Source organism: Calonectris borealis, chromosome 1, assembly GCF_964195595.1.
Source record: "Calonectris borealis chromosome 1, bCalBor7.hap1.2, whole genome shotgun sequence".
In the NCBI taxonomy this organism is placed as follows: Eukaryota; Metazoa; Chordata; class Aves; order Procellariiformes; family Procellariidae; genus Calonectris; species Calonectris borealis.
Genome location: NC_134312.1, coordinates 208,449,739 through 208,505,425, shown reverse-complemented (window position 1 = coordinate 208,505,425; position 55,687 = coordinate 208,449,739). Strand labels below are relative to the sequence as shown.

At 45.7% G+C, this 55,687-nt stretch overlaps 1 protein-coding gene across 3 annotated transcripts; it reads right to left on the bottom strand.

Moving 5' to 3' along the window:
- Positions 1-24,613: 24,613 nt before the first annotated feature.
- On the bottom strand, positions 24,614-42,309 carry CWC15 (CWC15 spliceosome associated protein). Of its 3 annotated transcripts, none has more exons than XM_075140129.1 (7): positions 42,291-42,309; positions 39,674-39,812; positions 37,472-37,584; positions 36,432-36,520; positions 35,552-35,662; positions 25,678-25,796; positions 24,614-24,963 (listed from the first exon to the last, which is right to left on the bottom strand). In XM_075140129.1, exons 2-7 carry the CDS (start codon positions 39,802-39,804, stop codon positions 24,834-24,836), a joined length of 693 nt encoding a protein of 230 aa, XP_074996230.1. In that variant the 5' UTR covers positions 39,805-39,812; positions 42,291-42,309; the 3' UTR covers positions 24,614-24,833. The 3 variants fall into 3 exon arrangements, with proteins under 3 accessions (XP_074996230.1, XP_074996228.1, XP_074996229.1); XM_075140127.1 differs by lacking the exon at positions 42,291-42,309 and adding an exon at positions 42,160-42,284; XM_075140128.1 differs by lacking the exon at positions 42,291-42,309 and adding an exon at positions 41,611-41,696.
- Positions 42,310-55,687: the final 13,378 nt, after the last annotated feature.

The following is a 55,687-nucleotide window of genomic DNA, read 5'->3' as shown; positions in this document are numbered from 1 at the left end:
TCGAGCCCCATCTTCTTACAGGTCTGTAGCTTTTATTACAGAGATCACGGTAATTTGGGAGACACTCCTCCTCGCTCCCATGGTGCAAAAGTGCTGTTCAAACGGCAGCCTGGGGCAAAAAGCAAAGCACAGGGACGTGCCCAAGGTTGGTGCTGAGCTGCCTCCTGTGCTAGCACTGCGCTGGTGTGCCGGGCATGGACCCTCCCTTGAACCCCAGTACTAAAACCGGTGGAGCCAGTGGTCCCACAAGCCTGAAGGTAACAACCCCCGACACAGACCAAAGCAAATGCCCCAGACCAGTGGGGAAAACGGGGCGCAACGTGCAGAAGTGTGATACCCGCCTGAAAGCCGGGTAAAACACGAGCAGCTGTCATCGTCCCTGCCGTGATTAATGCTCATCCAGACCTTAAGCCGCAGCTTCACAGCTTTGTAAAACCAACCGAGAGCGCCCGGCATTCCTCAGCTATAAAAGGCCCAGGAATTCATTGACTCGAGGTATGAAAGACCACAGCTATTTTCTTTCATACCGACCACTTCAGCTTCAGATGAATAAAATATCAGCGCGCATATTTTCCGGAGTAACCCTGCGTGGCCCTGCTGCAGCCCGGACCTCGGTCCTTTGCCAGCACCCTCCACTGATGCAAAGCAGGGCAGCGATGAGAGATGAGACCCAGGTCCACATTGGCCCCCCCGTCTTGCGAGCGGCCGAGGACCCATGGCAAAGCTCAGTGCTGGATGGGAGCTTGTGTTTTCCTCGGTACCGCTGGGAGAGGCAGCGACGGAGCTAACAGCAAGCTAGAAGCTGAGGGACAGCAGTGCCACCACCTCTCCTAGGGGTCGTACCCACGCCTGGCCATCCTGGTGGCTTTCCTGGCTGCTTGGTGGCCTCTTTGACTCCCCGTGCACGGCCCCCCCGGTGCCTGCGTGCCCTGGGAGCGCCCCGGGGCCCTGCAGAAGCGGGGTGGGCAGCCGGTGACCCTCCAGGCATGTGAAGCTTCCCGTGGGACAGCTGGGCTTGGGGCGAGGATGGGGGACCGCAGAGGCAGCCGACATCCCCCCGGCAGTCCCTGGTTTGGGACTTGATCAACCCAGGCAGGAGAAATCCCACCAGGAGGGAGAAAGGTGTCACAGGGCGGGAGGAGATGGAGGTCCCCTCCCTTGGCCCGATTATTCAGAGTATTTTTAAGACGACCCTTTCTGGTAGGCTCTTACAATCTCATTGCAATTTTGTGTGTAAAAAAAATGGCTGCTCGGGATGAATTCCACCTGAACTCGTAGCACACCCAGCAACAAGCACGGCAAGCACCACATCCAGTGGTTTTCTGCTCTTACTGGAGGACCGGTGGCCACCATGTCTGTACTCTGATGCTGTCTATGCCCCGAGCCCATCAAAGCAGGGGTGGGTCTTGGTGACCCCATGGGGAACATGGAGCACCCGAACCAGCTGCCCAGGGACTGTAGAAGGAGCAGGATCAGGCCATCACCTGGGTGCAGACCCCAGCTGCGGGAAGCCTCTCCCCTCCTTGCTGCTGGGTGAAGCAGGATGTGGGGATGGGCAACCCCAGGGCCTGTGGGTCCGGCCACCTCTCACAGGGGCTGGAGAAGGGCCCACGGACAGGACACGCTCGCTCCACACCTGCAGGGAGCCCGTGTCGTGTGGGTTTGGCCCCAGTCAGGGGCTGAAGCAGGTTAGAGAGCCGAAGCCACCACCTGCACAAACCCAGGTCTGGGGTGGGCATGATGCCAAGGGCAGCAGTGACCTGCCTGCTCCCTCAGTGGGGAGTGGGGTGAGCAGAGGGGGCTGCGGTGGGCTGTCCCCATCCATGCCCTGCTCCTCCACAGGGACACGTCATCATCCATGCCCTGCTCCTCTGCAGAGACACCTCTCCATCCATGCCCTGCTCCTCTGCAGGGACACATCCCTACCCATGCCCTGTTCTCCTGCAGGGACACATCCTCATCCATATCCTGCTTCTCCACAGGGACATGTTCTCATCCATGCCTTGCTCCTCTGCAGGGACACATCCCCACCCATGCCCTGTTCTCCTGCAGAGATACATCCCTACCCATGCCCTGTTTCCCTGCAGGGACGCATTCCCCCTCCATGCCCTGTTCCTCTGCAGGACATGTCCTCCTCCCCTCCCTGTGCTGCCGCTGCAGGCTGGCAGGCTCATCCTCGCAGCACTCATCCCGCCCTGCCTCTCTGCTCCATCCCTCTCACCCTGCTGCCTCCCACGTCTTCTGACTCAACCCTGCCAGAAACAGGCAGGGAAAGCCCAGGCGTTCAGGTCCTCGTGTGCCACCATTTCCCCGCATTTCCCCGTTTAGTTTTAAGACTGAACAGCTGGGAGGAAGGGGCTGCCCTCATTTAGGGGGCCTTGCACAGTGGGGCCATGTGTGGTGGCCCAAAAGCACTGTCTCAAGCTGTAAATATTACTATCACCATCATCATCGTCATCATTATTATTATTATTATTATCTGCGCACCAGCTCGGTGCGCCTCTGCTTTTAAAATGAAATCGTTGTACACGTTCCCTGAGCCTAAACTTGGCGCAGAAGTGAGAACCCTTTCACTTAGGTGTTAAAGAACGCCTCACCCCCCCCACAGGGCTTTTTTTAGATGGATGAGCCTTTATTTTCAGACGCCATGAGCTCCTTATCGTGTTACCCAGATAGCTGTGTGTGCACTGGCTCTCCCCCTGCCCGCGGGGCACCACAGCCTCACCCGACCCCGGCTGGGGCTGCACCACCAGCCTCCCTCGTCCCCATCCCCGTCCACCATCAACAGGTCCCCAGTGCCGCTCTCCAGCGGCCACGTGCCAACTCCTGGGCAAAGCCAGCCAGCAGCAAGGGGTCTGCCCCTGTGCTGCCCCGTCCTGCCAACGCTTCCCTGGCACTTAAACTGGGAAGGCTCCAGGATGGGGGTCATGGTCATTTTGTGTTTGTGCAGCACACAGCATGGTCGGGTTTTGGTGCGAAAGGTGGTGCCAGCCTGTCATGGTGATGATGATGTAATAGTAATAGTAATATGGTGATAGTAATAGTAGTAATAGTAATAGCAATAGCATTAGTAGAGGAAGAGGAAAAGAATAAGAAAGAATAAGAATAAGAATAAAAATAAGTAAAAAAATAAGAATAGGAATTGGAATAGGAACAAGAAAATAAGAAAAACAATAAGAATAGGAATAGGAATAAATACAAATAAAAGAATAAGAAATTCAGTTCATCACAGCGAAAAAGAAAATGAATAAGAAATTCAATTCATCACAGGGAAAAGAAAATAGAATAAGAATAAGAAAGAATAAGAATAAGAATAAGAATAAGAATAAATAAGAATAAGAATAAGAAATTTTTTCACCACAGGTGGCAAAAGAAGGGTTTGAAGGTGAAGAATTGGATTCCAGAGTGTGCTGCACGTCCCTGCAAGGGGAAAATTGTCTGTTATCCCCCTGTGACCACTGGCTGTGGCCAGGCCAGCTCAAACTTAGGCTTTTCCAGGTAAAAATCTCAACCCGAGCACAGGGTTTGAGTCTGTATAGAGAAAATGGGATGATGTGCTCGCAGGAACTGGGCTGCATTTGAAAACTCTTTATTTTATTCCATAGCCTCTGGGTGTGTAAGTCCTCCTTGCCTCATCATCCAGTTGCCTGGTTCAGACCCAAAACAACTAATGCAGGCCGGGTTCATTTTGGTTTTAGAAAGGAATTTCATACACCTCTTTAGAGCAAACACTTCCCAGCACTTGGCAGCCGTCACCCGGCACACGTCAGCTTTCTCCTTGGATCCTTCACCAGCGGCAAGATTTTTCCCATGTGAAAAATGCACTTGAAGTCGTAAGCAGAAGAGATTTTTTTCGGACACACAGGCTCACCCCCAGCTCACTGGGGAGGGGAACGCCTTTTCGGGGCCTGCCCCAGGAGCAGCTCTGGCATCGTGCTGTGCCAGGCATCCGTCGGTGGGACCTGCTCTTTTATCATCATGTGCAAAAATCATGACCCATGGCTAGTCCCTCTTGATCCCGGCAGAGGTGGCATGGAAGGGCACAGCAGCCCTGGAGTTGCTTGGGCACCAACCAGCAGCTTGGGAATCCCCTCGGCCATCTCCTCCTCACCCCACCGGCTGCGTGTGTCCCCTGTGCCAGCCCTTGGGACTATCAGGGAAGCACCAGGGAGTCTCTACCCATCACCAAATGCATTTGCGGGGACTGCAGGTGTTCCCCCTTGTGCTGGTGAAACATCTCTGCCAAACCCCTCCAGTCCCTCTCTTCTAAACCTTTCCTCCCAGACCCACAAAGCAAATTGTTCTTGGTCATATTAATGTTTGTTTGTTGTGGTTTAACCCAGCAGGCAGCTAAACACCACACAGCCGCTCGCTCGTTCCCCCCCCCTCCCCCGCAGTGGAATGGGGGGAGAGTCGGGAGGGAAAAAAAAGTAAAATTCGTGGATTGAGATAAAGACAGTTTAATAGAACAGAAAAAGTAGTAGTAGTAGTAGTAGTAATAATAATAATAATAATAATAATAATAATAATAATAATAATAGAATATACAAAATGAGTGATGCACAATGCAATTGCTTACCACCCGCTGACCAATAACCAAGTAGCGATCGCTACTTCCTGGAACACGCCTACCATTCATATACTGAGCATGACGTCACATGGTATGGAATACCCCATTAGCCAGCTGGGCCAGCTGTCCCAGTTATGCTCCCTCCCAGCCTCTTCCAGAGCATGGAAGCGGAATATCCTTGACTAGCAGGGTACTTAGCAACATCAGTGTGTTATCAACATTCTTCTCATACTAAATCCAAAACACAGCACTAGGAAGAAATTTAACTCTATCCCAGCCGAAACCAGGACAGACCCCAAGTTAGCGGTGTGCCGTATAGCTGCAAAGAGAAGAAGGGAAGAGCTGTGTTCGGGAAAAAGGTCAGAGGAATCAGTGCTGGCACGGTGGAGGCAGAGCAAGTTCCTGCAGGTTTCAAGCCATGGGACAGAGATGGTCTAAGGACCTGATTTTATCTCCTGAAAGCCAACAGAAGAGAAGGAAAAGAGGATGAAACAGTTCAGGATACTTCTGTCATTTATCGAGCTTTGCAATCATGGTGCTGAGAACCACTGGCGAGAGGTTGATAGCATGTAGAGTTCTTCCTAAATCACCAGCAGATATTAACTTGTTGCAGCAGTGGAGTAGCTATTTGACATCCCATTTGTACCCAGGTCCCAAAGAATTCAGCCTTCCATGTCCTATAAGCCTCAAAGCTCCTAAAACATGCCTGTTCCTGTGGATTGGGGGATTACAAAGCTTCACAAGATGAGAGCAACAGAGAGGAAAAACAGGAGGCCAGAAGACGAGTGGAAAGGGACGCTAGATTGGAGTGATCCTTGGCCTTGAGATTGAGGATGGGGCCTAGGTTCCAACCAAGAACCTACAGGCATTTCCAAGTGACACCTTTATTAGGGGTCTAAGGTAAAGCAGGGTCTAATGAGCTTAGATTTGACTGAGACACCTGGTGAAGGAAAGGAAAAGTCAATAGAATAATTTTCAAAAAGGGATTGACTCTACATCAGGCAAACCAGCTGTTTCTCATGGCAGCTTCCACGGTGAATCTGCAGAAGATCAGGCAAATAGTTGGGTCAGGCTGGGGAAGTGTGTGGGAACCGATGAGTGGGACACAGGCTCAGCAGCAGGGATGGAGAGGAGCCAGCGGACCTCGTAGTGGCTCTGCAGAAACACAGTCTAAGGAGAGCATTAGCCTGGGAGAGAGGAATCACATCCTTCGGTGCTTTGGCTAGGAAGTATCTAGCAGGTGTCAGCAGCGCTAGGAAGGAGACAGGAGCATTAAAACGCCGTACGCTGGCACTTTCCTCTAGATCATTGGGGTCAGATGTGGACATGGACGTGGATTTCTGTGCTGTTGTCATAGGGCTGATACTGTCAAGCATAGGAGTGGTGTCTTTAATGAAGACCCTAACTACCCGTCACACTGCTAGTAACGATGAGATGCGGCTACTCCTGGACACAACAGTCTGGTTTCTTCACTGAAATGTCATTAATCCGACAGGAGGGAAGACCTTTTTGTTTGGCCTTGAAGCAAAAGAAGTAAGGAGATGTCCTTAATGTCCTTAAGAAGTAAGGACATTATAAAGGAATTTGTCATAGAAAATATCTTGGATTTAATGCCCTCATGGTATTGCAATTTAAATGAAAAAGAAGTAGTTAGCTTGCTGCTAACTTTTTTAAAAGGGGAATTTTGAGAAATTAAGGGAATTAATCAGGGAAATCAACTGAATTTACAACAATCTGGAATGCAATCCCAGGCAAGAGAGGAAACCTCGCAGGGGAAAGGCCAAAGCCCTAAGTGGATGAAGAATTACCGCAAAAAGAATATTAGGAATAACCACAAGCCTGCAATGGATGGAAAAAGGGATTAACCAGCAAAAAGAGGTTTATGTTAAAGGTCAGGCAGTGCAGGGGTGACGTGAGAATTGCCAAAGTCAAGCTGTGTTAGATCTTGCAAAGGAAATTAAAACAACTAGCAAAATATTTGTGAGTCATAAATGAGAAAAGAAGAAAGAAATGTGTCTGCTGCATGCCCAGGGTGTGGCAGAGTCTAAAGATACTGAAACGACGTCCCTCAGACGAGGTGGCTGTTTGGTGTTAGGCTTTAGGAAGAAAGAGGATGCTGAATCTCAGGTCAAACTGAAGATGGATGGACATCAGGATATGGAAATGACCACATCTAAAGGGGAAATGACCACATCAAAGCGCTGGGTGCATGAAAATGGAAGGAACTGGACCACCTCCATCCCAGAGCCAGGGAAGAAACGGCCATGAAATTGCAAGTTCAGCAGCAAGTATTTGAAATTAATCTATGGCGTTTTAGAAGCAGTACTGGAAAATAGTAATTTAAGAAAGGCAAGAAAGATGCCCTGGGCAATTACGGCTCCGCTTGTCTACAGTAGGTCTGCCAAATTACATTCTTGCCAGAGAATTCTGCAAGCTTTCCTGAATTACTGATTTTCTAGGCAAAGGAGAGGCATTCAGTCATACCTCACCCTGGAAAACCCAAGCACCCTCACAGGACTACCAAGCACCTAACAGCAGCCTCCTGCTTTCGGAGGAGACAGCCACGAAGAGGGAAAATGAGTCTAAACTGGGACAGGTCCCGGGCCAAGTGAAGCAACGCAGAGCACGCCAAAAGAGAGGAGAAAGCAGTGGCTCGGCGTTTCCAGCTTGCAGGACAAGGGCCGGATGGATGCTTTTGCCTCTATCAGAGTATGGCTGGGGAAGCTTGGAGAGATGCTCAACTACCAGAAGGCTCTTGGGACGGGGCCCCGCACCTGAGGTTTCATTTCCTTCAGTGTCTCATTTCCCACCCCAGACTGCTCTGGGAGGGTTGGAAAGTAATCTCCTTCAGGGATGGATCTGTCCCCATCAGCAGAGCATCTGCGTGTCCCCCCATTTATTCTGCCAGCTGTACGTCACCTAGCAGGAACCAAAGCCCAGAGATGCTGAATGACTTCCTCCAAGTCATGCATGAAATTAGAGATCGCAAGGGCTTCAAGCATACCCCCAGCTACCACCTTGCACCGTACCAGCACCTAAGGTTTCTGCTGCGCTTCTCATGTGGCCGAGCTGCCCAGGCTGTTGTGGTGACACTGGGGGATGGACCACACTTGGACCATGCAGTGCTCAGCTCAGCTCAGCCCAGGGAAGTCCTGGTAACAGGAGCTGCCTCCCTAGTGCTGCTGCCCAGTATGAAGCCCTTGGAGAAGCTGCCAGGAGCATCCCCTGCTGTGCCAGCTGGCATTTCATTTAAGTGTCTCTTTTCATCTCATTTCTAGTAGGAAGGGTCACGAGGAACATTTGGGATTTGCTGGTCTTAGAGAAAACACCATGGGAGAACATTTTCTCCCAGTGTTTCCAGCTATAAATACCTGGCTCCGTCCTGGGACCATCCTGGCCGGGACAACCCCGGGCTCAGGAGGGGACCTGGAAGTGAATAACTGAGCACAGATCCACAGTGGGCAACCAGCACAATGGAAACCAGTCCCAAATGGATGGAAACCACCAAAAGGCTCTTTAAATGGAATTGCTTTTTCCTCCCTACCTTGAAGCGAGAATGGCTTGAACAACCACAACTCGGGGACCAGAGTGCTCATTTCCATCCTCCTTGGGTGGACACTGCCACAGCAGTTGGTGGATCCTGGGGTGGTGGAGCAGTTGATGTTGCCCCAAAGATTTGGGTGCTTTTCCAGACTCCTTCCAGAAGACTCTGAGCGGATTTGGGCAAAATGTGCTGAAAATCAGAAATCCCAGGAAAGTTGTGGATTGGTGCAATGACTTCTGCCCCCACCTGGGAAGCCTGAGCCTGCCGAGCGTTCAGGAGGGGAGAGGAAGAGCCACGTGTGAGCCACATCCTTCTTTTAAGGATGAGTAACCTCAGCCTCAGAGAGCAAAGTAAATTGCTTAAAGGTCAAGAGTCAACAGGAAAATGATCAAAAATGAAAGCTCATGAGGCCAAAATCCACCCCTCAATCAATGGGTGTTCTTCTTCAAAAAATAACTTCTTCTGAAACAAATTATTAATTGTTAATTATTATTTGCCAACTCACTGTGGGCTGGACGCAGAGCCCACAAGAAGGCGCCACTCTCACCACACACCTGGAACACTGAGCCACTGGCTTTGAAGACCTCCCTGAAACACGAAATAGCAATGAAAACCAAGAGTATAGTGAAATAACTCAAATGGGGTCACCCAGAACCAAGGCATCCAAAGCCGTGAGTCACTTCTGCACAGCTCAGCCCATCCAAAGACATTTTCTGCCAAAAACCTCTGACTTGCGCGTTGTGCAGCAATGGTCGTGAGCTGGTGAGCGGGAACCTCGCCGAGCAGCACCGTCCCCTGAGACCAGCAGCACATCACGCAGCCTGAGCGTCGGTGACACGCTGCCCCGGACACACTGACACATATATATTTTTTCCAGGAAAAAGGATTCCCTACTGATGCTGCAGGCCTCTTCCCACCAGATCCCTGCCAAGAAAAGCAGTTGTTTAAGCAAGAGGAGAGAAAGCAGAGCTGCTGTGATCCTGGTCCCTTTGCCCCAGACTGCTGCGCTCCCAGGCTTGCGGAGGTGCCGTCTGGGTGATGCTGCTTTTGAATTGCATACCGCTGCACCCCTAACCAAAAATAGTTGCTGCAAGGACCCCAAAGCTGTAAATAATAGTGGTACTGGTAATAGCAATAATAATAATATCAAATTCTTACATATCCACCCGCAAACCTATCCGTTTGTCGCAGCTCGCTTATTTTCAACCAGGAGATGTTGCTATAGGCAACATGGCAATGGGATCTGCTGTCTGGCAGAGCAGAACTGAAAAGGGAGTTGCAAATGTGTCATGATATGTAATATTTCCACAGCAAACATCCACCCAAGGATCACTGAGCACTTCCCAAGGCAAAGGGACCGACCTCTGTGGCACCCTGAAGAGGCAGCTGCCTGCCATCCCCCGGGAGGGAGGTGCTCAGAGCCAGACCCTTAAATCCCTGTTGTCCCCTGGAAGCTGCAAAATTGGTCCTGGCTCCTGCCAGCACACCTTCCAGCAAGGCTGGAAGCAAGCCCACCACTTAAGTGGATTTACTTGCTGTCCTTCAGACCGGCCCAAAGCACCTCCCCAGCTCACCAGGGAGCTGGAGTGGGGATCAGCCCTTCAGCTTGTCTCCAGCCCTTCAGCTTGTCTCAGGCTGTGGATAAATCACAAACCTTTTATTTTTCACCCACAGAGCCATAAAAATAATCCTTGAAGAGGAGTTGGAGGACTCTGGAGGGGTTCCAGGTTTGGGACCCTCCTTTTCACTCTCAGCAAAGTCACTCCTTGGTGTCCCCCAGCCACCGCACGCCAGGCGCAGCCTGAGGGACCTCATCCCACCGAGACCTCCATGCCAGAAGCAGGAGGTACCTCTGCACCAGCAGGTACCTAATCACCAGCTGGGTGCAAACCCTAAAACAGCCCCACCTGGGATGTTACACCCCCTAAAAAAAAGCAGGTGAGGGGGTAAGATCAAACACTGGACCCCCAGTTGCCCACAGCACAATATTATTTGCCCATTGGCCCTCTCCAGTGTGGCGAGCTCCAGCCGGCTCTGCCCAGGGTGAAACCACAGCCCAGCTCCGGGCACGCTCCAGGGGCCGCGTACAAAAGGCACAGATCGGCACAGCCTGGCTCCTTCTGCCCTGCACGCTCCTCCCGCGCTATCGCAGCAGGCTTCATCCTCTCAAACACCCACGTGAGCTTGTGAGCCACCACCCGGACACCCAACGCTCCTCAGCCTTGTGCTAGGAAAACCCTAGACCAGCAGATTAAGGCACACCCCTCTCTTTATGGTGGAAACTTGAATAAAAATAAAAAACCCCGCCAGTCAAGTTAACGATAATGCCGGTGAGCCCCAGGAGCGCTGTGGAGGAGAGCTGGCCCGAGCACCAGGCGGTGGGGACGTGGCTGTACGGGGGGAGCAATCCCAGGAGCGGGAGCATCCACAGCGCCTGTCCCCCTCCTGCTCTACAGCCGTCCCCCCATGTCCCAGACACACGTCTTCACCTGGCACAGCCACCGGGGATGAGTCGTGTCCTGCTAAGCTGGGCTGGCAGGATCCATCCATCCCATAGCACTGGTCCAGCCTTACCATCTTGGTCAGGAAATATGGTGGGAAGAACGTTACCTGGGTGGTGCATGCTCAAGACACATCTCCCCAGGTCCAGGAGCACCAGCACATGTTGGTGTTTGCCCGAGCTATTAAAATGGTCCAACGAAGCGTGCTCTGGAGGAGCAGGAGGTGGGGACTGCAGCGGGGCCAGTGCAAAGCCAGTGGCCACAGGGGCTGCGGGAGGCGAGGGAGGTTTGGGAGAAGCCAAACCCCCAGCCCACACAGGGGGCACCGAGGGAGGAGGAGGAGTAAGATGGAGGAGAAGCAGCGCTGTGGAGCCTTTGGTTTAACGGCGGCAAGCCATTAGTTTACTGCCTCGTAAGCGCGCGAGGGCTTTCTTGCTCACTGGCTGCTGCGACGCTGCTAAGGACTCGCTAAAGATTTTTCGATGCTCTAAATGCACAAGGCGATTCTGGAAACACAGGGCCAAAAATAGGGGTGGTGGATGCTCCCGAAGTCAGCAAAGACGGAGTCAGGGTCCTCAGGGTTGGATGCAGATGTGGAGTATGGCCACTGCTGCATGAGACTCTGCCTTTCCACCGGTGGTGCTGAGCCAGAGTGTCCCAGCATGGGGGGACAGAGGCCACGGAGCTGGGACCTGGGACAGAGCTGTCCCCTATGGACAGGAGGGACTGTGCCATGGGATGGGGTCTGAGGGGGGAGAGAGCTGTCCCTGGCAGAAACGCGGTGATTCCTGGGTGAGATGCCAGGGCTGCCAGGAGCCCCTTCAGCTCCAAAACCAGCTCATTGTTTCTGAAAGCCAACAAAGCAAATCTTCCCTCTGGTTTAGCTGGCCTGGGGCAGGATGCTCGGCTCCAGAGCGTGATCAAAGAGAAGCGAGGAGATGAAATGAGATGGGAAAAGAACATTTCTTCGGCACAGGGAGGTAACGGGAAGGTTTTGCACTGGGTATGGGCTGGGGCAATGGGGCAATGGTTGCCCTCCTTGAAAAATGGTTGCCCTGCTTGCTGCCCCTCCAGCCCTCAGCCACCCCGGGGCTGAGAAGAATACTAGAACTTGTCAGTCTTACATAAATAACAGCTTTTGCACTGTTCTTCCAGTTTTCCAAAGAAAGAAGGTTCTATTCCTGGAAAAGATACTGACTTAATAGAAGTGACCTTCACGTAAAACACGACTTCTGTGTAAAGAGAGATTATTCTAAATATTATTAAAATATTAGTCTGTGTTACCAGGACCCAACATTTTTCATAAATGCCAGCCAGCAGTTTCGACAGAAGCTGAAAGCTCGCTTCTTTTTTGTCTCCTGGAGATGGGTTTTCTTTGACCCTTCTGAATCAGCGAGTTGAAATGTTTTACTTGACTCAATGTTTTATTTTCCTTCAAACTTTTAAAATAGTTAATAGTGGAAAGGGAGCAGGGTGCTGTAGCCTTGCCTCAGTTGCTTTTGAGCCGTTTGCTCAATCATTTTAAAAGGAAAACACAAGCAAAAGACACTGTTTAAACAAGGCACAGAAAAATCTGATGCTGCCCTTTGTTGCTAATGAGAGTTGTCCACTGCCAGATAAACACTGCTTGTCAGAGAGGAGTCAAAAATAGAGTAATAGTGTAAATTGAGCAGGGACAAGAAAATATATAGTTTATATTAAAGGAGCTTGTTTTCATTTCTTTCTCTTGGGATCTCTGGCCTTGCCTTGACCCGTTGCACTGTGTCTTACAGCCTGGAACGTGGAAGAGCCCCCTGGGCTGGAGCAACAAAGAGGCCGTTGCAAGAGATGTCCCTGATGGGCAAGCGAGGTTGTTTTGTCTTCACCGCGATCTCTGTGTGGCACCGGGGTAGCGCTAAAGGATTGCAAAGATGCAGCCGAGTGAGCCCCAGGCTTGGCTTTGGGATCTGAATGCTTCAAAGCAAGGAAAAAAAATTCAGGATGTTTTCATTGGGTTCCTTCCATGTGCCTGGCACTGAGGAGAAGGGGCGATCCTGTGTTTTCACACAGGCTTTCGCCCTCCCAGCTCCCCCCCAGTGAGTCCCGCTCATGGTGGGAGCCTTGTGGGGACTTTTGGCTCATGGAAACCCAGTGGGTAGCCCTGGGTGAAAACACTTTGAGAAGAAACAAGGTATTGGCACAATGACGAACACACAGACGTGGGGGAATTCAAACATCACAGCTTGAAACTTGCTAAAACGTCATACGTAAGTGGGCAGGAGAAAATACATGAGAGGGCTTCAAAACAGCTTCTTGAAAATGAGTCTTCCTGATGGGAGGAGAGCCAGGGTCTGCAGGGCTGGTTGCAGTTGGGCTGGGTTTCCCCGCCACCACTGTACCCATGCTGGAGGGCTTCGGCACGTGTACCCCACCCAGGGAACGTCGTTGTCCCCTGTGGTCAGGGTGTCCTGGAAAGTGGCTTGGTCAGCCTCTCCCCTCAGTGCTCAAGTGATGACTCAAAGGTCTCAGGAGGGAGGAGCACAGTTGCGCTTTCTCTTCTCCTTCCACATTCCCCTTTTTGGGTGTTGTCTTCAGCTCTCCAGCCCTGCAAGAGTTGCTTAGCTCCCCTACAAGAAACTCAGCGAAGCAGAGGAGAGCATAGGCGGCATGTTTGAGGGGGGGTCTCCTCCTTCCCCAGAGGTGCAGTATTTGAAACTCTCATTCTGCACCCAAATCACAACTGCTGCCCCTTTTGCTGCCTCCAAGAACAACTGCAAAGAGGTTTTTCAGAGCTGTGAGTGCTTTCCATCACTCTCCAGTACCACTGTACTGGTAGCCAGGAAGAGAGTCAAAGGAACCCACGCAGACCTGCAGAGCCACCCCAGCCCATGCGACTCCCCGTTCTAATGCCCGTACATCAGTTATCACAAGGTCTGAACGTTTGACCTGACTCAATCAACATCACTGCGATCAAACCATACCCGTTTTGCAGGCTTACCGGCACGGAGGGGGACCCTCTCTTGCTCCTCGGGCAGAGCAAACACCTGCCGACCAGCAAGACCCCCACGCTCCCCTTTGCTCTACCAGACAAAGCCACCGCAATCCCTTCACAACACAGCCATCACATAGCCCTTGCTTTTGAGGGCAACCAGAAGTTTTATCGTTAGCCTCAACCCTTTTGCAAAGACGTGAGGAACCAATTTCAGCTTTTCTGGCCGTTTACCCTTCAGGAAAAGCTAGCTCTTGGAACTGGATTTTAGTGCTGCATTAACACAAACCTCCAAGGAGGTCTGAAGCCAACGGTGCTGCCCTACCAAAGCCAACGAGCATCCCAGCAGTTCCCAGAGACTCTGTCAGAACCAGGTCCACAGTGTATAGATATTCTTCCATCTGAGGCTTAAGCTCATACGATAAAGCAGCTACCCTGTGCCACCCGATGCTCACTCATGTACGCCAGTGATGCACTCACGTTCCTGGGGAGCTACAGAGGCCCTGGTCAGGGACATGTCCCGGGCTCCATTTGCGAGCTTCCTCACGGTGGGAAGGAGAGCACACTTGTAAAATTCCACATCGCGTTCACCGGGATGAATGAGGGGGTGCTTACAAGTGTTTTAGATTAGATTTCAGCATAAACCTGGTAAACAGGGAAGTCTCCTCCACCCCAGTTAACCTGAAAACAGCCTTAAAAGACAACGACAATGTTGAAGAGGCCTATCCAAAGGCAGAAACTCCATCAAGGAATGTGCAGCCCATGATGGGGCTAGGGTTACATGGCAGCACGGGGTAGCAGCAACCAAACCGCGATGCAAGAAGGCAACCATTGCTCCAAGTCACATCCAAGACGCACTGCTCCACCGCACCAGTGCTCTGCTTGGCGACGGCTCCATGGACAAGTTCAGGACCTCAAATTGTGAGTGTGTCACGTTTCCTCCTCATTCGCCCCCCTCCAACTGTGCCTATGATAATACCGGCATGGAAGCACCAGAGGCCGAAGATAGACCTGCTATGGGAGATGCCACCACTCCTGCTGCATCTGTCATGTTCCGTTTATGGGCATTTATTATTACAGCGAAGCTCTCTCTAGCCTCGGTGTCCAATGTAGTCTTGCACAAGGCAGTACCTGCAGATATCAAGCCTTTCCCAGTTCCCAGCTCACAATAAAAAAGAAGAGAAGCTTGGGAGTATCTTCATACTTTCTGAGCCCCCTGGATATTGCTTTAAAATTACCGGCTATATTCTGTCCTACGGAATGCTGGATGAAAAAAAAAAAAATCTTCACTGCTTTGCCTGTATTTAAAATATAGGCATTACAGAGGAAAGAAGAGAATTAAAAGCCAGGAGTAGAAAACAAGCCCTGGACTCGCTCCTCTGCTGGCAGAAGTTGGCGTAGCTGAAGGCCCAGCGCTGGTCCCACCGCGTCCTTCACGCCCCCACCCTGCTGCCCCCACATCTCTGTTTCTGCTGCATCAGCAAAGAAAACTTGTGGGGAGTTTTCAACTTGCTGACAAATCTCTTTCCTTAGGAAGAGCAGCTGCTGGGTTAGTCCCATAATGATGCCATTCGGCATCAACCCGTCCCCCTAGAGCTCAGCTGCCACCCCCGATTGGCAGCTGGTGCTCTCAGACACTCAGTTATTCCCTGTCCCTGTGGTTGGCGGGGGCGGCTCGTCCCACCAAACTCCCTGCACTCGGCAGGAAAAGACGCAGCTGACTCTTAGGATGTTCAGGATATTCCAAAAAAGTCTTTGGTTTATTGTTATTTCCACTTAGAAAACACATTTCACTAAAAAAAGAATTCCAAGTATTTAGAAACATCTTGGTCTTGCTCTCCCATTTACAGCAGCGAGGACCAAGAATAACTCCACCGCAGCCAGCGGTGTAACACTGGGATAAAACCAGAGCCATGCCAGTCACGGGATTAGTGTCTCAGAGCACTGATTTTCGAACATCCCAGAACAGAAATTAGATCTTCAAAAGCTCCCAGCTCCCTTTCAGATGCTTCTTAAGTGACCACAATTTCAGACGTTGCTCAGCATTCTCTCGCAGACATTGAGTGCTTTGGAAAACCTGTTGACAGGCCCCTGAACTGGTTGTCAAAAGACCAACGATCTGTGCTGAGACTCTGAAACTCATCCTTTGTGGCAGCTGAAACAAGTTCTGCTGAGCTGTCGAGAGCAGACAAACGAGTCCATCTGGTCCTACTTAGTGAGTTATCACCTCTTCGGCTAAGGCACGTTACAGGAGTGGGAAGAGCTTCTCTCTGTCTACATTACTCTGCTCATCTTTCCTGCTCATCCATCACACTCCTTCCCATCTCCCGATTCTTCCCTTTACTTCTTTTTAACATTTTATTATTTTTTTTCTTTAACTTTCTGCATCTGCTAATTCTGCACTGTGTCTGTCTCCAGTTGAGCGCGGTCCAAACGCCCTCCAGGTCTTCTGTCAAGTCCCTTTTCACATTCCCTTGTACCAAGGCGCCTCGTGGCATCTCTCCTTTTTCTTGCAACACGCTCGCCCCAGTTCTCAGATTTAATATTCTTGGCAAGGACTAACTGTCAGGGAAAAAATGGATGAAATTAAATAATAACAAACCCACTCCAAACCAACAAATGCCGAAGAGGAGCCAGCCAGCCAGGCTGCAGCAGTATGAAAAGGAAAGGCTTTATCCATAAACGCTCCCATCTGCAATTAGCAGTTGCTAGTAGCTTTCTATTAAAAGGAAGAGTAAAATAAAAATATGTTTCTGAGACAGATCACTGCTAATTGACCAAAAATGTTGCCTTTGACAATGTGTAATTTTAATAAAATCTTAATGCCAAAGGCCCTAGCTCCCCATTCTCAGTCTAGATCCAGCCATGCTCTGTGCTCTGCAGCTACGGCCGAGCTAATGGGCAGCTCAGCAGACAAATGTATGTCCCAAGCTCTGTCCTCCTGCAGGAGTTCAGCCTGGAAAGCAGAAATCCAGATGGGCTAGTGCCACCCCAGGCACGACCCAGAGGGTGGCTGCGTCCCCCCACTGCGACCACTGCCCGCCGCAGAAGTGCAGCGCAGCCGCTGCCTACTCCAACACGCACCTTTCTGCACCAGGGACTACATTTGCTTCACCTCACTTCAGGGCTCCACCCAGAGCAGCAGACGACATCGCTGCCCAGGTCCTGCCGCAGAACCACAGGTGGCCGACAGCCTCCAGACCGAGGGACCCACGGGTGCATGAGCCGTGAACTCACCCAAGGGACCAACGCTGAGCACTTCTCCCTCTATCCCCCGCCTCGAGCAGTATTAATTCAGACCTCCTGCATCTCTGTTGCGACCACCGAGGCTACCACATGCTCTAAAGTGGGTCCCTACCTTGGTCCCCACGGTTCAGCACTGCAGGGGTAAAGGTGCACCCCCTTCAGCGGGCACGGAACTGGGCACAGCTGGGATGCCAGCACCCCGCTCTCCGCTTGGGTCCAGGCTTTGGACTGGAAGGGTTTACGCACCTGAGCCACTCCAGCAAATTCACACAAACTGCAGCAGAGGCAAAAATCAAACCCTGCTTCCCTCACATCTCAGACTAGGGCTGAAATCATTGCTTCACCCCTTAGCTTCATGCCTGACCCCACAAATATAACAAGTTCTGCAGCATAAGTCCATCAAGGGGAATGAAAACCAGGCCACCATCCTGGGTTAGTGGCTGGAAATAGACTCCGGGAGTCCTGATTACCATCCCCTGCTCTAACGCTTACATTACACCATCTTGCTTTTATTCTTTATTGGAACAAATGGCAGAAAGGGGTATTATATAAAGTAGGACTTAAATTTGCTTTTTTTATTATTCTTTGGCTCTAGAATTTTCTAAAATTATTCCTTCTCTCACTGTCTGCATTGAAAGAGAGAATATACATTTTTAAGAAGCTGGTGTTTGAAAAGCAAGCATAAATTAAAGGAGGAGGTGGGCATAAAACAGCTATAGATTTCAACATCCATGGATAATTTCTAAAGCTCTCAGAAAACATGATTCATTATTGTTACCATCAGCTTACCTGTGCCTCCAACTGAAATTAATTCAGCCCTAAAAGTTTTAAACCAGAAAGATATTCCAGTGGAGTATCATCTTCTAAAATAAATCACAATGTTCACCGGATTTTGCTGCACTGCCCAAAACAACTCTCGCAGTAAGAAACGTGATGAATCCATATATTGCAGGAGTAGGTTTTGCTGGGGAAAGTTGGTTTAACAGAATCCTTTAAGAGGTGCAAGTGACAACTCACTCAATCAGAAGAAAGAAACCCAACAGGACTCCGACTTCTTCCACTCTTTTGTCTGGTGTTGACAACCTCCGTTGCTGCCTGGCTTCAGAGCAGCCTCCAGCTGCAGGACCTCTCCAGAGCATGGGAGAAGACCGAGACTATCATACACTAAGCTTGAGGGCTGGTAAGCAGCCGGGAGTATCTTTGCAAATGAGGTCGTGAATTAGGCTACGTGACTGGTTTTGTTCAAGCCCGTGGTTGACCTGTGCTCAAAGGGACTGTCACATTTTCGTGACGTTGTTCTGCACCAGCAGGACAAATTCAGCAAGAACATTTACAGAACTCTGAATCGTGCTGGTCTCACCGCGACGGCACATTTGGGGCTCCTACCTGGGGCACATGAACATGGGACGTCTAGGATGCACGCACACCAGAGGAAGTATTCCTGGGAATTTCAGTCAGAACAGACTTTTCTTTCAGAGAGTTAATTTATCCTGCAACAAGAATATCCAACAGTTTAGTGCTAGGATTCAACCATCCACCCAGACGGTGGTTCAGCACGTGACGCTTCTGCAGAGCGTACCATCCACACACCCCACCAATCCCAACAACTCGTGTGCTACCGAGTCCAACCGGGCCACCCCAGAGGCCAGAGACCCCATCTGAAAGCCAGCAGACCGACTGGCAGGTCTATCCTCCACCCTTACCCAGCTCGAACTCACAGCTTGTTCTCCCAGTGCAGTAAAAATAAACATTTTCCCCTGGAGGAAGACCAGCTGCTTGAAATCCTGTCCACTGGAAACAACTCAGTTAAAAAATAAAGAAATAGCCCAACTTCTTAACAAGAGCATTTCTAAGAAAAGAGCTGGGAGGAGGGGCAGATCTGTAGGTAAGGCAGCGGGCAGGTACCGAGGGGAGAGGGGCTCACCACTCGGCTCCCAAATACAATTTGTGTGGGCCTGAACAGCGTCTCCATCCTGCCCTTCACCCAAACTTCTGAGCATTTAGGCTCTTCAGAATACAGCCTGCTTTACAGCCTCCATTTCCATAAACCCTATCATAACAGATACCCATTGTAATCTATAAAATTATATTATAGTACAATTTCAAAATCATCTTCTTTTCCTATCCAGATGCTACTGATTTCAACAGAGAGCAATCAGACTTCTCTGTTTGATTTTTCCACCTCCTGTACAGAGCTGCTTCCCTCTACTTTAGAAGGTATTTCTTAGGCTTGGTAGCAAGTTGAGATTTGGATTAGGAGACATAATTTGTTTAGATCTAGATGACTCTTCCTTCTCATTAGAGTTGCACTAGGCACATTAGAATTCCAAGCAATTTTGTGGTTTTTTTTTTTAAAATCACCAAGCCGCGGTTTTCCACTTGAAAGATTAAATTTTTATAAGATCAGTGACATTAACCTTCTGCTCCTGAACTGCTGGTCAGATGCTACAAAGGGGAAAAAACCCCATACTACACATACACACTTTTATCACATCCCTTAGGTATATTCCAACTCTCTGAATTAAAGCAATTTAAAAACTAGACCTAGTCACTATTTCATTTTCAATCTTATTTCCCTGCCAGTCACAGTAGCATGGTCATTCTTCTTCAGTTACATCCCATGATACGGCCACCTATGACAAGAAACCAAAGTCAAGTCTGAAATTCATAAAAGCCAAACTGTATGATCTCAGTCAAAGGAGGAAAGCAGCACAACGGTAAAATGTATCTGTGATTGAACAACATAAAAATTCAGTTGTTTTTTTTTCTAAATTTATTTAAAATGAGTGGACTTGGACACCTATGGAAACATCATTCTTCTTTCTCCTTATCCCCAATTCAGAAAAAGAGCTCGGAGGAGCCTTTCTTAGGAAACATGACTTTTCCAAACGTGCCTATTTACGCTCTGCTTGAACCATACCTTGGGGGACATAAAGTACGGTAACGAAGCTGCATTTGCTTTTATAGTTAAATATGACAGTATGTCGGTCTGCCTAGAGAAAAAGTAGCTGAACTTACAACAAAACATAGACTTTATTTCTTTGGAAAAAGCATCCCAAAATTTTTCTCCCAAATAAGCAAGACAAAATTCAGCAGGAAGTTTTGTTCTTGACCAACAACCAACTAAATTTCATTCTAAAAGTTGACAGGAGATGGAAAGAGGACTTCTGCGGATGGAAACATTTCTGTGGGTGTTTTCTTTCCCTCCCCCTGAATCTGTATTGCAGAGCACTAGGCACTGAGAAAGAAACAAAATCAGAGAAGCCCCTCATGTGATTCTGGCTTTCCTTAGAAGAGAATTGAGGTTTCATGCTCCAACTAGCCATGACTGCAGATATGAATAAACACTTGAGCCTGAAGCACTTTCTGAGCATCAGCACATCCCTTCAAGGCTTGAATCCTACAGATCTTCCTTTGAAGTGAAGCGCTTCAAGGCAACATGCCCCATCCATCTGATGGTTTGACCCTGTGCTCAGATCTCGCCTCCAGCATGAAAGACTTCAAGGTATTTGTAGTTGTAGGAAAAAGCAGAGAGACATTTCAGCAGCTCATGGGAACCGCTAAGTGCATGGCTGAAAGGAGACACCAGGCTGTCACCACACCAGGCACCAGCTGGGCTGCCCATGAGGCACTCAAAGGTAAATAGAGCCAGTACCAGATCACCTCTGCCCCAGGATTTTATTTCAAACAAAATCCGAGTTAACAGAGGAACTGGAACTCACCAAAAAGGCTTTTTTTAAAATTAAAAAAAAAAAAAAAATCTCCTTCCAGGCATTCATAGGATGACTACGTGAAATCCTGAAAAAAGCAGATGATAATTTTGCTGGCTGCAACATGCAGCCCTTAATATTCAGCCATCTACCTGAGGAAGACAAATGCATTTTAGAATGCATACGCAGAGCACAATTATTTCCAGCTGCAGGAATATCTTTAAGCTTTACTCCTCATACTATTAATCCCTTTAGAATTATAAAGCATATTCCAAGACAAATTTTGAAAGACGAGGCTTTTCAAAAAACCCTTAGAAGTTTAACTGTTAGTCCTTATGGAAAATAGATCCTGGTTTTCAGTTCCAATGCTACACCGAAAATAGCCAAAAACAAGGGGGAAACTGTTTATAAAGCAAGTGGCTTTGTTTCAAGCCACAAGTTACAGTGAGTTCAGGTGTTGCTTGCAAAAACACAGGATTAAACAATCCTGATTGCTAGGAACTGTAAAATATTACATTCCTTCAAGTGCTGAATGTTAACTTTCTTCCACTTCACCTCCTGGGAACAGCTGCCTTGCCAGCTCCACTGCCTTTGTTGAAAGGTATTTGTCATAGTGAACAGAGGTTCTCGGAAAAAATTATGCTGGGAGCAGAGGTATAGAACATCACAGTCTGATTTTTTTAAGAACTCAGTCACACTGCGGTTTTACAAAAACAAATTATCTGCTTGTCTTTTCCTGGATGAGTACAAGAAGCACAGTAGAAAATTAAACATCAATACAGCACCAATACTGAAAGCACAGGGCTCTTCCCCAACAGAATGCACAGAGCGCTTTACAGTTTTCCAGTACTGGTGAAGAAAATTCAGTAGTTAATGATGCAAAACCCACCAAGAGATAAGGTTTGAGATTCTTTAATTATCAAATTGTGTTTGAGTATTGCTGAGTCCTCAGACTGTGGGTCAGCTTACACTGTAGGAGGCTGAAATACAAAAGCTTTGAGAGGGGAAGTTAGAGATAGGATCTGCAAATTCTGTGGTTGAACCGAACAATGCCAACAAAAAACCTCAAATAAAACTGCGCCTGGAGCTATACGGTCCCTGCAGCTCTTTCTCCAGAACCAGGGAGGGAGAGAGCTACTGGAAAAAATGACTGAGTACACCTATGCATTATGCAAAAGTTGAGAAAGGGATGTTCCTCCAGGTGTGGAGAACAACTGCCTGCGTAGCTGAAGTAGAGCTCATCCAACCTCGGCCACCTGACTTCTTAAAAGAGTTATTTTCTCTGAGAAAAGTTACTTTACTTCAAGAACATAAATAATGGCATTATGCACTTATGATTTCCATGAAGGCATTGAACTGGAGTTTCAACTATGTCTCCAATAAAACTGTATGCTCACTTTGGCACAGTGATTATATCTTGTAATACTGTGAGACCCATGTATTTTTTGTTGTTGCCATGACAACTATGCTGTTAAGTCAGACCTAAAGCAGCAGCTGGTTTCTCCGTTGCCAGCTCTGACAAGTACAGCCCTTAACTTTATTTTCCTTCTAAAAACGTTGCCTATATACCAAGGTTCTAGCAGCTTTAATTTAGAGAATTACAAACTACACCCATTTTCCTGCTTCCCAAGAATCATTAGTATCATGAGGCAGGTAGCAGAAGTAACACAAACACATATTCCTCCAGTAGCTGTAGGAGCTCACATGACCGTAAGCATGCTGAAAATCTCCCTTCCAAGTAAATATGGGTATTAGCTGCTGGCATTAGTACACCATGCATAGCTTAATGAAAGGGTGGAAAATACAGCTAAAGCTAATGAAAGCTTTTACAGGATACTAGAGTCATGCCCAACAAAAATCTAAAACATTGTGCTCTACATTTACTCTTGTAACAAGAAAATCAGATATATTTTCAAATTAAGAGCTTGAAAATAATAATATTACTATAAAACAGTGTCTGTAAGAATGAACTAGACTGAGCATAACATAGGCAAGGAAAAGGGCAAGAATTTTACGTAAACACATCAGAGTTCTGCCCCTGTAGCCTTCTAGGCAGAGGTAACTACTACATTTTGCAATTGTTAGGTTCATAGCCAGTGCATCACTTGGCCAAGATGTCAAACGCAAATGAGATGACAGAATCATAGAATGGTTTGGGTTGGAAGAGATCTTAAAGGTCATCTAGTTCCAGCCCCTCTGCCATGCTCAAAGTCCTGTCCAACCTGGCCTTGAACACTTCCAGGGATGGGGCATCCACACCTTCTCTGGGCAACCTGTTCCAGTGCCTCACCACCCTCACAGTGAAGAATTTCTTCCTTTTATCTCATCTAAATCTACCCTGTTTCAGCTTAAAGCCACCACCCCTCGTCCTATCACTACATGCCCTTGTAAAAAGTCCCTCTCCAGCTTCCTTGTAGGCCCCCTTCAGGTACTGGAAGGCTGCTATAGGGTATCCCTGGAGCCTTCTCTTCTCCAGGCTGAACAACTCCAACTCTCTCAGTCTGTCTTCATAGGAGAGCTGCTCCAGCCCCCTGATCATCTTTGTGGCACTCCTCTGGACTCACTCCAACAGGTCCATGTCCTTCTTTTGTTGGGGGCCCCAGAGTTGAATGCAGTACTCCAGGTGGGGTCTCACCAGAGCGGAGTAGAGGGGCAGAATCACCTCCCTCGATCTGCTGGCCACGCTGCTTTTGATGCAGCCCAGGATATGGTTGGCTTTCTCAGCTGCAGGCGCACATTGCTGGGTCACATTGAGCTTCTCATCAACCAACACCCCCAAGTCCTTCTCCGCAGGGCTGCTCTCAATCCGTTCTTCGCCCAGCCTGTATTTGTGCTTGGCATTGCCCCTGCACTCAGGTGCAGGACCTTGCCCTTGGCCTTGTTGAGGGTTGCATGGGTCCACCTCTCAAGCCTGTCAAGGTCCCTCTGGATGGCATCCCTTCCCTCCAGTGTGTCGACCGCACCACACAGCTTGGTGTTGTCGGCAAACTTGCTGAGGGTGCACTCAATCCCACTGTCCTTGTCACTGAAAAGGTGTTAAACAGCGCCGGTCCCAATACCAACCCCTGAGGAACGCCACATCAAGCCGTTGACTGCAACTCTTTGAGTGCGACCATCCAGCCAATTCCTTATCCACCGAGCAGTCCATCCGTCAAATCCATGTCTCTCCAATTTAAAGACAAGGATGTCGTGCGGGAAGTGTCAAATGCTTTGCATAAGGCCAGGTAGATGATGTCAGTTGCTCTTCCTTTATCCACCCACACTGTAACCCCGATGTAGAAGGCCACCAAATTTGTCAGGCACAATTTGCCCTTAGTGAAGCCATGTTGGCTGTCACCAGTCACCTCCACAGAAGAGGGAAAAAAAAAAATTCCTTCACAACTGTGACTTTTTTCAGTCATTCATATTTTATATTGTCCTATTAAGTATTAAAATGGACATTTAAGAAGTAAACCAAGTGTACTATGGTATCTTGAGGAGATGACTTGTTTAATAAAAACACTCACTTGCAAGTTTCTGACAACACTGTTACTACTGAACCACACACACACAGACTGAGCCTTGTGGCCACACGGCTGTGGCTGAGGGACCGAGCACTGCAATGGTTTATTAAGGAGGAAAAAACGCCACGGTTCCACAGAGCACTTCCCATTCAATGCTCCCCCAAGCATTACAAGGTATCGCCCTAGAAGTGCTGAGCCAAGAGAACCCAGGAAGCAGGGCTGCTAAGAACTTGGAGTTACCCCACCAAACTGTAACTTGGTTGACAGCAAGAAGAAACTAGAAAGGAAGATCATTAAGTTTCTAACTAGCTATTAAGAGGAAGTAAGTCCAGTTTGCTACAGAAAGTATAGCTCTTTTCAGTTCACACTGCTTATCATACTCAGCCATTCCCCATCTTTGATAATACTGACATTGATATAAGTTGCGTAAGTTACAAACCACCACCACTACAAATACAGGTTGATCTGGAAAGCAATTTAAACAATTAGAAATATTTCTTGCAAACCAGCTTCTCTCTTCTACCATTTACAAGGCAGCCAGTAAAAGTAAATGCACGTGAACAGAAAAACATTCATGAAACACAAACTGATTTAATTAAAACTGAAAAGGAAAACATACTGCAGGAATAAAAACTCCAGATACATAGCAATTACTAATTATGAAGCTGTTGATGATCTTGGAAAAGCATTTGGGAATTCATGACCAGGTATTCAGCCTTGAGTTCTCAGGGAGAGGGAGGGAACAATCATGACCTTCCAAGTCCTTCAGCACCACTGCACATAAAATTGTACTACTTGATGTATTTTTCCATGAACTTTTTGTGAAATTCTGATCGCAGAGTATCATTCACAAATCTTTTGTCCTTTTTTGTTTCATCTATCCCCTTGGCACAATTCTTGAAGACAACATCATCATCCCATCTGAAAACAAAAGTGTTTAACTTAAGTAAGCTTGTATGAAAATTAGGTGCAATTTACAAAAATATATAAATGAAGTTTGGCCCTCCTATTTAAATGTACTAAGAACAACTAGTCATTAGGATTAGATTTTAGTCTTTAAGAAAAAAAGACCTATTCTTCTAATCCAAGCCATCTCCTACATGCTCCTGAGTTAGAAGCAAGATGAGTATCAGTAGATTAAAGGTTATTTTATCTTTACAGGAAATAATGACCAGTTGAACAGAGCAGAAGAAAACTTGAATCTAATGGCCCTAATTTTGATAAACTCAGTAATTGGAATATCTGCAAACAAGAATTGTATTCAGAAAAAGGCTGTTATTTATTAAGTCTAGTTGCACTAAAAAAAACCAAATAAACAAAAACCCTAAACCAGCTAGATTTTAAAGGGGAGCATAACATGAAATTTCTTGAGGAACTATTGTCCTGTTACTTTTTGTATCATTATGAACAATGTCAGACAAACACAATTCTCAATCTCTCTTTCTCTTTTTTTTAAACATAAAGTAGCAGGATGATTTGTTTAGACAAACGCGTCAGTATCCCAATTCTACATTACACCGCTTGTGACAAGATCTGAGGAAGGAAATAAAAAACAATGGCAGTGATGACATTTTCAGACTATGAGTTACAGGAGGGAGCAAGGGGATGGGAACCACAGTACAGATTGCACAGTACCTCCTCTTCACTTTGAAGTTTGCTTGAGGCTGTGCTGGGCCGGTAAGGTTCAGCAGCGGGTTACCACTCAGAATGTTCTCCATCCGAATTCTTTCTTCTTCAGCCTTTTGCTCTTGTTCCTGAGAACCAGAAATGGATACATTACTTTTCTGGGCCATTCTTCTCATCTAGTTGGTAGAGATAAACATTATGTAGCTGCGAACACCCACACAGATAGAGCTTTAATTCCTAACTCAGACTTTTCAGAGCGTTTGACACGCGTATGAGTAGAATAAGGATAGACGCAGAGCTACTCTAAAGAGCTTAACTTTGCTATTAAATTGTGAATGTAGCAACACTCATATCTGCTCTACTTACCTCTGACGTTCCACCAAATATTGTTAGATTCTAGCTTTACCATTTACGTATTTATTATATTAAAAACTGTATACAGATTAAAAGATTTTTTGTATCCTCATGAGAAAACAGAATACATTATACAATATTCATTAGGTGGAAGGAACCTTACAGCATGTTGAAACTTCTCTATTACCTTCAGCAATCTGCTTGGGTTTTACAACTACACCTTCCCCAGGGACCAGTTAAAAAGACTATTGAGAAATTTAAAATGAAACCGAGCAGTGGATGTCATAAGACTATTTAAGAGTTTTAATATTAAGGAGCAGAAAAATTTTCTTCTCCTTGTTCTGTCAAAAGCATGTAACTCAAGCCTAAGTGAAGCGCTGCACTACAGGCAACACAAAGTAGATTTCACTGCCCACGCTTGCAAGGTGTATTAATATATTTAGTGACTTAAATGTTCACAGACTTCAAAATGAATATGTAATATTCATTTTACATCAACATATTTTTCCACAACCTTTCAAATGTATTACAAGGACTGCTCTTTGATGAAAGTACCAGAAGGAAAAAAAAATATAATTCTTTAATTTGGATGACTAACTAGGTCTCCCGCTCCCTGAAGTATAGTCTGAAGACATTCTACTTAAAAAATGCACCGAAAACTGATTAGCACTGCAGGAGATTTGAACCACGGCTTTTAAAAATGATATAAACTAAAGACAAAGAGATCACAAAGTTGGGTTTTTTTTTTCCAAACCACAGCAAATTCATGGCTGAGGGGTGCTATGGGATCCCAAAAGAGGAAATGTTTTTCTTGATGATAGCGTTTACAAGGTTTAAGTGCTAAACTTGGACACTGATGCTAGCCAGAGTTCTCTAGCTTCAAACATTTAATCAATACTAAGTGATGTATTACTGAAACTATCTACAATTTACAATGTTTTTCAATTGGACTGATCAGTCATGTGGAATATTCCTATAAAACACTCCAACCCTCTTAAGAACAGTACCAACATACATACGAATACTAGATGATGCAGGGTCACTGGTAAAGATTTTACCTTTCAAAATCTACTCAAGTTTTAGTTATGAAAAAACACCTACCATTACACTGCTTCTCACAGGTAGAACTCAGAACCAGCCGCAATTAATTGCTAGTGGGATGGGAAAAGCTCCCCAAAAGGGCATATTGCTTAAAAGCATGGCACAGCCCTGAAATGCCCTTATTAAAACACGTGCGTAGGCAAAACTTGCCCTTGCTGCTGTATCCATGCAGCTTTAACACAAACTGCAGCAGTTAAAAGTTAGTAACACAAATAAACTAAAGTTTTGCATTTTCAAACACAGCTCTAAATCCAACATTTGCATTCCAACTTCAGTTGTTATTACCACCCCAGTAAATAAGGAAACACAGAGAACAAACATATTTGATATGGAACAGCAATTTCCCCCGTATTAGAAATACAAATTCAAATTATACATTTCTCTCCTCTGTGGATTAGAGACAAGAAATGCATGCAGCTTCTTCTGCACAGTATGCCAACCTTTAATTTACCATCTTCTTTCCCCGTAACATGGAGGAGCCAACAGCAGTGAAATCCGATTTACTGCAGTCTGTGTCGTGTTCCCACCAGAAGTCAAGCAGCTCTTAAGACTACTGTACAGCACGTGCATGCAAAGCACTAATTTGAAACCAAGCAAAATCAAAGATAATAGTACAAGCAAAAAAAATTAGTATTGATTTTCAGGTACTTCCCGAGAGGTGATCAGATTCTGTTTAAGCCCATTAGGCAAATCTACAGCAGGATGCAAGCATGTGAAGTGTTCTCTGTGTTGTCCAAAATCAGGTAGGCTCTGCCTCATTAAATTTAATCTCTGATGCTCCATTAAAAGCGAGACTTTGAAAAAACAAGAGGTCTGGGACAAATCTTAAAAGCAGTAAGAATGCTACAAACCAAAAATTCATACTGGACTATACTCAAGAGAAGGTAGCACTAATAAAAGCATTGTAAGAAATTAATACTCCCCTGTTGACAAATGCTTCTGTAGAGAGAACTTCCAAGTTTATATATGCAAACAGACACAGCAGTTTTCCATTTTAGAGCTGAACTCCAGGGGAACTCTTCTCAAGGTGGCATGCAGAGCATGGCACAGTCTCACGCTCAAATTTCTAAGACATTAACTTCGGCCATGATCCAAAGTTACTGAACCTGTGCATCATGCACCGCTTTATCTAGGGCACACATAAATATCTTATGCAGGTTTTTTTTTTTTTAATGATGCATGAAAATGCATCCGCACACCACTGACAAATACAGAACTACAATGCACTCCACACACAGTGTTTATTCGATGGTCAAAAGTCCACTGGAATCAGTCAGCATCTTTTTGGGGGCGGGGGGGGAATTACAGTTCTTTTCCCCCTTTTTGCCCTGTGTCAGATTTAATCTCAACAGCTCCTAAAAAGCTGATTGTTCCAGCATTCTCTACCATGCATGAAGAGAAGTGAAAAGCACTCAGTCATCTGAATCATTAGAAAAAGATAAAGTCAATATTAAGAATCCTAAAAAAAAAATGCATACAGTAGTAACTACTCCAATGTTCTTATTACACACAGATGCACACTTAACTTTTCTATAATAAGATTTTAAAAAGGCATGTTAGGCATCATCCTAACTTTTACCTGCTTTACATAACGCATGTAATATCCCTCAGCCTCAATTAGCCTGACATAGTTCACTTTCTGTTAACGAAAAAAGCATTATCAGACTAAAGTGACAAAATGTAGAGAAGGAAAACCAAAACTGAAATAACACTTTTAAGAAGCGTTACGCTACAGCAGTAGTATATGACTAAGAGCAGGACTTAGCTCCGGATTAAGACACTACATCTAGGTATCTGCTTGTAGGCATCTGAGCTCACATCTCAGCAGAGATCTAGAGAATACAATAAGGAGTCAAGACAGCTCTTCTGCTCACGCTAAACTACACACACAGGAGACCAACCACGCTCCAGGCTCTACTGACTGCATCTCCACTGCACCACCAAGGAAGCTGGGATACATAACTTGTACATTGACCCCAACAACTTGGCATTTCAAGCTCAACTGAATTCTGTCTAAAACTGCTCATTGCTAGCAAAAAACTACATTGACTCAAGTCAACTACGCTTCCAGAGGACTAGACGGTAGCAAAAATTGCACTATAATCAAAAGAAATGGTAGGCGCAATCTTGGGAATTTCAAATGATTACATTTTACTTTTGCACCTATTAAATTATTAAAAACAATTATGAACACAATGCTAACAGAAACTGTCAAACATTCTTTTATTGTGACAACAGTTACAGCAAACACCCATGAATCTTACTTTCAAAGCTTGATTCTCCCTATCGCCTGTCAGAGATGCTGCAGAGCCCCTGGGCACTTGTGCGACCGTTCGCTGTTTCTCAGCTCTGTTCACAAACAGAACTCTGCTGTCTTTTAGACCTGCAGAGGCAGAACAACTAGAAGTAGTAACAAACTGCGTAAGCTTATCTTTGTCATTAAAGATCAACAGATTAGAGTCTGAAAGGAAACAGGGAACAGATCTGTTGAGTAAGGCATCGCCAGTTTTAGTCACTTTACAAAGACAACCTGTCACGCGTGGTAATTTATTTATGGAATTCAGTCGTTCAAGGCTGTTCTAGTTTGGATGACATTTCAACACATTTGCTACAAGTTTTAGGAAGCAGGCTAATTCTGAAGATTAGTCTTGAAGATTTTTTGTATTATTTAGCTTCACTAAAACCACCTAAAGAAGGTATTCAAGATTAAAAAAAAGGTAATTTACTAAGTTTTGTATCTTAGAGACATGACATGGAGGAAATACTAGATATAACTCACAGTGGTGTAAAGTTGACATTTACACTTAAGCTAAGTTATACATTTTGGCCAGAGCTGCAGAATCCCTCATCTCCAGCCAAATGAGGTTTTCATTATGTTTCAGAATTTTCCACATCAATCTTCCATTGCCCACTCCTCCACTGAAAGCCAGGACGCTCCAGGCGATGGAGCATGGGTTGTATCAAATCAAACAGACCAGACATAACCTTCATAGCTGTCTGAGCTTCACACCTCTGAGGCACGATCAAGCACAGCTGTTCACAAAATAAGTGGCTCGGGTTGCTCCAAAGCCTACATTGTTCTTTTGTGTGGTGGAACAAAGGCTTATTAAGCTAAAACACTATGGATACAACAAACCCACAACAGAAGAAAAGCCTAAAGGGGAAAATAGTATTTCTCTACTTACTCCACCTTTTCTAAAATAATGCCTCTTTGCCTGCCTTTCCGTTCAGCAAGACAAGGTACACAACTCTTTTCCTAAGCCATTTTAACAAAAAACCATGCTACAGATTATTCCATCACTACAGACAGCAGCGTTGTGCTTTTCAATGGCAGCGTGTTGCACCGACTATCTGCACAGATGAATCAGAAGTCAACCATGTTGTAACCACCATGTTAGAAGCAGAGGCAATAAAAACGGAATATTATGGTGTGGGGAATAAGACTGGACTGGTTGAGGGAGTCCCATACCCCAAGGAAGCAGATGGAGACGCTGCTATGTGAATTAGATCTCAAAGCAAGCCTCCACTGTACAATTGAACTCACCATGTGGCATCACAGTCAGGGAAAAAAAAAAGCGGACAAAACTGTTATTAACCTTAACTAAACAATTATTTCTTATCTTGCTGTAAGAATAACAGCCCCTTGGCATATTTGTTTCTGACCGCAAAGGAAAGAAAAACATTATTGTTACCATGGTTATTTTTTTTTTAGTATAGTTCCTACCCTTAGCACAGAGCAAGATCACTTTTACAGAAAGTGCTGAAATTCCTGAAATGACTCCACTGTATTAAAGTAAGTTATCCTGTTCAGTTTTTAAAGACATTAAGTAGCTGAAAGAAAACCTGAAATACCCACATTTCATTGAAGGCTGGGGGGGGGAAATGAATTAAAAAAAATCACATAACCTTATTTAAAGGCTAATTTTTGAATGACAAACCACGACAGCACTGCCTTTAGCAGCAGGGAACAAAACTCAATAATGCAGAAATCCACTCCAGTTATTTGATCCTGTGCAAATTACTAACTCAATGCAATACAGCAATTCAAATAACTGATTGGAACTTCAAAAAATAAGAGCACAGAGCAATCACAACTGCAGTGTGTATACGCAGATTTGTTGTCATTTTGCCCACAAGGGAGGGGACATTATCGTTAGTTCTTGGCAAGGGTAAGTATTGCTAGCATGTCTCAGACATTTAATGACGAAACATACTCTGCCATCTGCTTTTGCCTCTTTATTGAAATTCTTTCTTAATCAGTGATTTGATATTCTAGTTTTAGTTAGACCCTTAAAATTTAAGTGAAAAGGTTAATATTTATCAAGATTCATTTACTAATATTTCATTTGAAAGTCTGTGACATGGCTAAAACACAGGACAGAGCTAAGATCTATTTTCACCATTGGTAAAGCAATACAGTCAGTTACAGGGAAACACTTGGTGAAATAAAACTGTAAGAAAAAAAAACAAAAACTTTAAGTCTATTCTCAGACTTAAACATCTCAGCATAAAATGACTGGATGTTAAAATAGCTTTGCTGGAACTGCGCACATACATTCAGCTGCTCACTGGTTTGAGGTTTGTTTTTAATTATTTCAATTTACCTTTTAAGGAAGTGCTTGAAAATTGAAGATCAAGAGCATTGTAATGCTGAATTTGGAATATTGAAATGTTTCCATGAAACCTATCCATGGATAGTTCACATAGACAGCAGACCTAGCGTTTGTACAGTTTTAGACAGACCCAGAATTATTCTACAGAAATGGCTTTCAAAACTAAAATTTCCTGCTCAACTTAGTGTCTACTAGAAACAAGCTGAGCGAATAAAACTGTGAAGGGCGTGAGAAAAGTCAGGACTCCTCCCATGCTCAATCAGTTTTTAAAAACGCTCGTAGTATTTATTTAATGTTTCTACAGAATTCAAGGGAATTTAAGCATTTTGAGGAGCTAACAGGCTTTGACAGCAATTGCTTATTTGGTTGACAAACAGATTAAAGGGAAAAATCAGTGTGAAGGAAGTTAGAATCTCTTAATACTAACATTTGTCAAAATCAGATTTAGAGGATTTCTATGGAAATTGGTATTACCACATAAGGGAAGTTAACGGAGAGCATGATGATCTGAAAAAAAGCAGATTCTCATCTTTTGTTTTTAACTGCTGTCTCACCATGCATTTTAAACGGTGCAGTACTCCTTTCATGGCAACTTAAATACTGGATACCAAAGTGATGAGTGAAAACAGTTAACAAAAATACAGTTTACTTTAAATGAAGTTTCAGAAATAATTGGACTAGCATTTTAGTAAATCAAAAAGTATCAGGAAAAAATGTACACATGGCACAAATTTGGGATATATTACTGGTTTTTACCCACTTCATCTTGTTAAGACCCTGGCATGTTCCAAGAAGATGCAGAGACATGTTAATCTGTCTGTATAACAACAAAGAGATTTGAGAATGACATGCAGAAGAGTGAACAGGCATTCACTCTGCAGTTCCCCTCTGCCTTGCCACTGGTTTACCCAAGCTGTCTACTATGGACAGCAGTGTTTCAGCAGATGAACCATCCCTGTATGTGGATTAGGACTAACAGTGACTACACAATTAAGATTTTACACGAGACGTTATCCTGAAGGCAGCTGGATGACTAATATAAGGTTACTTATAAAATTAGGTTTAAATTACGGTTTGCAATACATAATAACATGAAATCCCACATATCTGAAAGAAAAAGGGATTTACATAAAATGGCTAGAAAATGCTTTGCCAGTAACACCTTATTTCAAAGCCATGGAAAACAAGGCACAATCTAAACAGATTGCACCCCTAAAGCCAACATACGTAAGTGATCTTTCCTAAGGAGACCCTTACTCCCAAAGACTCTTTCCAAGGCTGCGCCCCACCTTGGTTTTTACTTTTTCTATCAACATAGTCTTAGTTTCCTACTCTCAAAAAACCCCAAGAAAATAAAATTCCAAGTACCTGTACAGCACCCACTGTTAATGAAGACATCACTTTTTAAGACAGCCATCAGCCACCAACCAGTGAAAGGATGAACAGAGTAGGTAGTGAGCGTGCAACAGCGTGCACTGTTGCAAATAAATAACTAATAGTTATTTTTAGGAAGAAACAAACTTATTCATTTCAGATAAGCGTGCATGTTTTCAGTATGCATGTGGCATTGGACATTATAAACCCTGCTTCTGGGGGAAGGAGAACATCCATGAAGGTAAAAAATAGTACCAGTTAAGAGCCAGCAAAATAAAACAAGTGCTACACTAAATACTTCATAGCTTTTAGCACCCTCTAGTGACAAAATAAGAACTTCATAGAGATGATAACATTCCTGCTTTCTATACACTGAACAGAGAAGCATGCACTTGGCTGTCTGTGCTGCGATTTACTACCATTATTTTCCTAATGCAAGTTTTCTACGCTGAAATGTGACAAGTCATGCTGTTTAATCTAGATATATAATTTCAACTATCAGGCAAAGTGAAAAATCCATATAGCTCTAAGCTTTCAATTTTAAGCACTGTACAAGAACAGCTGAAGTAGAAGTCTTCCCTACACACTGCTACCCTTAATTTGTAGTTTAGTACATTTCACACAGGAATACATGAAAGAATTGTTGCCAGTGTTTTTAAGTCACTTTCACCATGTTATTACTGCAGAACACAATTTCATGACTGCATGATGTGCTTCAAATGCCGAGATAAAGAGATGAGAGACACTTTCAGACACACTTTAATGTAAAAGACCACTCACAGGTCAGGTGGAGAAGCAAGTATCAACAGTCTTCTACAGCAAAATTTCTGCACTAAACCAGCATGATACAGCTTTTAGCCTTCCAAAATACTTAACTCCAAAATTGCAAAGCTCACTGGATTTACAGGCCTTGTTGATTCTAAAGGTAAATTTCTATATTGTTAGCCAAGCGTGGTCAAGCACTACATTGCTGCCTACAGCATTTAAAACATTATTCTCACCTAGCTGTTCCTAGTGTCTGCTAGAGGCTATGTCCTGTTCACTGCCAGTTGACTCTACTGGAAAGCATTTGTGAAAAACACAACGCTATAAGCGTGCGTATTTATCTATGATAAGATTATGAGTAGTGCAGAGGCATCAAAACATTAAGTTGTCACAGCAGTAAAGATCCTGATCAGCACTTAATGTTTATTTAGCATGTTCTAAAAACATCTCAGATTACCTTATGCAAAGATGACAAGGTTGTTTTTTATTTGTTTGTTTGTTGTTGTTGTTGGGGTTTTTTTTACACTGATGTAGAATCTACGTATAACATACAAAATTACTCAAACCGAGGTATGCAACATTTTTCAAAATCACTAAAACAATTTAAGCCCCACTCAAAAAAAAACTAAAAGCAGAAGAGGGAATGCTGCTCATATCCACCACTTCTGTTGCACCACCAGAGGCAGAGCGTTTCAGTAGTACAGATGAAATACCGGGATTCTAAACTCTGTTGCAATACAATGTTAGAGCCAGTACAGCTCATCCTAAGTCCTGATCAGTTTGACAACACAGACTATTCCCAGAACAATCCCTAGAAGTCAATTCATCAATCAGGGATTTTGCTAATGCGCTCCCCCCCAACAGTATCTCTTGCACCAAGGAGGTGTGGGAGCCAATGGCATCGGATGTGATCCCACTCATGGGAAAACAATCTCTAACTACAGGGCCTTCCCTCCCCTTTCAAGGGCAGAACATGGTGTTTCTACCTGTAGAGAGAGAGATTATAGGGAGGTGCGAAGGCTATGTGTGAATTGACTTTCCAAGTTCTGAAAAGACTGCCGTATTATTATTAATTTTTGTGGAGACATTTTTCAAATAAACTTGCCTGTGTATAATCACATGAAAATAGTTCTGGTCTTACAACTGGTGCTCCTTGCCAAGGCAATGCAGCACCAATGCCGTGAAAGAGCAACTACTGTATAAAACTTTCAGCCATAAGCAAAAGCATCAAAAAGCATACATATTTTAATTCATAAATATACTTTAAAAAAAAAAAATCTTACTTCTTGTTTCATAAAAGCTAGTTAACAAATGAAATTACACTGAGTAGTATTTAGGTCACTAATGCCACTATATAGTTTGGTATGATAGCAAGAGAAGGACTTGCATATGAACAGCAAGATTATCTTGACTCAATGCCTCTACAAAGTGGTGGGAAAGCAAATAAAATGTTTTAGTGAGTAAAATGTTCAGTATTTCTACTGAAGAAAAAAATTCTTGACAACAATTATTAGATAGAAGAACAAATCCATCAGACTCCACTTGAGAAGAGTTTTGAAGGGCACTTACTTTGTTGACCAGTTCTCTCTCGTTCTAAGTACTTAAGGCACACCAGTTTTAATAAACACCAGTTTGCAAAAAACTGCAAAGATGCCCTTTAATGGGTGAGATTTTACCTTTCGAGCCTGTTCCTCAGCTCGTTCTTTCTTGATTTTTTCCAGTTCAGCCAAAAGAGCTGCAGTGTCATCATCATCACTGTCTTCCAAGTCCTCATCTTCATCATCTTCCTAATAGCAGCAAATGGAAACAAGAAGCAGCTCGTTCATTTCATTTAATAAAAACAGCCCTGGTCTGCCCAGGTAAGGCTGCAATTTGCTGCTAGCTAATTTCTGAAGTACTTGGGTGCTTGTAGCAGCAGCAAATACAATACAAACAGTTTATTCACTCTTGTACAGTAAAATATGTTTGTGCTTTTTGGATGACTGCATTTTTATAATTCAAATGCTATGTAGTTGACAGATTCTAGAGAATGACTGCCCTCAATCACTCTCTAATCATTGTAACGTAAGTCATTATAATAGTGTGCTCGAATACCCCGTCCAATATTGTTGGGACCAAATATAACAGGATTAAAAAAAACCTCAGCTTACTGTCAAGCCTTAGACCTAACTCCTAGATGTCAGCATGAGGAGAGGAGTGAAGAGCAAGAATCCATTGCTCATGCAGACAGTCAGGGTATCTCAACAGTTCTACCTTAGGGGAATTTTAACTAACCTAGTAGTTGACTGAGTCTAAAAAGTCACCCATTCCCCATACATTAAACAGTATTTTCAGTTCCCTAGTTTTTGTGTGCTTTCCAAGAATACCATTACAGCATGGACCTGAATCCTCTGAACCATTCTGGACTTCCACCACAGCAGAGTAACTGTAAAAGGAAGATATGTTGGAACCTGTCTTAAATCTTTAGCAGATCTAAAACTATATACTCTATTAACAGCTTTCATTGTCCTGAAGGCAGGACGATGAAAGGAAATAAGACAGAAAAGAGATACATACATCAGTAAGCGGATCATCTGCATCAAGATTAGCTGCAGGAATCTGGTCTAGCCGAGGCTTCTTAGACACAGAAGATGAAGTTGTGTGTTCTATGGCATACGATTTACAAAAAAAAAAAAAAAAAAAAAAGCAACTAAGTCACTTCATTTAACAGCACCTAATGTCAGAAAGCAAAAACCTTCACAAAGATTGCATTAGAGTAAGAGATACAAGCTTATGCTTACTTTTTCCTCACTTCTCAATCTTAATGCCTATGCTAATTCCTCCCCTGTAGGTATCCTCAAGGGAAGCACTAACATCCCCAAACTTAGAATTTGACCTCCAAAAGTTTTTTGAAGTCATTATTTCAAGAAGGAAAAACAGCAGAAGAAAAAGCTGTGGAGAAATATCCTTATTCTATATATCCAGTCGGAGAGTTCGCAGTGGAGATCACCCCAAAGCACTACTGTTGGCCAGTTTGGTCCAAACCACATCTGCTTTCGTTTGTGAACTTGAGAGCGCCACAATAGCGCTGTACATTTCACACCTACACCTAAAGTACCTAAATTCTGTCAAGCTTAATATTATAAATGACTAGTTCTCAAAAAACACACCTTTGAGTCATTTTAATTATCATTTCACTATACCTGAACAGAATTGCATACTTTAAAAAATGGATTTATTGTTATACTGGTGCTGCAACACTAGAAGATGAGTCATTCCCCTTCTCCTTCCTGTCCCGCTTGTCCAAGTACAAAAAAAGCCCTTTATTAGCTGTACATACTTGTTGCCAATTCTTTACAATCATACTGTATCAGCTGGCCTGCATGATGGCCTACGCTGTTCTACTGACTGGCCTAGATTTTTGCCTAGCACGAAGCCAGCATGAAAGCCAGTGGACATTCCCTTGCAGGTCAACAGCTCTGAACTATCAGACCAATACCCTAAATTCTACTCTCATGACATGCTGTCTGCAACCTGCAAACTCCTTACAGCGCCGAGTTTTGTGCAAGAGCAATGCCACACAAAGGTATTAAGATTTTTTGTTTCTTTGTTTTTACCTCTGGTTGGTCTGTCTCTATTCTTTTCTCTTGCAGCGACCCGCTCTCTCTCCTCCAGCTCCCTTCTGAAATCACGGTTACGCACCTCTTCAGGAGCATCCTGAGTGGTCTGTCTAAAACAACATGAGGGGGGAAGAAGTTGAAGCTGCAGGTGGGAGCAATTTTTTGAAGGACGTCACTAAATCCTGGAGTGAACAGGTAAGTATAAAGAATAAGAACTGAGTACTATGCAGACATATGTTTCTTTATTCTCTCTTCATCAGCCCCCTTCTCTGTATGCGTTACACACACACAGACACGCAATGCCACGCACACATGCTCCATCCAATGGCTCTCAAATGAATTAAAAGACCCTATATAACTTCCTGCAAAAACAGGATGACTACATCTACCTCTTGTGGCTACGTCTAAATCTTCTGTTCTGCAGCAGCCCAAGCCCAGTCCTAGCAGACATCCACCAGCATTATGATCAACTTTCCTCGCTGTTTTATCATCCCAAGTTGCTGCTGCAAACAGTCTCTAAGGCTTACAGATAAGACCAAGACTAGAACATACCTTTCATAAACCTTTTCCCCTCCAAGAGACATACCAGATAATCTCCCATGACCATAAAAAAAAAAGTTGGGAGAACAGGCAAAACACTACCTTTAGTGAAACATATTGCAAATATATGTTTTTCCCTCTTTTATGTAACACACGCTGGACAAAAGCAACGGACTATTTATATTTGAGTCATACTAAGTTCAACCTAGAGAGCACTGAATTTTCTGTGGAAATCTTGAAAAGAACTAATGAATAAAAAAAAGCAGCAGTTCCTTTCACCTTTCTGTGAACCCAGTGCTAAAAATAAGAGTGCCTGGAAGAAACCCAGACTTCAGCCATTGTAAATACATGTGTGCACAGCCTGTCTTTATGATGAAGTATGTAATTTGCTTTTGTAATTAAAAACCTGAACTTGGAATCCCTGATATAGCTGCAAAATCTTCCCAAACCCTGTGTCATTCAAGCGAACATGAATGGGACTGAAACACTGAACTTTTCCTGCAATGATGCGGTCCTGGCAATTTAACAAAGACAACTTTGTATTAGGTATTTGGGAGAAAGAACAGAAGACACTTAATGCCCCCTCATCTCTCTCTCACACACACGGAGGCATTTGTTAAAACATTCATTGTATATTCCTGCACATATTTGTCCCCACACACTTCTTTCAAAGCAACAGACTGGTGTTCCAAACCCCATTTTGTTTAAAGAAACAAACCACCAGCAATTTTTCTCATAATAACAAAATGCATTCGACAGCACTTTTTGTGCTGTTGATTTTGGTATTCTCCAAAGCACTCCAACTCCCTTATCCATACGTATTCTTCAAACCAAAGGGTCAGGAGGAGAGAGGTGAAAGGGTAAACACCTGCACAAAAAAGTGCAAATGTAAAACCTTAACAGTAATTTCACTGACAAGAGTAACATCAGCTAGATGAAAAAACATTTCTAAGCTGACACATTTCATTTAAATTCCAGGTATCTGTATCACACTGACTCCAGATTTCATTTCATCTTTCAACAGGATAACGAAGATGTGTTATGCACTTCAAACAGAGGAAAATATTCATAAGATACCATTATCTTTCACACTGATTAAAGCAATTTCCTCTGTCAGGACCCGCATGAGCCACTTGCAGTGATGAGCCACATCAGCTCTTCCAACACGTATTACTGCCTGAGTGCTATCCGATGATTCCCCTGCCTCCTTTTAATGCCCTTTCCCAGCGGTCCTTTGCCAAATACATGATGTGGTTTTCCTGCTTTTAAGACATGCTCAACTTCACTCCTCTTATCCCATTCTGCTCTGCAAGTGACAGCACCCTCAGTGGCTCAGTCAGCTCCTACCGTTCCCATTGATTTTTCGCTCCACTGCACTGCCTGAAATGCTTTGTCTCACTTTCTTCTGACAATTCACTTCCATAAGCAGTAATAAATACCACTAAAATGAAACCTCTCCAATTACTTGCAACGCATTTGATCTCTTAAGTCTGCTTTCGAGACTTGCACTTTCAGCCCACTCGTTCCATGCTGCTGCGCAATCTCCGGTGCCTGCTCAGTGTCATGAACATCTACTGTGAAAAATTTCAGAGTACCACTCACAACAAAAAAATCATTCCCAGCCTGTTTTGCTGTGAGACCAAAAAAACCAACACCAACCTGTATTTGATTTTAGTATGAGAAGGAAGGTCTCTGCTGGAATATTGTTTGGATAGCTGACTTAAGTCTCCTTCACCTTTTCCTCTTCCTCCTCTTGCAGGTTCAAATGTTGGCCTCGCTGCTGTCGTCATTTTAACTACTACAGAATCAAGGATAAAAAACAGTTGTTACTACAACTTACAGTGAAAGACATTCATCAGAAGCTACGTTGTTCCTAAAACTGTCGCAGCAATGATAAGTCCCACTACACAATATCAGCTATCACTTGCCACATGATCCTCAAAACTTAAGGAGCTTTTTATTGACAGAATCTATTCAGATTTTCAAGAGAAATTAACTTCCAATGTCTTTGAAAGATGATACACAGACTCCAACAAGAATGCGAAGCTACATTTACAAAGTAAATAAAAATTCCCAGGAGCCAATCTCCTATCTTTAAGGCAAGTGGTACAGTCTTGTAACTAAACCCTTTCCCCTCCTGCAAAATGACAGCCAGAAATGACTCCCTACTGGGAATGACCCCTCTGTTACTCCCCAAACTGTACCTAGGTATCATCACCAGAAATGCTGGCTGACGCGGACCGTAGCATGCCGAGGATGGTGTTGATAATTAAATATGATGAAGATCACGCACTCTGAATGCTCCAGCCCTCACCCTGGCCCTGTTCAGTCCTCTGGTACAGGTACAGCACTGCCATTAATGCTGCAGCACAGCCCTTTGGGATCGACCTGAGCAGAGCTCCAGCTGGTCACCAAAACTGTCTGATGAGCTGGGGTTAATGTTTCCCTGGTAGCACAAGGCCGACAGCTTTACCCTTATGCAAACTAAATGCAATGAACAAAGCTCAGACAAATGCAGAAGTTTCCACCAGCTCTCGTTTAGAAACTACAAGAACTCATGCACCACCAGCATGTCCTAAAAATGAACTAGCTGATGCCCGAAGTTGCTACTATCAATTCTTCTGTGGCAAAGGAGTGAAACAGACTCTGACCAGCCTCAGTCACATAGACACCCTGTCAGCATGTGCTGCGTTCAGCACTGCCAGAGAGGAGACCCTGCAATCCTAAACTGCTATGCCAAGAGTTTAAGATGGCCAACCAATGCCAAAAATACCCTGTAAGATCAACCTGGGCCATCTTAAATCTATTATCTGAAACTGCTCATTCCTGCTTCACCAAGACACACGCATCCATTAATCACTGACTAAAGATATACAAGACACAAGACAGACACATCTGCAGATGTACATAAAGGCACCAGTCCAAGGCACCGGTCCTACCCACCAGAAGGCTGGATGTTAAAGAATGACAAGAGAACATTTTAAAGAATGTTAAAAAGCAGAGGAAAAAAAATTGTATTGTTCCATATGCTTTTGTGATACAGAAACAAAAGTCATTTATGCTCTGCTTGCATTATTTGTTATTGTTTCATTTTTAATGAGATTACAAAACACATGACTTCAGTGTTAAAATCATAACATTAATTTGTCGCTCAAAGTAACATCCCCTCAGGCAGAACACAGTTACTGACACTGAACTGCTACTCAGAAAAGAGTTAACAGACAGAAACACCTTTAAAAGAAGTGAGACAGTAACTAGCCTTGGCTCGTTGACCAAGGATTGCTGACACTTTTCAGTGACGCTCTGCAAGTCAGCTGGAGCTCAGCAAGACATTTTAGCTCTGTCTTGGCACACACTCTGCCAGACTACAATCCAAGAAAGCCACTTGCTCTCAGAACCTATCTGTGTTAATTAAATGTAATAGGGAGAATCTATGAGTTCAGGTGAAGAATCAGATACAACATGACTGCATAGTTTCATGAGGCATTAAATCCCCTGGAAACTATCCCTGTTTCTTTCTCCCGTCAGTTTGCACTTGGCTTGGCCTTAAAGGACCCAAACTCAATCCAAAACCGCTCAGGGACCGTCACACTGACCTCTTAAGTTTCAGAAACACAGCCTTGGAGAACGCTTTTCAGTGCTACACGAAGACAGGACCGGCCAAGCAGGGTTTATTAGCTCACTTCCAAACCGAGCGAAAGTGACTGGGCTTGACCTGGAGCTGAGCTGCCCCGGCCAGGCAGCGCTGCGCATCCCCGCTGGACCCCTCCTGACCGCCGTCACGGGGGAGCCCGACCCCGGCCACAGCCCGCCCCAGCAATCACCCCGCGGAAACCCAGACCCGCAGCAGGCGCTGGAGCACTGCGCCGCTCCCGCCTCCACCCAGCGGGTTCCCTCACACCGCCTGGTACCTGGAGCTCCGCCGTGAGGCCCGCAGGCCGCCCCTTCACCCCCCAACCCAACCACCCTCCGCTGCTCTCCTCAGCCACGCTCCCGCCCCAGCTCACCCCCGACCCGGCCGCAGCCCGTCCCCACGCAGGGACACCCCTCTCCAGCACCCCTAACCCAGGGCCGCCTTTTCCCCCCTCAGGGACCCACCACAGCCCTCCAGCAGCCCCACGCCCTCCACCTCTCCGAGTACTTACACTCCCGCCTCCTCCCACCCTGCGCAACCAAGCCCTTACGCCACCGCCATAATTCCGCCAAGCGCCCACAAGGCACCGCGCGGAAACCATAGACACAACGCGGCGGACGCCGCCGCCGAAGGAGGACTTACCATAGAGAGGGCTGGCGGGACTGTCACGTGAGGGAGGGGAGCGTGTCCGCCATGATGGCTGCCGAGGCGGAAGTGGGCGCTGTGGCAGCGTTGCTGCCTGCGTAGCAATGGCGGCCTCCTCCTACCTTTCTCCTGCTCAGGCCGGGGTCGGGCGAGCCCAGCCCGGAACAGGGAGCTCGGGGCGCCCGTCTGCGGGCGCGGGGTTGCCCTGGAGGAAGCCCGTGCCCTGAGGTGCTACCAGGCCGTGGCCCTGCGCTGGTCCTGGCCGGGCAAGGCCTCCCCTCGGCGGCCTGTGCAGGCCGTGGGGCTCCCGGCGGTGCGGTGAGGGGAAGCCAGGGGACAGGTGGGCGGAGAGAGAGGACCTCAGGACATACTGCAAGCATAACTGTAACCTACTGGTGTGAGCCACTGTCGGGTCTCCTCTCACAAATTAGCTCATGCATAGACTTGTAAGTTGCTTATCTCAGAGGAGTCTGCCCAGAGGCTGCTCGCTTGATGTAGGAGGCTTGGAAAAGGATTAGTTATGTGAAACAGCACTTCACGGCTTCAAAGTACTCAGCCTGGGTATCAGTGCAAGGGGGGCTGGAATGATGAGGGAATGGCCATGGAAGAGGGAAGGGATTAAGGAGATAGGGCTGGGATCCTTGTGGGGAAGCTGGGGAAAGACAGAAACAAGGCAGCTGGAGGGAGAGGGAATACCTCTCAGTCATTCTCTGTGCTCAGAGGCCTGTATTAGCAACATTAGCCTAAGCCCAACTGTCCATCAGCAAGCCCCCGCACCCCCTTACAACGAACTCCTTTACATGATGTATATTCATTGCTGTCTCTGTAAAGAAGCCAAAGTGTAAAGGAGCATCACTTGGGCATTAAATTCCCCCTCTTAAAATGCAGTTTCTCTCTTGTGTTTGCTTTTGCTTTTAGATGCATCTCGTATTATCAAACTTCTGCAAATCCACATGAGGGCATGTGAAGTAAAAGGCTCTTTGATGTTATCTACAAATTAACATGGAAACATTTTCCTGAGCATGCAATTTAGAAGAGACTCCACAAGAGGTCCCCAAAGCAGAGAGCTACAGCAACAATGTAAATTACACCCTTTGGGTCACTAAGCCATCAGAGAAAGCCTTGGAAGAAGTGGGCCCTTGGTAAACAAAGAAACCGGTTATTTTAAGCAACTTGTCATAAATGTTAAGCTTCACTCAGAAATCAGGTAAATAGTAACAGTAATTACAGTGTCATTTCCTAAGAGCCTCTCCTGTCAGTAACCAAAAATCTACTGTTGCATTTTCTTATCTGTGAGCCTCAGTCTGTGCCCTGTGAAATGGGTTTATGACTGATTTCACTACAGGCAGTTTAGACTCAAGATCAAACCTCACAGAGGAGTCTGGCTTCCCAGCTGGGCAGTTGGGAATTCAGTATTGTCGCGCTGCAGATCACAGCAGCCTGAAATCAGTGCATCATCCTACGATGGTGGGTGTTATTCATAGATTATAAATCTGTGGACTTTAAATCAGGAGGAACTGTTATGCCAATTTGGCTGTCTTGGTGCAGCAGAATGTTGTTTTTTGCTCAGTAACATGTCCTGAGGGCAGTGCCTGCTGTTCAGTTTTAATATTCGCCTAGCAAAAGGTATCAAGTCCTGATTAAAGACCTCAAAAACTGAAGAGACTTCTGCTGTTGGGTAAGAGTAAATGGCAAGCATTCTCTGTGTGGAGGGTTACTTGAAGATGAGAGCTAAAAAACTAGCACAGTCCCTGCTCTGAACAGATACAATGATTCTTTGAATAATAAAGGACTGGCTTAGTGTCTTTGGCCAAAATTGTTCCCCACAACCCCAAGGTGCTTCCCTTTCCCCAACTTGCGTGTATCAATGTGAAGTACAGATAGCTACAGATGTGTTTTGTGGTCAAAGGTTTGGTTTCCTTAGAAGACTTGGGCACTAAAGAAGGATAGAGGGATATTGGTGGCGTGGAGGTGTCTGAGTCCAGAAAATCCCTGCTTGGTCTTGTTGCAGAGGCACCTAACCTTCACAGGTCCACAATGTTTGGTTTTAAAGATCTCTAAACATACAGTTTTGCCCCAAACTGAACTTGTTTGGACTTAGTTTAGGTCCAAGAATTTTAGCATCCTGCTCACAGCAAGGCCTAATAAAAACAGGATATATCCCCTAGCTCAAGTGCTCAGAGAACTTTCATCCAATAATTATTCTCAGAGCACATCCAGCACTTATAGGTACCACGATCAGCCTCTCAGCCCCTCCAGGGCACGTCCTATAGCCTTTCCTGAGCAAGGCTGATCCCACATGTGGAGAAATGTTGCCCCGTCCACCAGGCAGCTGTAGGCTGCTTCAATATTTAGGGATGCTCTCCCTGTGTTTTTGAAGCTGGCTAGTTGAGCGTAAGGGAAGGAATTAAAGATTCATTGAGAAAGAAAACATGTATGTAGAAGGAAACCCAGTCAAGTTCAATGGTACGGGCACTCATCTGTAAGTGGGAATTCCTGGATTCCAGGATTATGCATTAAAATGACATCAGACAATGACAAAGCCCCAGGTCTTCCTCCTTCCCATGGCTGCTCTAATCACAACACAGCTCAAGGCTGAAGACTTCTTTCTTCCTGTGGCACGCTGAGCCTTGGATCTCTTTGCACACAATAACTGGCACCACAGACGCATCCTCAGTTATTCCTCTGCTGAGCAATTTGGCTGTGGCAGTTCTTAGACAGGTATTCTGTACCGTGTGGAAAACATGAAAAGCAGGAGAAGTCACCACTTCCTTTGATCATTTCCTCCAGTGATTAATTATCCTCACAGTTTAAAACTGCACCTTATTTTTAATTTCGTTTGGCTTTATTCCCAACCACGGGTGCCTGTTCTGCCTTTCTCTGGTAATTTTAAAAGCCTGTTTTCTCACCAGGTATTTATACTTTGTAATCTAGTCTTGCAAGTGCCTTTGGATAAGGTAAGCAGGCTGAACTCTTCTAGTCTCTTAGAATCATTTCCTTTCTCCCACCACTTATTTGAGGGCTTTTTCTTGCTCTCTATCCAATTTATCAATATCAGAAGTCTAAGAACTGTTTCAGCATCAGCTCCACTAATGCAAATAGAGAGATAGGATCACTTTCCTCCCCCAGCTTTCTAGGCTGTTGTTTATCTATCCAAGGATCACACTGGCCTTTTTCCCCACACCACTCTACTGGGTACTTGAGTCCAGGTGCATGTCCATGGTGACTCTTGAATCCTTTTCAGGGTTGTTGCTTTCTGGATTAGAAAATTCCATGTAGTCTTTGACTGAGACGAATAAACATATTTGGCTATGTTGAAGGCATCTGTCTTGAAAAGAAATCCCTCGCTGGTGTCACTGGTATGGCCTCTTAGTTACCCTCCCAAATTCTTTATGGTACCTGTACTTATTCTCAGCGTGATTTTATATTTGCTTGTGGATCACACCAGGAGACCAATATTCTTTGGTTATCTCAGTGCTCTAGGATGCAGGTCTCTCCTAAGTGCTGGTCCTTCTCTGAGATTATTGCAAGACTGCAAAAGACATCGCGTCCTGAAAGAGAACAGAAACATTTATAGGAATGTTGTGCCTGTTTGGAACCTTGTTACTGTTTTTCTCATCTACTTCTTGGTCTGTAGTGTTATGAAGAATGCTTACGTTCCTAATGGACTTTAAAAACTCCCTTTTAGCCTTACCAATGCAGGGATTTCCCCCCCTCTTTCTTGTGTCATTTTTCTGTTCTTTAAACTTCTCATGTATACTCTTTGCTATCTGGTTCTCCTTTCTTCCATCTGTAACATTACTCTTAATTGTTGCTTTTCACTGATGATTGTTTCTGAGTCCGGATGGGAGTTTAGTCGAGGCAGTTTTCTTTCCTGAATTTTTGGCTCTCCCGCTGTAGGCTCTGGGGCTATCTTCTGCCCACCCTTAAACTACAGCATCAGGGCGTGCAACCTCCTCTTTCAAAGCAGCGTGGTACCGTGAACATGAGCATTTTCCTTGAGCAGGGCAGAGGTTCAGTGCCAGAATGGAAATCTCCCAGCTTGAATTTTCCCCTTGCCTCTCCTCCTGTAAGAGCCTGTCTTTTGCTGTCCAGGACTCAGCTTGCATGGGCCGAGCAGCAGTAAATCCCATTTTTGCTTTGGAGAGGCTGCAGCACGTTTCCTCCCTCGGGACACCGTGTGCTTTGAAGGATCGTGCCTCCTGCTGTGTTACAGACATGGAAGGGCACAGGGGATTGTCAAGAGTGGAGGCTTGGTACAGGAATGCTCAGCATCCAAATGGCAGCCTTAAAAGAAGTTTGTGGGAAGTTGCTGTTTCCTTGACTGGGAAAAGAATAGAGGCCGGGCAAGGCTGTGACTCAGCCAGTGAGTCAGCGGGGGCTGCTTTCCGATGAGGCCATCGTGCTGTTTAGCTCTCTGTCACACCCTCCCTGCTGCTGCCATGGGACAGGAAAAACCTTGTGCTGCTGCTTCTCTGTGCTCACAAAGTCATCCCGGCCCTTAACCTCTTCCCTGCCACCTCCCACTGCACTGTCTCTCCAACTTTCTGCTCTGTGCTCCATCCCATCTGCCGTCTCCTTTCGTGCATTCACTGCTCCGGTCGTGGGTGGATTTAGCCGGTGTGACCTATTCCCAACGGAGGGAAAATCCCTGGAGTCAGCAGGAATTCCCTGCAAGTAAAGGCACAGGGTGAGGACCTGATCTGGATCCTGCCCGAGGCAGTGATGACCTTCATCAGACACCACAGACTGACGTTCCTTTGCCAGCCATTAAACGAGCTGGACCAGTGCTGCAGGTCCGACATACTGGTTTTGAATGCGTGTTCTGTTTACCATGTCTTTCTCTGTCTGCTTCCCCACGCGCACAGCTCTCTGCTGAGATCCCAGTGCTCTTTCAACGTGAGACGTGATGTCAACCAAAAGGCACTTGGGGACATGGGGAGGGAGGGTGCTGGAGGAATGAGTGACGCCCCGAGACACACACAGCTCACGCTTCCTGGCCTCGCAGACTTGGATGCACGCTCAGCTCCATGGAAGCTCTCTTGTTTCTACTGAATTGATTTTTTTTGAGCTTGGACAAAGCAAGTAATTTTAGCCATGCAGTATTTACATCCAGGCGAGCAGCCAGGACATACCTCTGTCTATGGTTGCATCCACTGTTAAGCAAAAACGTCCCACTGTTTTATTTATTAGCTGAACATTTCTACTAATAGCTAAGCTAATTTTATCCTTTTCTTAATGCTGGCTGACGATGACTCAGTCTGGCTGGGAGGAGTCTCAGTAGCAGGGTGCCCAAACTCTGAAAAACTAGCATTATACGGAAGGAAGGGCCGGCTGTCCATGCACCACAGTGGCTCTGGCTTTGGACCCGCTTGCTTTCCCTCTACCTTCTCCATGTAGATGTGGAACAAAGAAACCAGTGAAGTATTTCACAAGTGAGCTTGTCAGGCAGGATGGAGTGGAGATGTACTCGTCTCTGTAAGAGCCAGCTGCAGCTTTTAGCAGTATTATCAGGAGCTGGTACCCATATCGCCCTATAAGTTTTTTCTCAGTTTTAGTTCTTTATCAATATTTTCTGCCTGAGTCAGTCCTCAGTTTATGTGTTACTTTCTCTTAACTTTAGGATTACTCTCACAAGGCTCCAGGTAAGTGAGGTATCTAGTCTAGGCAAATCTTTAAGGCTTCTTTTCTGTTCAGTGGACAGTGACAGATTCCTCTGGGAGGTGATTCACTCACTTGTCTTGGGCGATCTCCGAAAATCCTGCCCTGTACTTCATTAGTATGTTATAAAGGCAGGCAGAAGCTGTTGAGTTTACAAGGTAAAACAATATAAGAAGTTTTGTTCTAAAGATGAGGTTAGGTTAGATGAGGTGCTTCTGGATTTAAAATTTCTGCTACTGAAAGCTTCAAGATGCAGCTGAGTACTTTTTATAAATGGGGCTGTAAGGAATAGAGCAGCCAGTGTGAAGATACAGAAACTCCTAATTTATCTCGAGTCTCCAAACCAGGAATACAAGGAAGAGTTTATAAGAAGAGTAAAACAGCTAAATGTCATCCTGATCAAGTTAAAACACAGTTCAGGTTCCTTTCCAGCAACATCTGCAGTGGTGCAGCAACATCTCAAACTCATTGAAAAGAAGGTCAGCCACAGGATCAATCCCCACCTCCTCCAAAGGTGCCATATGAATGTATCACGTTTTCCTACCTCAGAGGATTCTAGCTGCTATCAGCCAGCAGTGAGTTCTCTTAACCACTGTGATATCCTTTAGTTATCCTTAGTTATCCTTTAGTTACTGAACTAGCACATTGTGCAAAGTGTTCACCCAGTAGTGAGGCGATTCTGGCTGGAAGAGTTTTAACCACTTGCATTGTTTCTTTCAGTCGTGGGCAGAAGCGAGTTTACTCTGATTCAGATTAAAACAAAGAACAACAGCTTGGAAAACAATGAACTCTTGACCCACAAGTGGGATCAACCAGGTTGATTTTCTCTTAGTTCTTGATTGCAAATTCACAGTATTTAGGCCTTGAGGGAGCCTTTTGCTTATGTTGGGCTGTGTCAGTGCAGAGGGCTGGTGCTAAGGAAACTGGTATTTTCTTCCCAGCACTGCCACTAGCCTGGGGACCTTGAAAAAGTAACGCCCTCTCACCAAGTCCTGTGCATTTCCTTCTTCATAAAACCATGGATAATGGACCAAAGGCTTTTGCTCTGTGATCTATAGATGCAATATCCTATGTAAGAGCAGGCTATGAAATTTGATTTCCTGTGTTAGGAAGCGCAGAGGGCTTTGCTGTGTAATTTTACTATCAGAACCATCACCTCTATTTGAGCTAGACTTGTACACTGAGTCCTGTGGGACACAGACTAGGGATTAGGCAGGCTTCTACAAGATCAGTAACCATGACTGCAGCCCTTCCTGGATGAGATGAGCCTGGCAAAATTTGTTCCCTTCCTGTGTTTTGATCCGTGTTTTGCGGTTTGGGCAGAGGGGCAGGAGGTGTTCAGCTGAAGTTTAAGCAGTTAGTACTGGTTAGGAGTACCAAAACCTGATTAGCAGAGTTGGTTGGTTCAGGATTTGTGGTGGCCAGTTCCTTCAGCTGAACCTGGAGCTCCATGGGGGTGTAAGCAAAGCCCTACCTGCAGAAGCAGGAGGCCTTTTGAACAGGGCGTTGCATGCTCCCCTGCAGACTCGGGGCACAGCGAGAAGGTGTGTGCTGCAAACACGTCTGCAGACGTGCCCTGTCTTGGCAAGACTCTGCCTGTTTCTGTATCATTGCTGCGAAGGATTAGTAACTGAAACCGAACTTTGCGTTCCCCTCCCTCCCTTTCCTGTTCTCCTCGGCCTGTCCCTGCCGTGAGCATGGTGCAAGCAGCCACATCTCAGTCTGTCCCTGCAAAAACACACACATGAAGCAGCTTGACTCATTGCTCCTATCTAGTACTACCTTAGCGTGCCCTTAGTAACTTTGTCTTGCCATCCTTGCAGGTAAAATTTTAAGCAGGAATAGAGAGAGGAGTCCTGCTCCTGTGCAAGGTGCTGCGTCCCACTGGTGGGGAGTCCCAGCAGCACAGTGGTTCAATGAGCAGTTGTGGAGAGAAGCATGGATGGAGCTGGTGCCTGTGGGGGTAGGGCTTGCACAGGAATGTTTGGCGTGCAATGAATGTGCTTTCTGCACTATTCACATGTCTCCCTCCTTCAAGTTTTCATTGTGTTGGAGCCTGCCTACTCCAACAACTCCAACTCCTGCAGTCTTTACCAGCTATGAGCTCTATAATCTGTGCTAGGTAGGCTTCAAAGCACTCCCCATCAGGTGTAAGGATGTTCAGTTAGAAACACGTGGAGTAGTTATGCACTGCCTTGTGTGCTGGAGGAAGGGTAGAGGGCTGGGGTGCTCTCCAGGGAGTTCTGGTTCATTTTGGTGCTGTACAGAAGAGATTGAGAGCATCGTGTCGTGGCATGGGCACAGGGGCTGCTGCTCAGAGGGACTGTAAGCAGTGTGGTCCAGACTGGACCGCGAGTCTCTTGCTCTTGTGCTTTCACTACAGAACTCAAGGGCAGAAGGTGTTTCACCTTCTGACTCCGTGAACAGGTGACTATTTGTGCAAAGTCCAATAGCAAGCAGCCCAGGGCAGCAGGACAGTGACTGGAGTACTCTTACGGGAGTGAGAGAGTTGACCCCCAAATTCTCCTGCCTCCTGATGGAGGTAAGACTAAAACCTCAATCTCCTAGATGCTGATACTGAGCGTAAGAGAGAGAGAACAAAGTTACCTTTCCTTGACTGCCTGCAGCCGGGAGAGGATTCATGGCTACAGATCTTGAGGATATGCAGGCTTTTAATTCTCTTTGCAAAGCAGTGCTGAAGCCTTATATTTTGGCATCACTGACTGTCTAGCTTATGAGGGTCCCTGTGCAATGTGCTGGCTTCTATGATTTCTGTTCTCCTGCATCCTCTGGGGAGCCGTAACGCCTACCCTGAGATCTTGAGTGGGGAAGGAGGTCTAGACATGACACACTACAGCACAGAAGCTGGGTGCACCCTGAATATCACCTGATGAACCATGTGTTTAGGGACTGGCTGCTCCTCAGCCCAGTATATGACAAGTGTTACACAGCCACAGACAAGTTAATACCATCTCCCAAGAAAGTCAAGTCAGACAGTTACGCAACAGATCCCAGCAGAGACGCTGCAAAGTCCGGCTTTTCTCTTCTTACGAGCTATTTTCGAAATCAGGAGGCTCCCAGGTCTGCTCTCCAGAGGCTTCGGGTTCTGCACTTGTAGTGTAGCCTGCAAGTCCCAACCAGCCACCATTTATTTAAAACACTAATTTAAGGCCAGTACTTCCTTCCACTCTGCTGTCAGTTAGTGTGACTAAAAGCACTGCTGCTTTTGTTTTTTAGAGGAAATACTTTGTCCCGGCTGTTGTACACTGATGCTATTCTATGAATTCTAAGGGCAGAAGCTGCGCCCTGTACTCACGGCAGTGACGGGATCCTGGGACTGGATCCTGGGACCGGTGTCTTTCACATCCGAATATTTCCCCAGGCAGTACTGGCCAAGAAGCAACATATGTGGAAAATATGATATTACGTTTACGCCTAGCAGCAGTTGCAATATGTATTTCAGTAGCAAGGCCAAGGCCTGAAAGGGGCATGGAGAAAGACCTGCTTGCTCTTCCCTCGCACAGCCAACACACTTGATTTTTCACGGGCTAAATCCCTGCGGTGGCAGGAGTACATTAAGTCCTGCCCAAGGTTTGTCTGACCAGCTGTGCAGATCCTGGGCTCACTTTACAGCCGATGCGGAGACAGAGGCACATCCGGAGGATGCCATCTTGTCCTCGCTGGCCATGTAGGATGATGCAAGTCACACCCTTGTGGTGCCTGCTTCTCTGCTTTGGCTGTTGGGATGACTGGGCTCCACGTGGGCATCTCCGCTGCCAATCCGAGTGGCACAGAGGGCGTTGGAGCCAGGGAGCAGCTGGAACCTCACCTCCATCTATAGGGTCTGGCCAAACCTTTAATGCAGAACATTTCACTCCTCCTCCCACTCCTTGGTTCCAAAACACGGTGGTGTTACTGGAGACAGGCAGTCCTGGGTGCGGCTTCTATCTTGCCTCTTGATTAAAGCTTCTGGATCCTGCCAGCAGGTTTAGCTTTCTCAAGGACTATGGCTTTCTCATTCCCTCTTCTGAGATGATGCAAGCCTAACAAGTCTGTACCTCTAATTTTGTTCCCACTCGTCAGTCTTCTGTCAATGCAGACTGTCAGGAGCTGCCTCACACCTTGTTTTCAGGCAGCACCTAGCACGGCGAGCTCTCAGCATTGACTGAATCGCACTGCACTTTTGAAAAAATAAAATATAACAAATAATAAAAAGTCAGTAATAATACTAGAAGAAAAGCATGCAGGTGGGTAACTTTCCTGTCCAAAACAGATTTAAGGTGTGAAAGAACTGTTGTGGCTCTAACCAACTGACAATCAGTAAAACAAAGGCCATTACATTTGAAGCATCAATTCTTTTATCATAGTTGTTATTGTGTTAAAAAGCATCTCTTGATTTAAAGAATGGAAGTGTTGGAGCTTTCAGCACATCTCTAAATAACTCATCCTGATAGTTAATCATTTGCAAAAACGTTGCCTTGTACCGCTATTCTAAATCTATTCTACTTCTGCTGTCATTGTGCTTGTTTCTAACAGCCTGAAGATTAACAGAGATCTCTTGAGTCTGAAAGCAGTGATAAAGTGCCAAAGGATGTAGCCTCTGGATTTTATTAATTTAATTTAATTCAATATTTATGCAATGCATTTGTACTTCATGGTTTACAAGGTCCCTGTCAGACTCGCACTGTGCAAGTTTTTGTACAAACCCAAGGTTTGGACAAACCGCACTGTGCAAGGTTTTGTACAGAACCGGTCCCTGTCCTAATGGTGTTATCACCCAGGGAGCAGTATGTTTGGGTGCTTCACCGTTCCCAGTCGTCACCCTCTTCCGCTGACTGTGCACCACAGACAACCTCCTCCATCATTTATGTCTTAAACCTCCCCATCTTTTTCTCTTCAGATTTCAGCTGTGACACCACTTTGAGGTATCCACTGGCTGCTGTGGACAGAGACCGCGAGTGTGGCCAGGAGGAAAGGCAAGTGAGGAAGGAGAGTAGCCAGATCAGCATCTCTGGCAGTTCGAGGTGGTTAGTGGCCTCTCGCTGGCCCACCCTTGTTTGTGAGCATCACGGCAGAAGGTGAACCACGAAGCAGTACCATCGGCGGTGGGCCATTCCTCACCAGCACGAGGGGCACTGTGGGGAAGGCTTGAAGACATCTGTGTAAACACCTAACAAATAAGTGGCAAACACCTAACACGAGACTGGCATCAAGACCTGGTTTAAGGTGGGAATCAAAATCCCAACAGCATTTTGCTAAGCTCTTCCCCGAAGAATTTATTGTCCTTCTGCCCTCCTGGCCCTTGAATCTCTTAGTTTTAGCAGGAAAATTGTTTCACTCCTGCTTTTCTCCCTAGCTCGGCACTGGGCTCTTTTCCCAGACCAAGTTTTTAAGCTAATTTTAAAAAGAGACTCTTTCCCCATGAGACAATGAGGAGGCAGATGTGCTCTTTGACATGCCACGGCGTGTCTGCTGGCACTGCCGTGCTACAAGTCCAATCTTTGGTATCTCCACTGGATCAGATGGTGTCTCTCCAGTGGGACTGCTTGCCCTTGGAGACACTTTCTTCTTTCTTTCCTTCTCAGAAGAATGGGACAGTCACATACAGCACTGGGGTCCCACTCAGAGGTCGTGGTAGGAGACAGGAGATCCAGCCTGGAAAAATGTTTGGAGTCAAGAATGTTTTGAAAGACTAGACTAGAGAGGTCAGGCATGCGAGGAGAAAGATTTGCTATTTGTAGCAAATCCAGTGTCAGCCGTGTGAACAGAGAGACAGTGCTGGAGGCACAGTGTGGGAAAGCAGGCAAACAAGCCCGGCAGCTTCTTTGTGGCTAAAGGGTTTGAATGCTGGCATGTTTTTCGGGTTTGTTTTGCAGAGAGGTATTCTTTTCTTTGAGACTTGAGGTCTTGGTGCTTGTGACCCTTGAGGAAGAGGAGGACTGGTCATCCACGTTATGTTAATGAAGATGGATGAAAAACTCCTTTCATTCTCCTTTCCCCCTCCTCTTCCTCATGTTTTCTCCTCATTTTCTTATCACAGGAGACAGCTTTCCTCCGCTTGCTGTCATCTCCTTACTTGATCCTGCATTTCCTCACACCTATTTCCATTAATTTTCCTTCTTAACCTTTCCTTAGTATCCCAGTTTTTAAAGAACGCAGATCCCCCTCAACTGATTTTTGCCCAATATCCTCCTTTTCCTCCAGGTCAACACCATTTTCTGGATCCTTACCTCTTTTCTTGCCCTTCCCTCTCTCTGGGGGAGAGTAAAGAGTCTGTCTTTACGTTCTTTTCCCTGACGCACTTTATCTCTGCTATGCCTTGCAAACTCTGTGTCCATACAGTCTATTGCCTACAGCCTCTCCTGTCCTCCTACACAGCTCTGCCTGCCACTGAGAGATCACTTTTCTCATGTCTCCCTTTGACCACATCACCTGCCTCTTTGCATCTTCGTTGGGCTCCTTCTCCTCCATCACATCAAACATAAGGTGCTTGCCTGCACTGCTGGCACCATTGGGCTTGTTGCCCTGTCACCCCTCGGCAGGTTTGGAGGAGGCAGCCCCTGCGAGGCCATGCTGCTGCTGCCGGCTCATGCTGCCCGCTTCCAACCCAATGTGCATTTTCCCAGAGCCCTTCTGCTCACATCAACAGCCCTAGGGCTGTTTTGGATCCGATATTAATATTCCCTTTTGCATCATTCCCTGTAGGCATCACTCCCTCTGATGCCTATGAAAGCCGCTGATAGCTGATGAGCTTCTGGAGCACTGAGTCGTCAAAACCTCTGACCGACTCTGTCTCACTGTGTTTGACTCCTCTACCTGTCTGTGATCCCTTGGCTGAGAGTGTGATCTTCCCGGGGCAGGGTAGTCCTTTGGCTTTTATCTTCGCAGCACAGTGAGTGCCACACCATGATAATGGCACCTAGTCTCTTTAGTAACAGAGATGTTAGCAAGAACAGAAAAAAAAATCCAGCTCCATGTTCAAGGGTCACCACAACTATCTTAAATTAGATAGAAACTGCAGAGGGGCCTCGCTTGGAGAGAAAATGGGACTGTGAGTAGAGGAGCTGAGCTGCGTGCTGGCTTTCACGTTGATGCTCTTCATAGGAGATGAGAGCCTGAGGCTCTTGCTCTTCAGGCTGAGTCAAGGGTTATCTGTTTGCTGGTAAATACAGAGCTAAATAGGCTGGCAGATGCCAGCCTCACAGCCTGAAAGGAAAGAGCTGCTCAGAGATCCCAAAAAGCAGACCAGAAGCCCTTGAGGCTCGGAAGACAGCTTGGGGTTGTGCATCCCAGTGAGACAGAGGTGCCGCTTTGAGGGAGGAGGTTGGTGTGCAGGTCCAGGGCAGAAGCAGGATGTCCGTGTTTCCTGGTGGAAGTCATCGATCTGCTCAGTGTGCTCATCTTGAGACACCTCATGCTGCTTTTTCGTTGGATTGGGACCATGCCTATGCTGGGGTAATGCGTGTCAGTCTTGGAGCGGAATGTTTAAAGGCATCACCTGGCCTAGGTTTGCCTGGGGAGCAGGGCTTGCGCTGCTTGTGAAAATCTTTTCCTCTGCTGCCCAGGTAATTGCAAGCCTGGGATCAGACAAACATCTAATAGCTAAGATTTAGCTTCAGTTCTTGATTTCCCAGGAGCCTTTTTACATCCAGAAAAATGACATTTTAAACCTGTCTTTTGGAGCCGCTGTCTTCAGGTCAGGCTGTGTCTGTGCTTTCAGTTCCATCATTTTT

What these genes read in the sequence shown, in the direction of transcription:
- CWC15 (XM_075140129.1), bottom strand. Translation starts at nt 39,804, where the DNA reads ATGACGACAGCAGCGAGGCCAACATTTGAACCTGCAAGAGGAGGAAGA. An exon ending in TAGAGACAGACCAACCAGAG is followed by an intron (nt 36,521 to 37,471) that starts GTAAAAACAAAG and finishes CGTATGCCATAG; the next exon opens with AACACACAACTTCATCTTCT. An exon ending in AACTTCAAAGTGAAGAGGAG is followed by an intron (nt 24,964 to 25,677) that starts GTACTGTGCAAT and finishes TTTTGTTTTCAG; the next exon opens with ATGGGATGATGATGTTGTCT.